A 71583-nucleotide genomic window follows, 5' to 3' on the forward strand; every position below is an offset into this window, starting at 1 on the left:
AGTGTACGAATTGAAAGTTTTAAAAGTTATTAGAAGAGTTGTCTCATTCTTACACTTTCTTTTGAATGAATATTTAATATTCTTTCAATAGAATGTGAATTATTTTAAAAGAGCGTGATTGAATGACAATTAACATATTGCATGCTTGAATGTGTTTTTCAAAGGATATGTGTTGTTTTTTATAAAATGTGTATTGCAATATGTTTCTATTCTATACTCAAATTAGTTTTTTTTGCATTTTGTTTTTGGCAACTTCAAAAGCATGGTGCCCGACAAGATTTGGTCATACGTGACGGAGATACAAAAAGTACATGCCTCGGTCTCTTTCTTGCAGTGTAAATATTATGGACACAAATTCATAGGTGGTTCTACTCGCATCAAGTAACATTTTCTCGAAATAGGTAGTGACGTTGGAGCTTGCACATGCAGTCCGTCTTATGTTCTTCCGTTATGCAAATCGTATTTAGAGAAAGTGAAGAAAGTGGTTAATCCGACCCTAATAAGAAATTGTGCAAATCAACAAGATGCGAGCACTGAGGTTGATGAGATGGTTGAAGGAGAAGCACCAATAAATGCGAGGAGTGTATTCATACATGAAGGTGATGTAGATATGCTAGCAAGTGGGTTGCAGGTGAGTTTTGATGCGACTAATGTCTATCAGGTAAAGAAGAGAAAAAAGGGAGAACAATCTTCTATGGAGGATGGATTTCTTCGACAACAAGTGCATGAAGAGCACTTAAGATGGACATAAGCATTTGTTAAAAATGGTATACCACTCAATGTCATGAGAGATGACACGTTTCATAATGCCTTGAAATCATGTGCTAGACCAGGATTTATTTTGCCAAATTATAATAAAATGCATATCGATCATCTTGATAGAGTCAAACAAACTGTGGTGGATTGCTTGAAAAAAAAGATATTGGACTTTATTCCTATATATGGGTGCACTCTTGCATTTGATGGATGGACTAGCAAGTAGGCAAGACCCTTGATAAATGTAATGTGCATTACTCCCAAGGGAACTATGTTTTTGGAGAGTATTGATACGTCTCTAAAAGAAAAAACTTCGGCATATATTGTAAAAATATACGAAAGAGCAATCCACAAGGTTGGTGGCAGTGAGAATGTTACTGCATTAGTAACAGATAATGCATCGAATTACAAGACTGCAGGTGAGATGGTCATGGCAAAGTATCCCACTCTGACATGGGTGCCATGTGGTACTCATACTCTCAACTTATTGTTGAAGGATATTGGACAATTGCCATTTGTGCAACCAGTACTGCAAGATGCTAACGTCGTAGTGACTTTTATAAATAGTCATCAATACTTGCATGCAGTATTTAGAGAGCACTCTATGAAGCAACTCAGGCAATTTTGTCAAACTAGATTTGCCACTTCTTTTCTAGTTCTTGCTAGATTGTTGGAAGTGCATCAAGCTTTAGTCGAGACTATTGCTGATAGACGATGGGCAAATTGGTTAGAAAAAATGACACAATACGCAATACCAGGCTCTAAATGTGTATATCTTGTACAATAATCTCTATTCTGGAAAAATGTTGAAAGGATAAAAGAAGGTGTACAACCATTTGTAACAGTATTACAGATGGTTGATGCTGATGCCTTTGTTATGGGTAAAGTGTATTGGAAGAATTTGTGCGCTTTGCTCTTAAGGAGAAGCAACAAGTGGTATATTTGGCCGATAAGAGATGGAAGCAAATGCACACCCCTTTGCATGGAGCTGCATTTGCAGTACATCCACAATATCAAATGCATGCTCAATCGCAGAATTCTAGAGTCATAACTTTCGAGAGATTTGTAAAAAGTTACTTCCTGGAGATCAAGGAAAACTGGCCTACCAGCAACGAGTGAGATATACGAACGTGAAGGCTCTTTTGGAGATCCTTGGAATCTTGATGCTATCAAGACGACTATTGCACCTACTTGGTGGAAGGAATATGGTGGAGAGACATTGGAGTTATAGCATGTTGCAACTCCTGTGCTCTTTGTTGCTACATCATCGGGTGCATGTGAGCGAAATTGGAGTGCATACGATTTTATTCATTCTAAGAGACGCAATCGCTTAAAGCCATCAAGAGCTGCAGATTTGGTATTTTGCTTTGGAAATCTACGATTGTTGAAAGGATTTAATGTTGCGGCTAGGGCAGCAAGGGAAGCCGTTGTAATGAGAATTGCTGGACAACGATTGACTATAGAATTAGTTGCTGAGGGTGCATTCAATGAAGAGGAAGACGAGCTTGAGCTACTCAATGACAACAGCGAAGTCGAATCTTGAGATAGACGATATTGTACCTGTGTTGAATACAATATAGAGTGATAGAAGATTATGATAGGTGATAGAAGCGGTGGATGAAGCTCTAATTATATCGGATATAATGTTGTATGCGAGAGGATGGATGGGAGAATATGTCAAGCGATGGGAGAGCACATATGCTCATATCCATTTCATCTCCTTTTGTATTGAAATCTAGAACCTTGTGGGCTACAAGCAATGTTGTATTGTAATTATTAAGATTGTGGATGATTTTGGTATACATAATAGTTAGAGACAACCTTGTGACTTGCAAATACTTTCAAGGCAACATCGAAGGGAACATCAAAAAGTTGGAAAGAATAATCGAATATGCGCAATCGAAGTTTATATTTTCAAGTCTCAAGGGTTGATCTAGCTATTATGTGCACTACTTCACATCCATACATTTTAATATTTCTGCTTTAACGTCACGTCCACCTAATCCATTGAAAACCACGTAAATCACTTGTACCACTTAGTTCACTTAAATCACTTAGTCTACTTAAATCACTTATACTACTTAATTCACTTAGATCACTTAAATCCATAGAAATCAATTATACCACTAAATTCACTTAGATCACTTTAATCAACCCATTAGTCATTTTTGAAGTATATGAAGAACTAAAAACCTACCATCCTACACATAATGAATTAAAAGTTCATAACTTGTTTGACATTCCACGGCCCATACAAATTAATGTGCATTATACAAGTTTATTAAGGGTCTTATCAATCTAAGAAAGTTAGGTATAAATATTTTATAGTAACTAGTCCATGTATTCAATAAAACCAAAACATTACATGGGATAAGGGGACAATAAATAAATCAATAGTCATTAGCGCAACACTATATGCTCATGCCTAAAATATTCCTTTGTTTTTCCTTTAAGTTGAAAACTTCTTCAATATATCCCCACACTTATGTGCATTATTCAAATACATTGAGGGTTTTATCAATCTATGGAAGTTGGGTATAAAGATTTATATTAACTAGTCTTTGCAACAAACAAAACCAAATTGTTACATGGGATTGGGGGACAAGAAATGATTCACTAACCATTAGCAACACCAATTCTCATGCCTAAAGTATTCCTTTGTATTTCCTTTCAAACGACAACCTCTTCAATTTATCGCTTGCATACTTAAGTTCCTCTTAGTTCCACACATATGCATCAACACCGTGTCAAATTTTGCACCTCAATGATCACTTAAAGCTCCTTCCAACACTTCAAGAGACTTACATCAACAAACTAAACATAAATCAATGAGTACCTCTCCCTTCTAGACCAATGTAGTCCAAGCAATGGATCTAAAGTTAAAGTCTTAATTGGCTGGACCAATGAATGGATGAAACCCATGGAACCTCAACATTCATGGGTTACACAGATGTTTAGATCATTATTCATATGAGTCTCAAGCTGGCGACCATGCTTACTTCATGCAGCTTCACCTGAGCCGTGGTCCTATAGAGCTTAGCATCATGGATCGCAGGATTTGTCTTTAATTCCCATTCCATCTCAAGATTCCTTGCCTTCTTCACAATCTGGTTTGGCTTGGGAGGTGGTATCCAACATTACATTATGGCAGATGTGCACAAGTTTTAGGCGGCCAGCCATCTACTTCAATTGACATACGAGCCTTTATTTAGGTGGACCTTGCGTTTATCATCAAAAGTCAGTGGGAGAGATGTACTGGGTCCTCTACAGTGGCACAAGAGAGATTGATCTCATTCATGAGGACTTGGTATTGTTCCCTTCTTTTTCACTTGACAACACTTGGGATGCCGTGGCACTATAGACCATCCCTTTGGCTTTTTAGTCATATTGTAGAGGTCAGGGATAGAGTTTTTACTCTCCCACATCTTGTATAAATTATTTTCTCCTCCCATGCTACTTCCATTGTCTCTCCCCTTGCCCCGGAGTGGGGGTAGTGTTGAGCTTAGCCTCAATGCCACAACTTCCCCTCCTCACTCCCTGCCCAGCCTTGTTTATCATTGGTCCCTTATGTTGCCATTTGTTGTGGTGGCTGGTCGACCTGTTTCTTTTTCCCATTCAAATGAGCCCTTGGTCCTTTTGGTCTCCACTCTTACACACTAGTCGGTCTGCTACATCTTCATACTCGAAAGTTGCTCTTGGTCCTCGTGGTCGTCATCACTCTTTGAGCAGGCCAACTTGCTTTCTCTCTAGCCTAGACTTGGTTGAGATGGTCAGTTGGGGTTTTTGTTTTAGCTTCAAGGGCAGCAAATCCCTCTACTTTGGAATGTTCTTTTTTCCCCCCCTTGCTTCTCTTACCTGTCAACACTCTATGGTAAGGGCATGAAGCAGCTTCTTCCCCCTTTTTCCAATCAGCCTCAACTGTGACATTAGAGGGCTTCCACTACTCTCATCAATGCATTGGAATGGGATAGGTAGATTCTTTATTTACAAAAGTTTGAAGCATGCTCTAGGTTCTTATGTAGTAGCTGGTACGTTTTTTGGTTGTTCATGATAGGTTGGGGATTGATTGTTTCTCCCCACCTATGCCCATTTTTAGGTCTCTTTGTGGACTATGTGGGATGGAGATTACTCTCCCACCTCTATTATAATCGCATTTTGGCCATTTTGGAATGGAATATGTTACTGTTTTATGTAACCTAATAACACAATACTGTTTTATGTAACCTAATAACACAAAGACAAAGGAAACATCCTTAATCAAGCATATAACTCATCCCTACTGAAATCAATCTAGAGATAGGATGATCTACTGGTATCATTGCCCCATTCACATACTCTAGCTTCAACAAAGACAATAAGAAGTATAATGATGACAATACAACCTAACCTTCCACTAGTAATGACCCGTATCCCTACACATGACATACTAGGTAGCCATATACCCATGCTCATCATATTCTCTATGATCCCATTTAGAATCCAACTGAGAAAAAAGTCTACCCATTGCAAAAGATAGCTCTCAAATTACCTTATAAGACACTGAGATGGCCAATACCACACCAGTCTCTAGTATTACTTCATCTGCAAATGTTAGGACATAGACCAATGGTACCAAAAACATCCAACCATAACCAACCCAAAATAAGGTAGACAATAACTTATGCAATAACATAACCTTAAACACCAACACAGCAACATCCGATGTAAACATAAGATGCAAAACACAAAAAACAAGGGGTAGCTAAGCAAACCCTAGCCTCTACAATGTTGTTGCTGCGTGAGAGCCCAAGCTCAAGGCTTTGAGCTTGAGAATCGGTTGAGAACTAAGCTAGTGGCCATGCCTTAAATTTACACCCCTAATACCCTACTTTGTAGGGGGAGCTTGGGTACCTACCACAATGGAGACATTGAGGACCATGTGGGCCGTGTGGGGTTGTTAAGAAAAGGATAGAGGGCTCAAGGCAAATATTTGACTTTGAGATGGATTGTGATAGTGACTAGAACACATTGTTTGCTACAAGATCGTGCAAATAGTGGAGCGAGATGGAGGATTGTGGCTACCTTTAGTAGCCCAAGATCCTTATAAGATAAGGGGGCTATACTAAGGAGGGATAACTTTTTAGCACTAATCCATGGCAAAAATGCCCTTCATGAATTTGGAATTCAAATTCAAAGCTATGGTTATCATCAAGTAGTAATAGGGAGCTAATTTTTAATTTTTGAACTTTCCAGAAAATTCGTGGAAAGTCAAGCATAGGTTAGGTGAAGGTTCATACTAAGGCATTGTTCATCGAAAAGAAGCGGTTGACATGTCATCTTTTTCTATAAGGAATACTGGGTAGCAGCCACCTCCCTATTATGAGGAATATTGGGTAGCACCCACCTTCCTATTATGGTGGCTACTAGCAGTTTAAAGGCATGCACCTCTTTACTAGATTCTTCACGTAAGGGTTCTTCTAATATGATATTGTGGTGGTTTTGTGGGAAATGGGAATTTTAATGTTTAGGTGGCATGTGGTCTCCCACCCTTTTTTTCCTCTAGAAAAGTGTTATTGGATTAGTGAGAAAAATAGTTTGGGAAGCATTTGGGTGGTGACAATGATGTAAATCCATAAATATAATGATATTTAACTTGGAGAATTACTTTTTCACATAAAACCCCTTTTCCCACCATATTAGGATTGCATTAGGGTTTTGCCATTGGCTGAAAGAACGGGGCTAAGGGTGCGTGAGTGCGTGGAGAGAGAGAGAGAGAGAGAGAGAGAGAGAGAGAGAGAGAGAGAGAGAGAGAGAGAGAGAGGAGATTCCATATCATAAGAGAACTACTTTACATTATGTACACATTACAAAATGAAGACGATGTCAATATATAGTCCATAGTCATTAAGGAAAAGGTGGTAGTTTATCGAGTGAACCCTTTAGCGTACTTCGAAGACGCTTAAAATTTCATTATATCAACATATTTTTCCACTCTGTTCATATATGTTTTGAAATTCATAGAATGTTTAGAGTCAATTTTTGATATTACAATTGTTTACCAAATTTGAATGAATTTTTTCGTGTAAAGGATCTTTTACTATTCATATTACTAGGAGGTCTTTGGACAGGTTTATTTGGACAAGATAATGTAGGGGCTTTGCTCCAAATTGTACCCATGAAGTTCAAGTGCCTAACTAACAGAATAAAAGAGCAGAAAATGCAAAAAGACAAATTGACAAATTCATTTCTGTTCTATTCACACTCATTGCACATTAACTCCTTTGAAAGATTCGATGAGTTTGATGCACCACTAAATGGCGAATAAAAAATCTTCCCAAGTATACAATCGACTGTATTTCCTGGACGATGGGTTCATCCTGCAAGTGCCGAGAATGCAAAGCTGGTTGAGCTGTATGTGTACATCCTCATAGCTAGATGGTTGGCCTCACCAACGGTTACTAAATGGGCCTTATGTGTAAAAACGACTGTGTGAAAGACCAAGCAAAACGCTGAAAACCGTGTAACTCTATGGGAAATAACCTGGAGCCCCCCTCGCTGTCGATTTGTTCCAGGTGGTCGCAAATATCTATTCGTTCCGGAGAGCGCTGCCTTTCCTTTGCTTTCTCTGCTTGGATACTGTGTGTAACACTCTCTTCCTATTGTGACTTGAGGAGCCTCTCTTCTTCTCCAACCCTGTAACAAAAACAGCTAACATGACCAAACGCAGGTAGCACATATAAAAATTGAGGGCCCCCATGCCACATTCAAATTCAATTTGATCCGGAAATCGAATACTGATCAAGAAGCTTGCCTGGCTTATTGTTAGATTTAATGAATTGCTGTCTCTCCCGCCACATACCAACCTCGGGATGCTCCACTCGGGACACGGACTCTGGACTGCGTGGAGATGACACGCCCCTACTGTCTTGTGGCTCTACTTTCTCCTCCTCCCCGATGTTGGAAGGTGAGCACACAATGTTCGATTTACTGTGACCAGCCAAAGCCTGAGGCCGGAAATGTTTTACCCAAGGGTTTGCCAATATTGCCTGCTGAGGTGGCAGGGGAACAACCGGTTCCGAAAATACTATCGATCGCCAATCCCCTTGTTGGAAACATTTGAACTGCAGAGAACATGAAATTAGTAGTGCACAGTAGAACATGAAATTATTAGTGCACAGTCGAAAACGTTTTGAAGGTTAAATTCTCCATAAACAAACCTCTGTAGATCCAAAGACCAGCCTTGCAGGTTGTGATTCCGCAGAGTTCTGCTCTTCAAAATCCACATGATAAGAAGCCTGGCCACACAAACCAACAGCGCAGTACTCTCCGTCATACATATTCCTTACGAATGTTTCTTCCATGGAACTCAAGTAGGAACTATGCTCATGATCCGTCCAACGTCGTGTGCCTGAAGAATCGGTCGTTTCTATGGTCTGAAACAATATTCCCATTGAATTAAACGTAAGCGTGCAGCAAATTACTTATAGGTGCTTTGATTCACGACCACGAAGAGAAACACCAAAGAGCCATGATCATACCGTGGCGTGGGTGACATCTTCTTCATTCAAGGTAGGCGTGTTCGATTCTGAACAAGGCACGAATGTGACTAAAGAGCTCGCGGAACTGCATCTTGATAAAGAAGGTTCACGATCATAAGTCAACGAGCAGAGAGGAGGAGGATCTATATCATCTGAGTCTCCGATGAATCCTTGGTTGACACAATCCGCATCTGCGATAAGAAGAGACGATGGTTGTGGCATGATGTTAGGAGGAGCAGCAAGGTAAGGCGTGTTGTTGGACTGAAATGTGAGAACTGATGAGTCCCACTGAGAATAACTCATCCACGTACATACATTTATTTATTTATTTTAAGAAATCTGTGGATAGAGGCGGTTCTGGTACACAACTACTAAATATCTGCAAGCCTCGCAGATATTTGTCCGTGTTGCACGTGGCAGAATACCCGGGCGCCACGTCACAAAAGTGCTTCCGCTTTTCCCCCTTCCTCCAAGATAAGCGTTAGCGGTTTTGGAGCTCCCCGTTTGGTAGAAAGTCACATTGAAAGATCGACTCGGGGCACTCTTTTCCTTTTCTATGTTCTATATGAACCTCTCCACCATCAAACTTCCTTTCGTGGTGGTTCTCCACTAGAGGACTTCCTCGTGGGTTTTTAAAATTCAAATATGATTACATTGTAATAAAATTGAATTTTATAACATTACCTTTCCTTTGTGTTACTAGCAATACTATATAACATTTTGTTCATTCTTCTTTTAACTATTTGGCCATGCCACTATTACATCAATTGTCCTTAAGACCACCCTATTCACTTTCATGAAAAGTAAGGTTGGTAGTAGAGCCCCTTATGGTGCATTGAATAAACCCATGCATGTCCTCCAGTACCCTAATATCCCCTAACAAGGATAACAAGGTGCTATAGCCATTGGAGACCTACTAGGGTGGATACAAACTCTATCGCAAAAGGCAATGGTAGCTAATTGCACACATGAAGGAGGAACACAACCCCGAAAACATGATATTATGGGCCCCAAAACCTTAACTTAACCCTGAGGAACCTTAAACTAACCACCATGACTTAATTAACCATGTCCAAAACATGATTTCTCCCTTAATATCCTCATCCTCTTCTAAGATCCCTAACAGGGTCAAAAATTAACTAGTTCATTGATTTATGCTCGAGAACGACCATTAGAAATCGACCCAAGCTACCTAGTCAAACCCCACCATGAAAGAAAAGAAAAAGGGAAAATAAAGGTGTTGTACCCAGAGAGCATGCTCGACAGATAATTCAAGGCTTTTGCATTTACACCATACCAATAGTTGAGTGTAAAGTCCAATTCACCCAAAGCTATTTTAAATAGATTAGCCCTTAATCTTTTTTTGGGGTAAATGGAGCACCAAAACTGTGTTTGATATGGCAGTCTTTACTCTTCTTTTCTGTAGAGTGAAACGATTTAGGCTCTTGTGGATTGCATGCAATCGCATGGAGACATTGAGGGCCATGTGGGGTTGTGAAGAAAAGGATAGAGGGCCAAGGCAAATCTTCGACTTTGAGATGGATTTTGATAGTGATTAGAACACATTGTTAGCAGGGAAAAAGTAGGGGAGAATTTTAGCCCAAGGGCTAATTTAGAGGCTTTCCCAAGTTGGTTTGGCTAATATTTAGAGGTTTAAATTTGATAAATTAGCCCAAAAATAATGGTGGGCTAATTTTTAGAGCCTTAAATTTGATAAATTCACCCTAAAAGTGGCAATAGGGCTAATATTCATTACTTTATATGGGAAAAGATTCGCCCATTGACCTACACTATTATAATCTTGTTCCCTCCTTATTTTTTACCTTGATTGTTTGCTACAAGATCGTGCAAATATTGGAGTGGGTTGGAGGATTGTAGCTACCTTTGGTGGCCCAGGATACTTATAGGGCAAGGGGGCTGTACTATGGAGGGATAAATTTTTAGCACTAATCCATGGCGAAAATGGCCTTCATGAATTAAAGGCACGCACCTCTTTACTAGCTTCTTTACCTAAGGGTTCTTCCAAAAGTCTTATGATATTGTGTTGGTTTTGTGGGAAATGGGAATTTTAACGTTTAGGTGGCATGTGGTCCCCCACCCATTTTTCCATTTTCCCCATAGAAAAGTAGAGCTCTTGAGGTTTGTGGATTTGTGAGAAAAATAGTTTGGGAAGCATTAGGGTAGTCAAAATGATATAAATCCACAAATATTATGATATTTAACATGAAGAATTGAATTTTCCCATAAAACCCCTTTTCCCACCATATTCAGATCGCAGTAGGGGTTTTGCCATTGAATAAAAGAACTCGACCAAGGGTGCATGCGTGTGAGAGAGAGAGAGAGAGAGAGAGAATTTTCATTTTTACAATTGTTAACATTTGAATGAATTTTTTCGTGTAAAGGATCTTTTAGGCCCTCTACACACCAAAGGGCGCCTAATGTTGGGCAACAATTTGGACCAATAGAAAGCCACCATTTAAGGTTTGCATGGGCACCTCTTTACACACACAATGCCCAAGCTTAAACCTTTTAATCCAACGTAGAGTCCGCGTCATGCCCTGAGAAAGGCCTTCCTTGGGCAACCGAGCTTGGTTGCCCACCGATGGGCAGGGGTGGATTCAACCAATCACCATGCCGATTTAAGTCCCCCAGCTCCACACCCATCCGTGCCCTCATTTTTACAAAAAGGGTTTGTACTTGGGCAGTGTGTAAAAGGGGTGCCCATCCGTGGGCACCCATTTTTTAATGATCTCACAATGGGCAATCATTGTGTACCAGGGGGTGCCCATTCCAACCCACGCATGAATTTTTTTGGGTGCCCAGACTTTGGACACCCTTTGGCAGTGCGTAAACAGCCTTAGTATTCATATTACTAGGACGTCTTTGGAGAGGTTTATTTGGACAATATTATGTGGCATTTATAGTATGTTTTAGAGCATGGCTTTTGGGTAGATAAAAGGAGGAATCAAAGGTACACTTCCAAGACAGGTACACTTCAAAGACAGTAAGGGCTTTGCTCCAAATTGTACCCATGAAGTTCAAGTGCCTAACTAACACAATAAAAGAGCAGAAATTGCAAAAAGACAAAGTGACAATTTCATTTCTGTTCTATTCGCATGCATTGCACATTAACTCCTTTGAAAGATGCGTTTGATGCACCACTCAATGGCGAATAGAGAATCGACTGTATTTGCTGGACGATGGGTTCATCCTTCAAGTGCCGAGAATGCAAAGCTGGTTGAGCTGTATGCGTACATCCTCATAGCTAGCTGGTTGCCCTCACCAACGGTTACTAAATGGGCCTGATGTGTAAAAACAAATTCCAACGACTGTGTGAAAGATCAAGCAAAACGCTGAAAACCGTGTAATTCTGTGGGAAATAACGTGGAGCCCCGATTTGTTCCAGGCGGTCACAAATATCTATTCGTTCCGAAGAGCGCTGCCTTTCCTTTGTTTTCCCTGCTTGGATACTGTGTGTAACACTCTCTTCCTATTGTGACTCGAGGAGCCTCTCTTCTTCTCCAACCCTGTAACAAAAACAGCTAACATGCTAAATACATGACCAAACGCAGGTAGCGCATATAGAATTTGAGAGCCCCAATTAATAGCCATTTTCCTGATCCGGAAATCGAATACTGATCAAGAAGCTTGCCTGGCTAATTGTTAGATTTAATGAATTGCAGTCTCTCCCGCCACATACCAACCTCGGGATGCTCCAATCCGGACACGGACTCTGGACTGCGTGGAGATGACACGCCCCTACTGTATTGTGGCTCTACTTTCTCCTCCTCCCCGATGTTGGAAGGTGAGCACACAATGTTCGATTTACTGTGACCAGCCAAAGCCTGAGGCCGGAAATGTTTTACCCAAGGGTTTGCCAATATTGCCTGCTGAGGTGGCAGGGGAACAACCGGTTCCGAAAATACTATCGATCGCCAATCCCCTTGTTGGAAACATTTGAACTGCAGAGAACATGAAATTATTAGCGCACAGTAGAACATGAAATTATTAGTGCACAGTCGAAAACGTTTTGAAGGTAGTCTTTCTCATTGTCAAGATCATCATACCTCTGTAGATCCAAAGACCAGCCTTGCAGGTTGTGATTCCGCGGAGTTCTGCTCTTCAAAATCCACATGATAAGAAGCCTGGCCACACAAACCAACAGCGCAGTACTCTCCGTCATACATATTCCTTACGAATGTTTCTTCCATGGAACTCAAGTAGGAACTATGCTCATGATCCGTCCAACGTCGTGTGCCTGAAGAATCTGTCGTTTCTATGGTCTGCAACAATATTCCCATTGAATTAAACGTAAGCGTGCAGCAAATTACTTATAGGTGCTTTGATTCACGATCACGAAGAGAAACACCAAAGAGCCATGATCATACCGTGGCGTGGGTGACATCTTCTTCATTCAAGGTAGGCGTAATCGATTCTGAACAAGGCACGAATGTGACTAAAGAACTCGCGGAACTGCATCTTGATAATGAAGGTTCACGATCGTAAGTCAACGAGCAGGGAGGAGGAGGATCTATATCATCTGAGTCTCCGATGAATCCTTGGTTGACACAATCCGCATCTGCGATAAGAAGAGACAAGGGTTGTGGCATGATGTTAGGAGGAGCGGCAAGGGAAGAAGAAATGAGGCGGAGGCGTCTGAAATGTGAGAACTGAGTTCCGTACATACATTTATTTATTTTATGAAATCTGTGAAGTTTTGGTACACAGGTACTAAATATCTGCAAGCGTCGCAGATATTTGTCGGCGTTGCAGGTGGCAGAATACCCGGGCGCCACCTCACAAAAGTGTTTCCGCTTTTGCCCCTGTCTCCAAGATAAGCGTTACCGTTTTTGGAGCACCCCGTTTCGTACAAAGTCATATTGAAAGATCGACTCGAGCGATTAAACTCGAGTTCAGTCAAGTAACCTCTGGCGTGGGACCATCAAACTTCCTTTCGTAGAGGACTTCGTCGTGGGTTTTTAAAATTCAAATATGATTACATTGTATTAAAATTGAATTTTATAACATTACCTTTCCTTTGTGTTACTAGCAATACTATACAACATTTTGTTCATTCTCTTTTTAACTATTCGGCCATGCCGCTATTACATCAATTGTCCTTAAGACCACACTATTCACTTTAATGAAAAGTAAGGTTGGTAGTAGAGCCCCTTATGGTGCATTGAATAAACCCATGCATGTCCTCAAATACCCTAATATCCCCTAACAAGGATAACAAGGTGCCACAGCCATTGGAGACCTACTAGGGTGGATACAAACTCTATCGCAAAAGGCAATGGTAGCTAATTGCACACATGAAGGAGCACCACACCCGAAAACATGATATTATGGGCCCCAAAACCTTAACTTAACCCTAAGGAACCTTAAACTAACCACCATGACTTAATTGACCATGTCCAAAACATGATTACTCCCTTAATATCCTCATCCTCTTCTAAGACCCCTAACATGGTCAAACATTGACTAGTTCATTGATTTATGCTCGAGAAGGGCTATTAGAAATCGACCGAAGCTACCTAGTCAAACCCCACCATAAAAGAAAAGAAAAAGGGAAAATAAAGGTGTTGTACCAAGAGAGGATGCTCTACACATAATTCAAGGCTTTTGTATTTACACCATACCAATACCTGAGTGTAAAGTCCAATGCACCCAAAGCTATCTTAAATAGATCAGCCCTTAATCTTTTTTGGGGCAAATGGAGCACCCAAACTGTGTTTGATATGGCAATCTTTACTCTTCTTTTCTGTCGAGTGAAATGGTTTAGGCTCTTGTGTATTGCATGCAATGAGCTTGATTTTGTGCAATGCATGGGAATTGCACCAATCAAAGGGCAAGTGGACCCTTATGCTCGTAGCTATCAATCTTTCCTCCCACATAAGAGAAGGGCCACCTGTCCCCTTGTTATTATCATGTGTTTTCAAACATGAAGAAAATCTTAGCATCACTCTCTTTGTGCATCCTTACTTTCAAAAAAGTAGAAAAATATTCTTCACTTTTCAACTACCTAATTTTCTTTAAAGGGAATACTTAAGAACCTTTTCTTATAAGAATATATATCTCTGAAATAGTTATAATTCCTACATTGATTTGCCACCAACCTAAATTCACAATAGTGAACTTCATAAATGGTGTGTGAGAATGAGAGAGAGAGAGAGAGAGAGAGAGAGAGAGAGAGAGGATCTTCATGTTCAGATCATATAAAAACATATGCTGCATGTAGGTTTTGTGAACTCTCTAATTGATATACCCATTTTTTTAGCCAACATTATATGGGTACATATTCCCATATGGATATTTAAGCTAGTGCAAATAGTTCTCCAATATAGGGCTATGGCATTTGCATGTCATAGAAAAGGCTAGTCACACCTTCCCTGCTAGAAAATACAAAATAATATGTATACATGTTTCTATGCATGTATAATCATACCTTCTGTATAAAACTCTGTATAAAACATAGCACTCAACTCTCTATATGTCATCTAGGTCCCTTACTTTATATCTACCCCACCTTTAAAGCCCCCTTCCCATCACTCGTACTTTACACATGGCCTTCAAGGGGCTTTGTCATTGGAATGTACGTGTACATTGTCTCCAAGCACTCAAAAAGAGCCCTTCTTTGCGATTCCCAAGCAATTCTTCTTCCAAGGGCTTCCATTCATCCATGTTGAATGACATGACATGCAAGGTTCTCCATGCCTAGTAGCTTCATATATAACTTTATAATACTCTTCTTCTGCAATGATGGTTCAAGTGATATAAGTGAGTTAAGTGGACTAAGTGATTTAAGTGGTATAAGTGATCTAAGTAGACTAGATGATTTAAGTGACTTAAGTGATTTAAGTGGACTAAGTGATTTAAGTGATCTAAGTGAATTAAGTGGTATAAGTGATTTGAATGGGTGATTTTAGTGGACTAAGTGATTTGAGTGATCTAAGTGAATTAAGTGGTATAAGTGATTTAAATGGACTAAGTGATTTAAGTGGTATAAGTGATCTAGGTGGACTAGGTGATTTAAGTGACTTAAGGCAAGGCATCTCATAGGACATACTTTCCTAAATTCAAGTCCTTGGCTTTTGTGTCATGTATTTGTCACCTAGAATTTGTGCACCACATAAATTTTCTAGCACCATATCCCGGGAACTGCAAGGTGCCTTCAGTTCAGATATTAAAGGAGGTCTTTTTGGGCATTATTAGTTGTGACGTCTTGACCTTAGGAGATTGTAAAGCATGATTTATCCCATACATGGGCGATGACTGATTGTTCATAAGCTGCCAGGAGAGTGGATGATCATGTAAAGCAAGACTACATAGATCCAGAACCTTCATGTACCGAACATGGTGAGGACCAAGTTAAGTTCAGAGAGGAATTGGAGTAGCAAGATGCCATAGATCCCTTACTTGTAGAATTCATAAACACGAATCTCAACTACATGTATAAATTTGAAATTCCAAGCTAATAGTACCTCAACTAATAGTGCCACTTGTGCAATCAATCATGGCTAACAATAATTCTTTTGTTCATCATAGTATCTTCAAAGGATAGTAGAGGATCTTGATGTGCATGCTAATAGGTTTACTTCAGTGGCATTGGCCAATAATTAGTTCATAGATGCGAAAAAACGAAAAATCTTTCCAACCACTTTAGAGGGGTTTTCTAGTGATTGGTATGCCAAGCTTGGGGCACATCATCTTGCAGCTTGGGATACAGTTATTCATTTGGGGACTATGGTGTTTGCAGTTATTATACCTGAAGAAGAACATGAAACCACTATGCCAAAAGAATCTATTGTTGCTAAGGAGCTTTTAGGATGGCTCTTCAATTTGCCTATTATGATGAAACCACCCATGGTATGAAGGAGGGTTAGTTTCCAAGAGGTGGGGGAGCCTCCAAGGGTTCTCAATGCAAATTAAGGAAAAGGAGTTAATGAAAGATAAAGAGTAATTTAAGTTGTCTAAGACTTGTTACCCTCATCAAAAGTTTCAAAGGGTGTTAGGTTTAAGGAAAAGGACCAAATCTTATGATCTATTAGATGACCTAGAGAAAGTGAGACCAAACATTAATTGGCTGTAGTTATTAACCCTTTCTCCCCAAGTGTTGAAAAGTATTGGCTTTGTCTCTAGATCAAAAAAGGGAGGTAGAACCTAAATTTTTGTCGGTGTTACATCATGTAGTAAAGTATGGGCTCTTACTATAGAGGTGGAAATAGGAGGTTATTCTATTAGAGGAGTACTCTTGATGGGGGCTCTGGCCTATGAGATATGCAAAGGATTTCTCCAACAAATTTAAAGTTACTTCCCTTTGTTATCCGTTTTGATGATCAACATCGAATTAAGCCAGCAAGAGTGGTCCCAAAAGTAAGAAGTATTATTGGAGGTTTGTCTTTCTTGGTTGATTATGTGGTTCTATGATCAGCAACTGACCCTTATCTACTCTTGTTATGTAGGCCTTTACACCATACATAATTAGTGTGCAAGTATGCTATAGTTTACAGACCATGACTTTAAGATCAAATTGAAGATACATAGAAAAAGTTGTATCCCTAAAAAATTCCTCAATATACTTATTCTGGTACCACTAACTAGTACTTACTCCTTTGCTACCCCATTTACAGATGAAGAAGAAGTCACATCGGTGTTGGTGTGACATCAACAAATCATAAGGGGAAATGCAATAGGCTGGAGAATTTGAAACAAACCATAGGGGCTAAGGCCGTTGAGCAGAATATAGGGGAAAAGGGTTGTAGGACAATGCAAAGAAAGGGAAAGGAAATAAATAGAGATGATCCCAAAGAAGTAACTATACAAGCCAATAAGGGAGAGGAATTATTATTGGGCTGAAGCAGTTGCTACAGCATTTTACATAATGAACAGGACTCCCACTGCAGCAATACATGGCATGACGCCATGTATTGCTGCAATCTTTAGTGGTTCGGCGATCACCTTGACATGGATATCAACCTTATTGAGGTAGCTAACCAACACCCCCCAAGGTCAAGAATCTCATACCTCTTTGGGTACCTTGTTCTACAAATGAATTAGTTTTTGTCTTACTGAGGATGATAGTCGTGAAGTTGAGAATAGTCTCACTTGTAGTTCTAGGCATTCTAGGCCCGATGGTGAGGTCCAAAGATTGGGCCTATGGGGCCAAGGTTCTATTGAAAGTATGGTGAAGTTGGGATCACCTATGGAGGTGTCAAAGGATATGGTATTGTATGGGAATCATGGCAGAAAGAAACGAGTGTCAAATTTAACTAGAGCTTGTCACAATTGTGAAGATTCTCACCATATTGTAAGAATTTGTCCTACCTATTCAAAAGTACCCTCAATAGAGTCCTTTTGAAGAATTTTTTGTTCCACCAAAAGAATATAAGGACGAGGTGGGGAAGGTAGAACAAAATCAATAATTTTCTATTAGAATAGCTTGTTGCACGCATCTTGAGGAGGATGTTGTGTTACATTTGATGCAATTTGTAGTAATAGCTCTCCCACTACCTCAGATAAGACAACTTTGTATTGGCACACATGTCATAAGGCTGGCCATTTTGTAGTTTGGGAATAATTAAAATGGGAGTTCCTTAGAGCTATCCCCTAGTAAAGCTATTGCCAATTTGATTGAGTGTGGATCCTTAGGATGTTCTACTAGGATAGGAGACGTTAAGGAGAGATAGGCTAATATGAAAATAGTTTTTGGTATAGTACAACAAGGAAGACTCTATAGATATACAAGGGTTGAAAGGGAAGGTATATTAGCATGTGTTCCTAGTCAGCACCGTGGTTTGGTTCTATCAACTTGAGGTGTTGGTGCTTCCAATGAATGGTGAGACTAAGGTTTACGTGGATACAATTAAATCTATTTTGTATAGGGGATTAAAGGGTCTCATGGTAGATCAATTACCCATTAAAGGGGACATAGGAGTTAACAAGGTAGGATTACATCCCATTGGATTGGTAGATGAGGTTCATAACTTTATTGTGGATTTGCCAAGTGTGACATGAGGGATCCCTTAGGGGGTATATCTAGAGCTTTAAATCATTTTTCAATATAAGATTTAGTTTGATTTTTTAAAGTCAACAAGTAAAGTGGTTTATATTTCCGATTCAACTAAGGCATTTAGTCCACTTGCATAAGGTTTCCACTTTAGATAGTGCTATAGTGGAAGCCAAAGATTAGGAATGTGTAGCTCAAGTAAAGCAATCAAGTTTCTACAACTTCAACCAAGTTGAAGTTAGGCATGTGAATAAGAAAAGTACTATTAATGTTGTTATGGCTGTGTCATTAAAACTCGCTAGCATATTTAAGGATAAGGTAGAATGTATTGAGAAGAACGACTAGGCAAAAAAGTGTACCAAGGATTACCTTCCTTTATTCTTAGAGCACATTGTTGAGGAGATTAGACCAATAGAGCAAGCTATTTATGCTCAAGGATCCCTAATGCATGATCCCTTGAACAAATATTACTCTAAACCCATGGTGGTGCAAGAAGTCAACTTAGGGAATAAAGAGGCAAATAGTTAATCTAGGTGGAGGATTAGGGAATGGCATGAGTATGTAGTGGTTCTTACTAAGTTGAAAGATGTGTAAGATTGGTCATAAAAAGATTTAAAGGGTATTCTTGCTAAGTTGTGTTAGCATAGGATTCAATTCTAGTTCCATATAGTGAATGAGTATCAACAATAGTTATTGTGCCAAAAAAGAGTGGAGATCTTTGCGTCTGTGCTAACTATCATAGGCTAGTCATAGGCTCAATGCTGCTACTATGAAATATCATTTCCCACTAGCATTTATGGGTACAGTTTTGGATAATGTAGCATAGATGGTTTTAGCAAATATAATCAGGTGACTATACATTCAAATGATCAGCCAAAAACCACGTTTGTCATAAAATACAAACCTATGCATGTAAGGTTATGCATTAAGAATGATTAATTCTCCACCCACATGTAGCGTGTTGTTACTATTGCATTCCAAGAATAAATGAGGGACTTCATGGAGGTGTTCCTTGATGACTTTGTGTGCACATTTCCAAGAAAACTAATTTGGAATATCTATAAAAATGTTTGGAATGTTGTTGTGAATTCTGTATGCCTTGAACCTGAAGAAAATTTTCAACCTTATGTCTTATTTTAAGGTTATATGGTGTCAAGGAAGGGTTTAACAATAGATTTCAAGAAGGTGCTTAATATTTTAGCACTATAGGTTTTGCAAATTGTGGATGAGTTGTAGTCTTTCCTTGGCTTGTGGGTCTTTAATAGCCAATATATACGATTCTATGCGATTAAGTCTATTAAAGAAGGGTTCTAACTTCATGCGGAATTATGAATGTGAACAAGCATTTTGCTCGCTTTTTTTCAAGCAATAGTTATAGCTCCTATATAAATTCCTTCATACTAGGAGAAGGAATTCCATGTTTAAGTGCATGATTTGAACTTTGTTATGGCAGCATCTTATGCCAAGTTGATTTATACGGGTCTGATCATCCTATTTATTATGCTAGAAGATGATTGGTAGCCACACAAAGGAATTATTCTACCATGGAAACAGAAACCCTTGGCAAGGTGATCTCAGTTCAAAAATATAAACATGATTACTTATTATTAGCCAATCTCTTTGTATTTTATGTCATCACCAAGCCTTGAAATATTGATTTTCAAGTATGCTTTGATGGCAAGGATTACACGTTTGCTATTGCTTTTGCAAAATTCTTAATTTAGGGTAGTTGAAACCCAAAAAGGACCAGCTTCTAACAAATACCCTCTCCTAGATTATTGAGATGAGGAAGAGGGAGTGTCAAATGACTTTTCCAATGCTTCCTTGTTTTAATGGATGTGGTACTTGAATGGAATTTTTATGTGTCAACAAATGGGTAAGCCTATGCCTATGCCTAGTGATAGCATGAATTGTGTCAATGAATGGGTAAGCCTAATACCTATGCCTACTGATCGCATGACTTGTGTCGACCAATGGGTAAGACTATGCCTAGTGGTAGCATGGATTTAACTCCCATCATTCCATTTAAACCATTTGAGAAATGGGATATTGTTTTGATAGGCCCAATTAACCCACCAACTAGAGAAGCTCCTAATCAATATATCTTAGTGGATGTCGATTATGTCACTAAGGGGGAAAAGCACATGCCTTCATGGAGGGTAATTCAAGGAATGAGATTGTTACCCTACATGAGAACATCATAGTGAGGTTTGGCTTCCCTCTTGGGTTAGTCTCATATCATGGTACTCATTTCTTGAATAGATGATTTAAAATTCTTTTGCCACCTAGTGCATTAAGCACTGGAATACTTCAATGTATCATCCTAAGTACAATGGGCAAGAGGAAAGTATTAATTGGGTCATTGGCAATGTGTTTACTAAGACTTGTAATTTGCATCAAGTAGATTGGGATAGGCAATGTTATGGGTTACTACACATCTCAAAAGGCTACCACAAATGCAACTCCTTTCTTATTAGTCTATGGTCAAGAGGTAGTGTTTCCTTTGGAGTTAAAATTAGACTTTTTACTGATGGAAAGATGCACAAGTTGCGAATGGAGGACTCTGTTAAGGAAAGGTTAATTTGATTAGATAGTCTAGATGAGAGTGAACGTCTGTCTTGCAAACAAGGGTTGTTGCATGACTCACAAGGGTGCTAGAAATGCAACTTCATTCTTGTTAATATATGGTCTGAAGGTAGTGTTTCCTTTGGAGTTGGCATAAGAGTTTGTATTTTTGGCAATTCAGCACAAGTTGTTAATGGAGTACTCTATTAAGGAAAGGTTATTCTATTAAATAGTCTAGATGACAGTAGACATTTGTCTTTGTACACAAGGGAGGGACTTATGAAAAGAAAAAGGAAGCAGTGGCTCGATTGACACTGAAAAGATAAGGAGAAGTCCTTTGAAAAGTGCCACTTGGCATTGATGTATGACAACCATTATGTCAAGCACCCAAGTAAGCTAAACATGAGATGGATGGGTCCTTACCTGGTAGTGGAAGTATATCATAATGGGTCAGTATAGTTAGCAAAACACAATGAAGTGTTGTTTAAGACGATTAAATGGAACTAGGTTAAAAGGATACCGTGGTGAATAGTTTTCCATTTACCTGAGGTAGAGTAGAGTAATGGGGGACTTTTCAGATAGATTTTTGTATATATGAATTTTTTAAAGCATAACATTTTTTGTACTATGTATTAAAAGACATGAGGTAAACCCTTGAAGTTTGATTACACTAGTTCAACCAGTACATAAGATACCTGCAATTTTTACTACAATTGAATTTCCACTTGGCATTGATGTATGGCAATCATGATATCAGGCACCCAAGTAAGTTAAACATGAGATGGATGGGTCCTTAACTAGTAGTGGAAGTATATCCTAATGGGTCAGTAGAGTTAGCAAAATTCAATGAAGTGTTGTTTAAGACTCAATTAAATGGAACTGGGTTAAAAGGATACATGTTGAATAGGTTTCCATTTACCCAAGGTAAAGTAGAGTAATGGGGGATTGTTAAGACTCTCTTCAAATAGATATGTATATATGAGTTTTCTTTAAAGCAAAACTTTTTCTGTACTATGTCTTAAAAGACATGAGGTAAATCCTTGAAGTTTTGATTACACTAGTTCAACTTGTACATAAGATACCTACAATTTTTACTACAATTGGTTCAAAATGTACATGTAAAAAGACAAGAGAAAGCAAATGGAAATCATAAAAAAATTATAGAGTGAGCATCTATTAATTTAGCTTTGAGGACCTTGATCTACCTTTCCATCTCTGTAGAAAGCCAACATGTCTTCTTTTCTAGCTACCTTCACCTTTGCAAGCTCTTAGGATTTGCTCTTTAGCGACCTTTTGTGAGCTCCCACCCTAGCAATCCTTTCAACTTATTGGACTATCTAAGAATCCACGTTCTTTTCTCTCTTATGCTAAATGAATTTTGTGAGCTCATTCCTAATAACCAAGGTCAAAATTTGCATCTCCCTAATCGACACCTTCTCTGTAACTATTTTGATATGTTCTCATGATAATTAATAAATATGGACCATATCCCTACAAGAAATATCCTTCCCCACTTGAAGAATCTCTCGTTGAAGTTCTTGGCACTTGTTGATATGCTACCCCATCGATGAAGACTTGGCAGGATCCAACACCCAGATCTGAACTTTGAGAGAAACCCTCTATTGGAATATGAAGCCAAAGTGAGTCAAAAATGAGTGTACTAGGTGTCTAGGGGGTGTTTTATAGTCTAGTGACTCCTAGACATGCCAGGTGTCATATTGGGAGTTATCCCATATACACTATGCCTTTCTAGATTCTAGTGTCACACTATATAGCATTGTACTTGTCTTGAGTCATACACATCAATCAACATCAAGCTTTATATCATGTGAGTATTTTGGTTATCATTGCCTAGTGCTTGTTCTTTCCCTTATGCTTTCCATATTTCCATTCTGTTCCTAGTTAGCTTGGCATTCTCCTAGTGCCATGTCTTTTCGTATGGTATCAAAGCCTTCCCTTCCTCCTTGCTTCTCCATGAGGTAGAGGGTAGCCGGAAAGAGAAGCTGCCCTCTCTTCTCTTGGAGGAGCTCCCCTTCCCTTCTCTTCCTTCCCTTGAGCTCTCCTCTCCTCACCCTTAGCCTCTCCATGAGCTGATCTACATTGACATTGGAGCTGCCATTAAAGACTTTGGAGCTGATCTACTTTGCAAAGGAAGAGGTGACTACTGGGCGACTGGTCTTCCTCAATTTTCTAACAATTTTTCTCCCGTTTTTTGTCATGACGACTGTGTTTTGGGCTAGACAATTGCTCTTCTTCAAGTGTTTGGACTCCTAGCTCTCCTATTAGGGTAGGCACCACCTGATTTCGACACTTCTCCAAGGTTGTTTTGACTTCAAAGAGCTGTTAGGACCAACCGCCACATTGTTTTTTGCCCTAAAAGTTGATTTATCAAATTTTGGCACATTCACTTGGCATTTTTCTCCCTTGAGCATTGTTGCTTATCTTTGAGCCTCTCCTTCGACTTCAATGACTCTCCGATTGGCACATTGAGAGTCATGCCGTGACTGCTCCATGTAGCTACCCCATGGACTTCACCAATACATATTTTGGGGCATCCATGCCTAGTGCTTCATTGACATCGTCATCAACTCACAAGGATGTGCACACATGTGCATTAGCTACTTGGAGGACATCTCTTACTCCTAAGAGATCTATTTTTAATTATTCCTATAGCTTGATGTATTTTGGGGTCCTCTGCCCTAGGTAGTCCCCCTAAAATGATATGTATTAAGTGTTTGGTTTTCATTGAGTCTAAAGGTCCTCTACCTTGGATAGTCCTCCTAAAAAGATGTATTGGTTTTCCTTTTTTTTGTGTGTGTGGCTTCCTAACATGTCCTATTATGAAGCCAAGGGGGGATGTACTGTGGGAGCCATATGTATTGGCTTTGATAGGTCTATTTGTTTATTAGGTCTGGGTTGAGAGTTCCAGGATGTTGGTGCATTGGTCTCCTAGACCTCTGAGTTGGTCATGCATCCATGCATGATGAGCCTCTGAGCCATGCTAGATGAGATTCCTATGTTATGCTCACTAGCCTCTGAGCCATGCTCACTTGCCTCTGAGATTGTGTGGGAACCATGTCTAGTTCTAGATTGACATGCACAATTTTGATGACCGTCATTGTCATGTTTTGTTCTTGGTTCCATTCGAGTAGTCTCTCACCTTGCTTTCATGGGGGGGTGTTCGAATATGAAGCCAAAGTGAGTCAAAAATGAGTGTACTAGGTGTCTAGGGGGTATTTTATAGTCTAATTTAGGTGGGTAAGAAGTTTTGGTCATGAGTTTTGATGGAGGTTCTCACCTCCATAAGGATTCAAGGCTCTAAGAAATGTTTGTAAGGTTTAGAAGATGGATAGGGTTGCCAGATCTAACTACGGCTTCAAGGTTGAGAGAGTGTTGTAGGTTTTGGAAGAGTTTAGGGTTGAGGACTTGAGAGCTACTCTCAAAAAGGGCAGAGGAGATGGAGGAGGGAAGGAGCAAAGAGGAAGGGCAAAGGGGGGAGGAGGAAGGGCAGAGGAGAGGGAGGAAGGAGCAAGGAGGAAGGAGGTGGAGGGAGTAGGGGGCATGGAGGGAGGAGGTGGAGGGAGGAAGAGGAGGAAGGAAGAAGCATGGAGGAAGGAGGTGGAGGGAGGAGGGATGAGGAAGGAGGAGGAAGGAGGGGGAGGGGAAGGGAGGAGGAAGGAGGAGGGAGGAGGAGGAGGAGAAGGGAGGGCAAGGAGAAAGTGGAGTGCAAGGGTGACAACATGCTCGACCACGTTGATAGTGTAAGGGAGCATGGACACTAGGAGAGCAAGTGCATGAATACCAAAGTGACTGATTACTAAACCCCAAAGAGTGGGAGCTTCTTTGCATTAAGAGATTTTTATAAATGTTCTTGCGTTTCTATCCCTACACAAAGTGTATTCTCTTTCAATCTCCAGCATAAAATGTATCCTCTTTCTCAAAGGATTTTAGCCTTTTTCTGTCTAAAACATGATTTTGCAACATTGCCTATATCTTTTCTAGAGAGTGTTTATGTTGTCCCTATCCTATTAAATCCATAAAATATACTTTCAAGCTCAAGTTATTACAAGCAGACTTGTGCCGCTACTCCACACACCAAGAATCTCATATCAGTTGCCCTTGACTATGCTTTTGATCCTTATTGCCGCATGGTTAACAAATCCCTTTGACATATTTGATTGTCTTGATGTTATGTTTGAGTATGTGGTCAAACTTGTGGTGCTATTTTCTTTACCTAGTTGTAGTGGTAAAGTTGTCAATAGTGTCTTAGTTGGTGCGCTTTTTGTGGATTATCTAGAGTTTTTGATCAAAATCTAAAAATTCAACATTTTTGCAAATAGATAGATGTATCATCATCGTAGTCCAAATCTCCATAGAGTTTTACTTAGAATAAAAAAAGCTAGTATAAACCATTTCTTCAAATAGATAGATGTATCTCCCATAAAGTGATTTGGCATGCTGAAGATGTGACTTGCAGTTTCAATATCTACAAATAGAACTTTGGCTACACTTAGAACCACAAAATCGGTATATGAAGGGGACTAGTGCAGCATGACTAGTTCATTCATCATTGTTTCTTGAGAAATTACATTAGAAACAAAACTTTGACTACACATAGAACCACAAAAGTAGTAAATGAGAAGGATTAGTGTAGCATGACTAGGGCATGGGCATTCATCCCCATTTCTTGAGAAATTACAATAGATGTCCAATACATATATGTTTGAGCATAGCTTCATCTCAATTTCTAACAATAGCTAGGTATTTAAGGTGAAGTGCAACTACCTGTCAAAACCCAAAAACCATCACTCATTAGCTAGAGCATTGGAGAACTAGATATCCCATTAAGGTAATTAAAGATGTCAAAGAATATTGACTATATGACTTGAAAATAATCTATTGTATCCTAGCATCAATAAACGAAGACTAGAAAGCTTTACCTCTAGAATAACTTTGGATCTTGAGTTGTGAGGAGCTGAATCTTTCCTTGGGGTTCTATTTGTAGCTATTTGACATTTAATCTAGAATCTCCACTTGACTCCAAACATGAAATCATAATAATTATACTTCAAGGCTTTGCTTGCCTACTTGTAGACAAGGGAATGTTGAATGAGTGTTAATACAGTTGTAAACTAAAAGCTTTTGAAGTGAAAAAATAGAGAAGCATTCTAGAACATTCTAAATTATGAGCTATGTAGTGGTTTCTTTATCTTCCCATTACCCAGGGTCCCACTGCAAAAGCTTAATTGGGACACCTCCATAGAGCCATAGCCTCCATGAGCCCAGGGCGATGAGAAGCGGGTCAGGATCCAAGTACAACTGTGAAAGAGAGCCATGCTCCATGAAGCCCACTATCCTAACTGGCTGAAACGGTACCTCCAACAAGATATCATCTGTGGATCTGGACAGCCTACCCCGCGAAGAAACATCAAAGACTAAGGCATCCTCATGTGTGTCATGAAAAGCAATCACCTGTAAAGGAACTCCCAATCTGGAAAATGCCTTGGTGATTGACAATACCATAGTTCTTAGTGGTACTTTGCAAAAGGGTCTTTAGAGGTTGTGGGGTTTAAAGGTCACTGTGCCTTGTCGAGTTGACACTTCAACATATGGAACAAGCTCACTAATGCCTATTTTATTGCTTGTACGCACCATGGATGCGCAAAATTAGGAGTGTTGCATGCTAATTTATGGAAATAGTATTTGATCAAGATGAGTGCATCCCACAAGGCAATAACCTATAAAGGAATACCCGTCCCCGTGAAAGCTCCCAAGCTCCTAAATCTGCGAAGCTTCTCGGTACCCAATGCCTTCGTAAAAATATCAGCCACAGCCTCAATGGGGGTTAATTTTGCTTAAGGTAGCAAAATCCCCAAATACAAAATACAAATAAATGATGATTTTACATGGATTTTGCGAATCCCCAAATATTTACATAGCAGAGGCTTCAAGTATGCCAATGAAAGATAAGAAACAAAAAAGCCCCAAAATTTTAGGGAGCTAACTCATCAAATTTATGTGTTGAAGTAATCGATCACAAAAACTTTTGGAGGAGGCTATAGAAATCCCTCAGGAATAGAAAGATCACTCTTATTGTCAGACAATTAATCCACAGCTATTGCATGTCATGCGATTTAAAGAGAAGCTCAAGACGGCCATGAAAGAATAAGCGAGTGAAGCAGAGAAGTTGGCGAGCGATGAAGTTGGCGACGAAACAACTAGAACACCAAAGAAGTTGGTGGTAAAGTTGGTGATGAACGTGTTGCGAATATGAAGTTGGTTCCATATGTCATCCACGGTGGGCGGGGGCTAACTTTTTAAGATAGAGGTTGATGGCATTGGCAACGCCACAGGCTTACTAAATCGATGGTGACTCGTCGCATTGCGTGCATGGTTATCTCTTACTAGCCCTCATGTGTTGGGACATGACTCAGACTCAGCCTTCATTATATGACGACACTCTGTGTAAAGAATAAGGGAGAGAGATAGGAGACTCAAGTTCAGCTTTCTTCACAACACACAAAAGAGAGAGGACACAAGGTTGGAGGGTGAAGCCTTTCTTCACTTTTGCACACAACAACAATACAATAAAAGAGGGAAATACCCTATATGTCAAACCCTAGAATACGTGGTTCATATGTGAACCCAAAACAAAAACATATGTGGTAGTCTAACTACACCACGAGTACAACTAACATAGGCGGTGACATAAATGATAGTCATCCAGGAGATATATCGGGGGTAGAGCTTGATATCTCAACACTCCCCCTCAAGCTCAGTGTATGCACAAGATGATATTTTGGGTATACTAATAAACCCATATTCCAAAAAAACCTATGTAGGTTTTGGGATGACAACCCACTATATAGCACTATAAACACACTTCTGGTTGTTGCTGATAGCATGTATAAGTGCTTCTAAAACCCAAGGTAGTGTTGTGTCATCCCAAAAAAGATAGAAGTCTAGTCTCCCAGTCAGGTGCATTAATATTTAACTACAACACTTTTAAACTAGCTATGGAGTTGGCTATTGGCAGAGAACCATATTTTATAGGCATTACTTAATATTTCAAAAACCCTCCAATAATATTATGAAAGTAGCAGCGTGTGTCATGCTCACTTCTTGCTCTTGACATACTCTATTAGATGATTGATAAGAGAACCCTTTTCAATTTTTGCATGTATAATTGTTTTACAGTTTTTCTTGTAGCAAATTATCATACGTTGGTTGTTAAAGCAAAGCAACTGTTATAGATATTATACTTTCAAAATGTTATGCAACTAAAAAATTATTTCCTTCTTTAAAATTCTACTTTTCAAAATAATTTACTATAAGAAAATCTATCGTTTTCATACAAAAGTTGTCTCCCCCTCATAGTGTTGAAATCCCACTATGGGTATATATCCATTTGTACCCTTTAATCTCAGCTTGCTCCTTGGGAGGAATGGGAATTACCAAGGCTAGGGTGCCCCATACCTAGTATTGGTAGCATAGTTAAATCCACTTAACTGATTCCATTTGGCACATATATATCGTCAAGTTTATGTATTTGACAACATTGGTACCCCAACTTACATGTCCACCATCAAAAAATAAAACTCTTGTGTGTGGGTTGTAATGCATGTTCCATGTATCTTGAACTAAATACATCTAAAAAACATAAGTTATAGTTGGGCACTAATGCCGAGCTAATCCCCTGATTCTTGCAAGCTCGAGAAGGAGGATGGTGGTTGGAACCTCTTGGGGGAACCAAGTGTCTATAAGATACTTGCACCAAGCAAGTTTTCTCTTCTTTCTCTTCATCAAGGGTAGAGTCCAAGTAACCAACTTACCCTTTTTAAAACTCCTTATAATTGATTAATATTGGATGTACGAATATTTGACTACAAACTTTTAAATTGGCTATGGAAGTAGCTATTGGCAAAGAATCATATCTATATGCATTAGACAATATGTTGGAAACCTTCAAGAAGATTGCGTAAGTAGGAGTGTGTGCTATGCTCACTTTTAGCTCTTGACATGCTCTATTGGGAAATTGACAATAGGGTCCTTTTCATTATCTTTAGATATATTGTTTTACAATTTTGTCCTGTAATAATTTATCATACTTTGGCTTTTAAAGTAGAGCAAATGATTCCTCCTTCCTCTCGGGAAGAGATTGATAGGCAACCCATCATGTGGAATGATAGTATTTTAGATGATCATGGCAGACCACTGGGTGCCTCACTCTACATGCAGTGGTCCAGGTGGGAGAGGGGACCTGCATCATCTATGGGGTCTTGGAAAGCTTTCCATAGGCTTCCAGAGGATACCAAATCAAGGTTAACAAGACATCTCAGAGGGAGTGCAGGGAGGATCTTGCAGATTGAGGCAGCCCTTCCAGAGGTTTGGGTAGACCTAGATGATATGCCACTCACTTCCTCCACTTGGGCAGGTACTTTTACGAGAGGCAGTGTTCCTCTTCAGGTTTTGGCCTTTCGAGATGCACAGGAGGATGCTTTGGTTTTTAGTGTCTAGGATGGTGGTAGATTGCTCAGGTCCACAGAGGACATCTTGCTTGAGTCTGCTTTTCAGCCCATCAGGGTTGTAGGTCTTTTAGTGCAAGGATTAGATTCAGAGTGGTTCCTAGACCCAGACCCCCGGCTACTCTCCACCGGGTCTTGGAGTCTCTGGCTCTATGGGGGAGTTCCCATCAGGTATTTGCAGTGGGACCCCGGAGAGTGAGAATGGATTGACGCATGGCATTGAGAGAAGAGCATTCCCTTCTTTCGTTACACGATCAGTAATGCCAGGAGATATCAGCTCAGTAGTAGAGGTTGGAGACCTTCCAAAGTTCCTCATTGGGAGACATTTGATGTCATTGCGGATCTGCAGAGGTGCTTCTGGAGGAGACTCTGGAAATCCCACAGGAATAGAAAGATCACTATCTTCTTTTGGCTTTCTATCCATGGTGGGATTGCAGTGAACCTTTGGAGGTCCAGGTTCGGCGGAGCCGACCCTACTTGCCCTCAATGCCTCTCTGCTTCGAAGACTATTCAGCATTGCTTATGGGATTGCAGACAGGCGAGGATGATTTGGATGGGGGTAGCCTTGATTTTCAATCACTTTGCCCACTCCCCATTTTTTATGACATGGGGCTCAGTGGCTTGGCTTTCTCTTACAGGACCTCAAGTTTTCTATGAGAGATTTGACTCCTCTTGGGCCATTTCGGTTCGACGTCATCGGACTGAGTCCTGTTCGTTGGATGTGGTACCACACCTTCCTTTTACAGCTGTACATGCCTCTGTGGATACTTTTTGGGAGATTCTAGCGAGCATAGCATCCTAGCATATCTGGAGAGCCAGATGCACAGAGGCTTTGGAGGGTACTCAGGTTCATCCCTCACACACATTGGCTAGTATCTGGACAGACATCTGGACAGACACCGTACATACTTTGATGGCCGTATGGACGGGTATGCAGGGAGACTCCCGTGCAGCCTCAGCTAGGAGGGCTTCTTTCTTCAGGGAATGGAAGGATTCTCCTTTCTTCTCTAAGACTACTATAGGGTTGAGATGGCAATTTCAGCCTCAGCCTTGGTTGTTTTCCACCTCACTCTGAGGGGTTTTTTATTTATCCTCATGATTTCATGATGTATTCTGCCTTGAGCTTGCTCTCGCGGGTTTTTTCTCTTACTTAATAGATGTCTCTTTCTTGGGGAAAAAAAAAAAAAGGTAGAGCAAATGTTAGACATTGTAGTGACCTTGTACCATTTATCTTACTTTGGTTGTTAAAGCAGAACAATTGTCATACTTATGCATATTGTTATACAAATTTCAAAATTTAGGTGTGTTTTGAAGATTTTAGCTTTATATTAGTGCAAAATCTTAACTCAAATAATATAGAATGTATTTTGAATGGGTAATCTCTCAAGATAAGTGTTGATAGACATGACATGATCAAAGGAAGTTAGTATTTACAAGAATATAACAATCTTCAAATTTTTATTCAATCAAGAAGAATTCAACTATTATAAACCACAACACAAAAATTCTTCAAAATATAATGGAATGTGTTCAAAATTTATTGTCACACTAACTTTGAGACTTGGCATACTATCCAAATTATTCCTTGCTGCATAAATGACTTGATGAATGTTTCATCATACAACCCATTTGGTGGGTCCATGTATCCTAGAGTGGGCACTAGAGTGGGCTCTAGAGAACATTGCCCATGAAGGAAATGAGGCAATGTCTACATTGGCAAAACTTTCTTACAGTCAAGATACTTCAATAAACGCACATCAAGCATGGATAGTCAAGTTAGAAAGACAGCTTGAAACAGTTTCTCCTTGACCCATCTATAAAATACTTGCAGGATGTGGACAAGGATGTACCAACATTAGTGTTGTCTAATCTACGCAATACATTGGATATGTTGAAGGTTCCAAAGTCTAGCAAGGAACTTTTCTTCAAAAGGGCTAGCATAATGATGGTGATGAATGTTGCAATGTACATCAGATGAATGTATCTTGAATATTTACCAGAGGAATTTGTATGCTACATAGTCTTGCTTGATGAACAAGTCCAAGTTGAGAGCACTCCCATTGTCCACATGCCAATGCCATTTATGGATGAGCACAATTCTAGATGAATTGAAAGAGTTGGTCTGATGAAGCATGTGTCTCACCCAACAAGAAGGATGTCTACTAAAAATAAAAAAGGGAGGCAATCATCTCAATCAACCATGCAATTGGATTTATTCTTTAGTTTTGAACAAGTGCATCTGTACATAAAGATTTAATGATTCCTCTTTGAGCTCTAATTTATTGGTATAAATATAGTTATTTATTAGTAGATGTCACAAAAAGTGCTCCTGTGGGAACTACAAATGTTCTTTCTATAATTGTGGCATCTTCTTTGATGGATAAGCAAGGGTAGAAGGAATTGCTAATACAAGGCATGGCTCTCTTAATGATAGTGCTTCCCCTTGGCCTTTCTTGGCCAGTGCTTTTTGCTTATTCAGACTTATTCAGACACCTTGCTGTATTGGGGAGACTCTCGTATGTGCTTGCATCCTTTGCCTTTCACGCAATGTTCACGCTACTTGGACACGGAACCAAATTTCTTGCACATTTCAAATTTCAAAGATGTAATTGACTTCTTGAAAGGCATTTCATTGTCTCCCTCCATGGTTCATGGATGCAAAATACCAAATGCCTATGGTACTACAATGATTGATATAGTAGCCTATACCAAAAAGAGCTATTTTCAGATCCTACATAGTAGTTATTTAGTATTAGTAGGGGTAAATCAAATTCTCAGGTAATAGCTAGATTGAAACAAGCCATTCTTAATAGATTGCCAAAGCTATTTCAACAATACAAGAAATCCATTTCAAGTTTTCAAGGAAAAAATAATGTGCAGAAATAGTTTGCATCACTTCCTAGTTATAGGGCTCCTCAAATTTGGGAGCAAGAAGGGTAAGCCACTTGACTATCGTGTACTCAAAATCAAAGACGAAGTATCTCTATCATTCAAGGATAGGAGAGGGATTCATTCACAAGGCATTCTCAATAGTGTCAAAAAGACAAATTGGAAAAGGGTCCCTTGCACATAATCTTGGTGGTTCATGAACCTACAAAGAAACAACTCATAGGTAGTCAACTTCCACCAAAGCAAAAATCGCTAGAATCACTAAATGGACATAGCCTAGAGTACTCAAAATATTTGGTGAGGGATGACATTTACAATATTTGTGACAACATAATCCTTAAGGAAATTGAAACAAGAGAAGTATATAAATGTGACACAAGAAGCAACACAGACATCTCCTAACCTACAAAGGAAAAACTGAGAGAGTTACAGAATGGCATGACTAGACACACATTGCTCACGAGTATTTACCCAAATGATCATGTTGCACCATAATAACAAGGGTTCAAATATGTCTAAGTCCAAATCTGTCCTCAAGACTCCAGGCCTCTGCCCAAGTGTACGATTTAAGGCAGCACTGCAGCTGGAAACTTAAATTAGTAAACAGTATAGACGTGTATTTGTTGTCACTCAATACTAGAGAAGAAGTTAACTGTCACCCAATAAGTGCATAAGGTAGATTTCACACCCCCAGTCTGTGTAACCTGTCAAGAGGGATGTACATCAACAGGGAAGCTGATGTCTGGGAAATATAACTGACAGCTTCAAGTAGCAAAGTGTGTTACCGCAAGATCAACAGGACTCGGAGAGTGTTGCTTGTTTTTTCACTCCATTCAGAAAGGGACTTTAATATGAGCGTGCATGCTTTTCTAGCTTTACTTTGAGAGACAATATACATACTCTAGTTTTACATTTCATGATTAATACATATACCCCAAGTTTAAAATTGATTACATAAAGTGTGTGTGAATTGTATCACCAAGCTATATACAACCAAGTTGAAGAATTCCAGATCCTCCCCAGCCAGATAGGTCTGGATATTCAGAGTGCATTGACCAAATGCACTATTGTGAAATCCCTGGTCTGCTTCCCAGCAGAATATTTTGAATGCAAACGAGTATGCAGCATCAGGCAAACAGTAATCATAATCGATCCCTGATCAGAAAATGACCATTTCCTCCTGAAGCTCAATGATTTTAAACAGAAAACAATCGCACTGCACAGTACCATCACATTTTTCTAAGATTATCAAGACGAGCCTGTAAATCGCTGTCAATTCCCATATCATCTCCATTAGGAGCACTCGCCTGTGGAACCTTAGCTGTTGATGCACTTGTGGGTGCGGCAGAAGTAACCGGAGCACTGACCAGCTGTTAACAAGCCACAAACCCATGGTCAAGATAAGCTAAAAAGTTTGAGAGTAAAATATACTAGATCCTGAGCAGCAGGTGCCTGCCACTCCTACGTAATTATTAGATCACAACCTGCTTCTGAGCAGAAAAAATAACCGAAAAAACGATAGTGATAGATTCATTGAATCCTTGGGTAATTTGTGTAACAGTGTTGGCCTAAATTTGCAATGTCACCATGCTGCCGTCATCCCACATTAGAGAAAATTTCCATTATTTGGAGGTTGAGGTATTTGCCCTCACAATCCCCCCCATAGGCCAAAACTCGACTATGGCATCTCATCCACTGAAACACATAGTTGGCTGCCCATCCTAGGATATAGAACCCACCAGCCTTCAAGATGCATCAGTGCCACACGCCATAGTTGGACGTTTAGTCACCATGTCCCAAAGGAGCCACTAGAGCAACCAAAGCTGCAAAGGAGGGCACAATCACACATAGAGAAGCCACCAGACGTCTCCATGTCTTGCAACACCATAAATTCCGATGCATGCACAGATTAGGTCACCTAAGCACATGCCCCACTTGACCCGTGTGCAGGCCTAATACCATGTTGGAACCGGCACAGCATGGCACCTGTCCACATGTAGTGCCGCACACGGAGGGTCCTTACCCCCCCCCCAATGCCTAGCCACCTGAAGAGGACACCCAACGGGGTTCCACAGCCACACTAAGATCGCAGACCTCTATTGGTTCCACCGTATATACGGGACTATAATGCCTAGAAGTCCACATGTCAGCACACTCGGCCTATCTCTAGGGTGAGGCATATGCCCCCACAATACTATTGATATTGAAAACAGAAGCAACAACACATAGGGAAGATGGCAATTCATGGACATTAAGGGAAGTAGCATACAAAACTGAAAAGCAATGGGAAGAAGAACAAGCAAGTCCATTGTATAAAATTCGGATGGTAGCTGGTCAAATCAAGGAAATCCAGTTCACGTCTCCTGCGAGCCCTCCTCCCTCCCTCCGTATCCTACCTCCCTACCCTCCTCCGCCTCCCTCCCTCGCCCTCGCCTTACCCCCCTCGCCCTCGCCGCATACCCCTCACCCCTCGCCTCGCCCGCCACCACGCCCTCGCCCCCCTCGCCCCTCCGCCCCTCGCCCCTCGCCTCACCCCTCACCTCGCCCCTCGCCGCCTCACCCCGTCCCTCCGCCCGCCCCTCGCCTCGCCCCTCCGCCTCGCCCCTCACCCCTCCCCCCCCCCGCCCTCCGCCCTCGCCCTTCACCCCCCTCCGCCCTCGCCCCTCGCCCTCGTCCCTCCGCCCTCGCCTCCGCCGCCGCCCCTCTTCCTCGCCTCCGACCTCCGCTCTCGCCTCCGACCTCCACCCTCCGCCCCCTTCCGCCTTCCGCCCTCCGCCCCCGCCATCGCCTCCTCCGCCCGCCTCGCTTCGCCTCGCCTTATCTTCCTCCATCACACCCAGGCTCCATCCTTCGTCTTTCTCCCCCCCCTTTTTTTGGTGGCAACCTCTTCTTCATCGGAGGTCTCGCAGTTTGTCTTGGCGGTATGGCGGCTCCCTGCTTGGAACCGGAGGCCCAGTCGGACCCCCCCTCTCCACATGCCTACCGTGTGATCTTGACAGAGCAACAGTCGTCTCGGGTACAACTGGTTGTTGCCAATGACTTTGCCCTCACTTCCGTCTATGGCAGAGTCATTGGACACTCCCCCTCCAGATCAACCATCAGGGACTGGCTCCAGTCCACTCTTATGCTAGAGGACAGCCACATCGAGGAGGTGGCCCTTATGGGAAGGGGCATCTTCTGGCTTAAACTCTCCACTGCGAAAGCTGCGAGCAACCTGGTTGCTGGTTCCCCCACATCTGTGGATGGAAAGATCATCATGATAGTCCCTTGGTACCGAGGATTCAGCGCAGCGGACTTTGATGCTCGTTTCTGCATCCCTCGCCACCCAGTGACGCTAGTTTTTCCAGGCCTTGCTGCTGAGTTGCGGCCGATAGCAGGGACCTGGGTTCCCACTTTGGCTGGGTGATGCATGACACTTTCGTCGACGCGGTTACTGCAGCAGGAGCTCCCAGAGTCCGTGTGGCTGTGGCAAACCCTGCGTCCCTCCCTGCAGTGATTGAGATCGTGACAGATGCTGGCAGCATTACTCAGAGCATGGTAGTCACAGGACAGTCAGGCCAATGCCTGAGGTGTCACGGCTTTGGGCACCTGGCTACTGCTTGTCCACGTTTCTCCAGCTCCTCTTGGCCCCCCCCGCCCCCCCCCCTCCGCCCCCCCCCCCCCTCCGGGCAGCCACGTCAGGAGGAGCAGAGGCAGCCGGAGTCCAGTCCAGAGGTGGCTGGCGGCTGGACCGAGGTTAGAAGGAAAAGAAGAAAGAATAAGAAGATTTCTGACAAAGGCAAGGAGGCAGAGGCTACCCAACCTGCAGCAGCAGCACCTCAGAGACCTGACAGGCAGCCACCCCAGGGTCCTGGGAGAGCTTCTTCTTCGTCTGTAGCCCGCCCTCCGCAGCCTCAGGTCCCCCCCTCTTCCGATCCCCAGCTCCCTTCCACTCAGCCCCAGCCCCTTCCCCAGCCACAGCCCCCTCTTCCTGACCCGCTGCATCAGCCCCCGTCTCTTCCTCTTCAGCCCCCTCCTCTTCCTCTTCAACCCCAGTCCCAGCTCCAGCCCCATCCCCATCCCCCCTCCCCCGCCCCTCTCAGCTCTTCTGCAGTGTCAGCTGCTCCGGTGGTTCCTCAGCCGCGGGCAGCCCCCACTCCCCCTCCTCCGCCCCCCCCGCTAGTCGCTTCCGTGGAGTCTGAGTTTCCTACCCCTCAGCCTCCTTCCCCCTCCCCACCCCAGGTAGGGCATCCCGAGTCTGCACCACCCCTGGAGCAGTCTTCCCTGTCTGCCAGCCCGACCCCCTCAGTTGCAGACTCTGGCGGGCCTCAGCTTCAGGAGAGAGAGCTTCCTCGCGACTTCTACAGATCTGGTCCCTGGGATTACTTGGATGTGGCCGACCTCGGGACCTTCCCTGCTTGCCTCGACATCAGTATCTTCCTGCTCCGTAAAGGGGCGGATGGGAAGATCGCAGCCTTGGCCCTGAGGGATGGCCCTAGCTTTGCTTTCACCTTTCTCAGCGATGGCACCAGGACTTGGACAGACGAATCGGTCTGGGAGGCTCTCAGAGAGCAGACGCACGCTCAGATTTGCTTCTGGATAGGCCCGTCGGGTGGACAGCTTCTCGAGACTCAGTGGTCCGAGGGTGACGTGCGCTTGCGGTGGCGTTGCGCCGCCAAGCGTTTCAGATTGATTGTGATCCTCAGGCCCCCTCTGTCGTGGCCCCTTCCCCAGGATGTCAGAGCCTGGACTCCTCAGAAACTCTGAGCCTTCTTCGGGATGACTACCTCAGAGATCTCGAGTTGGCTCGAGAAAGCGTTTGTCCATGGCACCAAAGGCCTCACGCCTTTGCTAAAAGTTTTGAAGAACGGGCAGGATGACCCCGCCTCCCCCTCCAAACCCTCACAAAAGCGTCAGCGCATTCATTCCGAAATTTCAGCTTCTTCATCAACCTCAGCCGCGAGCAGACAGTTGTTCGCAGCCTACCAGTCCTCATCATGAGCTTACACCTTGTCTCCTGGAACGTGAACGGGTTTCATTCTTCTGGCACCCGTGGTCCTAGGAAGCTCATCTTGAGACAGGAACTTCAGCCAGCAGTGATTGGTCACTTGGATATACTCCTGCTCCAGGAGCATAAGCTTTCAGTGGCTCATTCCCGTAGCTGCGGGAAGATCCTCCCTGGACGCTCTCACACTTATTGGGAGCCCTCGATCGGTGCACAGGGGAGGAGTGGCGGTGTCTGCACTTTCGTTTGCGAGTCGTTTGCCCAGGGAGTTTTTGGTCATGGTACGTTGATCCCAGGCCGTGCACTTTGGGTTGGCCTAGAGTTGGAGGGCTCCAAAATAGGAATCCTCAACATCTATGCACCCACAGACCTTCGATGCAGAGCCACTTTCTGGAGGACTCACAGAGATTCTCCCAGACATGGATTCGTGGATTGTTGGAGGTGACTTCAACAATCTGGAGACTTTGGAGGACCAGCAGGGCAGAGGACCAGAGTTTACAGGTATAGCTTAGGCAGAGCAGGCCGCTTGGGACTCCTTTATCTTCGCGACAGGAGGTAGGGACAACTGGAGAGACCCGTCCTTCCGCCGATGGCACGGGAGCTTGGACTTCTCGTGGGGCTTCCGCAAGGAAGGAGGCAGACTTCTGGAGAGATTGGACAAATTTTATGTCAGTGATTGGGCCATCAGCAGAGGTGGTCAGGTGGGTATAGTGCCAGGGACGACACTCCGACCACGCGCCTGTGCTCTTATCACTAGACTCGGCAGCTCAGTGCCTTCCTCCCCGTTCGTGCAGGATTCCTGATTCCATCTTCTCTAGGGAGGAGGTACGCAGTAGTATCGGTAGCCTTTGGGACAGAGATTGGGGCGAGTGCGTGGATCTGGTAGAGTCGGTGGCGCAGGCCTTGCAGGAGTCCAGCCAGATTTGCCAGCTCGCAGCCCTTTAGGTTCGCCAGGAGTGGTGGGGCAGAGAGAGAGCTCTTCGTAGGGACCTCGCCTCCATTCAGCGACTCCAGCAGGCAGCTCCGGGTTCGGAGGAGCTTCGGATCCAGGCCCTTCACTGCCTACAAAATCCTTGCCAAGATGATCAGCGCCAGAGTTCGGCCACTACTTCCTGACCTCATTCATGACACTCAGACAGGCTTTGTCCAGGATCGCAGTATCCTAAATAATGTCTTTACCTTCTCAGAGGCGACGGAGTGGGCTCAGCACAGTGGGTTGCACCTTGCCATCCTACTTCTGGACTTTGAGAAGGCCTACGATCGAGTGGACTGGTCCTTCCTGGAGGGTACTTTGGAGAGACTAGGATTCCCAGTAGGATGGATTCAGGGTATCTCAACGTTATACAGGACTGCTTCCAACAGGGTCATCATCGGCAGCAGGATGGGAGAGCGATTTCGATTGGAGAGATCAGTGCGTCAGGGTTGCCCCCTTGCTCCTTACCTGTTTCTCTTCTTCGCCGAGGCGATGACTTACTACCTTCGGGCGATGTCGACTGGGATCCAAAGTGTTCGCCTTCCCATCAGGGAGGACACGGAGCTCCTGGACTCGGAGTATGCAGATGACAGCGCTGTACGTTCAGGATGATGAGATGATGCTGGAGAGGGTGAGGCTGGCCTTACAGGTCTTCTGCTCGGTAGCCGGTGCGAAAATCAACTGGAACAAATCAGTTGGTTTTCTCACAAACCCTGGGGCATGCTCACAGTGGGACAGGTTTTTGGGTTTCAGATGGATCCCGCAGGGACAGACAGCTAGATATCTCGGCTTTCAGGTCGGCCTGGACATCACGCCAACTCAGCAGTTTCTCCCGGTGCTAGATTCCATTCGACGGAAGCTGGCTTTCTGAAGCACTGCTAAGCTCTCTCTTGCAGGTCGTGCTCTTGTAGTCAACTAGGTTCTCCTGGCCACGGCCTGGTATGTGGCCTCTTGTTGGTGCTTCTCGAGATCCAGCGTAGCACAGCTCAGGAGGATGGTCCGAAATTTCCTATGGTCTGGGGGGGATGGCCTCAGAGATACCAGAGCCAGGGTAGCCTGGCAGACTGCCATTCTTCCGCAGGCTGAGGGTGGCTTGGGGGTCATTGATCCTGAGCTTCAGAGTCAGGCCCTGATGGGCAAGTTAGTCATCCGCAGTCTGACCCCGGGGGGGCAGACGTGGAAGATGTTACTTTAGCAGGGGATCACTTCTTGCGTCCCGCGCCGAGGTGGAGAGTGGCTACCATCCCTCCGGTGGATCTTCACCTCTGCACCGCTTACTCACCCCCGCTCCCCGCTCCTTCGTAGCCTTCTCATGGTTTGGAGGCGACTCCGTCTCAGTCTCCTCCAGTCCCCTCCTAGCTGTCAGGAGGAGATCCCCAGCCGCTCATCTGGAACGATCAGGTTAGAGATACCTTGGGCCTTCAGCTGGGGGAGAGGTCACATATCCTGTGGGACGGTTGGATGCGGGGGCCAGCCCGGTCCCTTCGAGTTTGGAGGGACACTTACAGACACTTGGAGACCATTGCTCCAACAGCAGCAGCTGGAGGTGTCCGTGGAGCTCAGGCGAGACGCACAGAGATAGACAGAGCGATTCCTGCCGGTTGGTTGATTCCACCCGAGATTCAAATCCTCATGCCTGGTGATGACCGTTGGCTTGGACAGTTCACCCCCCGTGGCATCCCACTGGTGGTTGCAGGCCGGATGGACGACACCTCTGTTTCCTTCTTCGCGGTTTTGGGGGACGGCCGACTCAGGAGAGAGGGTGTGCTCATCGATCCCCTTCTCCCGTGACAGAGATTTCGGGTTGTAGGCCTCATGGGGAAGGTTTGGTGGATCGATCCTAGTATTGAGCAGGATCAGCTACAGTTATGGCGACTCTGGCTTTGGGAGGGGCGGGCCTTGTCAGAGCTTGATTGGGACCCAGGTGAGTGGAGATGGCCAGAGGTTGTGGCAGGCCAGGGGCCGACCCCTTTCTTCGCTTACAGCACGACATTGGGCAGGAGAGCTCTCGGGAGGATGCAGAGCCGCCCGCCCACCCAGCGGCCCAGTTGGTATGCTCAGGGTATCTCCAGGCTATTTTTGCAGGCCTTCTAGAAGGCCTTGTGGGAGAGCTGGCGGCCGCGGAAGATCTCCTACTTCCTTTGGCTACTCGCCCACAAGGGTCTTCCAGTGGGGAGCTGGTTGCGGCAGATTGGTCAGGATGGACTTTGTCAGATTTGTCATGAGGACGAGGAGTCACCAAAACACTCCCTGTGGAGCTGCACTCGCGCCCAGGAAGTGTGGAGGTGGACCTTCGGGATCCTTACTCGCGCAACACCGGAGCTAGGTTTGATCACCTGGGGCGCGTTCTGCTGGTGCAGCACCACACCTGGCTTTCATCAGTTGTTCGAGGCAGGCCCGCAGGATCCCATGTTCCTTATCACACAGGGGACTTGGGGGCCGCTCGAGGGCATCCCGCCGCACCTGGCAGAGGCGGACATAGGATCTCAGGAGAGGCAACCAGTCTGGGAGATTATTAGCAGCATTGCTGGATGGCACATTTGGACCTCGCGCTGCGCGCAGATCCTCAGTGGCACCTCTCTTTCGACTGCCCAAGTCATGACCGACATCTGGAGTGAGATTATACACACACTCAGAGGCCAGTGGGACTAGATACAGGGAGATTCCCGGGCTGGCCGGGAGAAGCGGAGACGTTTCCTCCGAGATTGGGATACGCAGGGCCTCTTCTTCGAGCATAGTTCTCAGGGCCTTCCCGAGATTGGGATACGCAGGGCCTCTTCTTCGAGGTTACTTCTCAGGGCCTTCAGTGGCGCTATTCACCACCTCTCTGGCTGTTTATTCACACCCGCCTGATCCCTCCGTGAGAGAGAGCTTTCTGTTTCCATTTAGGGCTGCGTCCGATTTGTGAATGCAGCCCCGTCAGCTGCAAAACTGACCTCATGTATCTTGTTTTTTCGAAGTAATATAATCAGCACTGTTTTTTCGGCAAATCAAGGAAATCCAAAAAAACTATTTGGTTGCAGAACAAATAGAAGAAAATTGAGGCAATCACCAAATTTACAGAGATGCAAAAATGAAATCTATTTGGTTGCTGAACAAATACTGGAAACAGAATGAAAGAAGAAAAAACCAAGAAAAATAGAAACCCACTAGCAGTGATGGCTGTGGTCCTCAGAGGCAGAAGCAGCAATGCTATATAACACTTACTATAACTGTTACCAGCATGCCAGAGCGGAAATAAAAGATATACATAAAACAATGGAAGGGAAACAAAAGAAAACTAGGGCTGTTCAACTGTAGCACACTGAACTAGTTACCTGAGAATCAAGGTCGATGCCAATTTCATCAAGTACTTGATTAACAAGATCCTCAGTTTCTTCTTCTTCTTCATCTCCTTCCAGTGCATCATCAATAGCATCTCCCATCATTTCTGTGGTCATTTCCATCCTTTCGTTCTGTCTCTCAAAGTCTTGCATAATCTTCTGCAAAGCAGGCAAATTCATCTGCTTGTTCATTTGCCTCATCGCTTTGGTAACTCCTTTCATTGCATCTGCCATTGATTGTGTTGATTTCAAAGTCTGTACCACACAAAAAAGTACCAGTTTATGAGTTTGTCAGGATTTAGCCCATGTTAAAGAGCTAATGTTCAACACTAGCATGATAAATTGTCAGATCAAACTAAAGTTTCAAACTCAAAAATAACTACTATCACTTATTGTAATTTCAACTAAAAGAACTCATGAGAATACCTGTATCCGAAGAGAAACACCCTGCAACTGAGATTTCAGGCCATAGAATTTAGTAATTTGATGCCGTGTTCTGATTAGATCTTTAGCCATAACTCGAACAGAACCCTGTCAACAATATATGAATGACACATAAAACCCAGAGGAATCGTTTCTACTCGTAAGTCTAATAACAAGGTCCTGCCAAGCATGTATGAATGATCTCAAACTTGGAATTTCAGAGACTTTTAGTTTCTTTGTTATAGTTTATGTTGTCCTTAGTTCTTGATGTCACCATTTGGTACTTCTCTCAAGAAATAAAGTATAATCTTTATTAGAAATTTACCTTGGTTAATCAAGAACATTTCGCTAACCTCTTATGGGTTAAAGTGTTGGAATTGGTTTGTGCAATGTGTAGGACCGAAGAGAGTGCAAAAAGGACCCAAGATTGGGGAGAAAAGCACAAAAAGTAGGTCCCACAAGGCTCTAAACCAAGGACAAGGGGGCACCTCATTAAAAAGAGGCCCACAAGACTAAAAAGACGCCTAAAGCATCCAATTTAGAAAGAATATAGATTGGTAGGCTATTTCTGTCTGGTTTCCTCTTGGCCTTATATCCTCTCCCACATTGGTAACCTAAAAGTCATCTGATTGGCTGTCCCGCGAGAGGAGAGATCCAAGCAATAACAAACTTCACGCCTAACTTTAATGGTAGTACACATTGCACCTCAACTAAGGATACCTTTTCATGAGACCACTCCTGCAATAGCCATTAACACGAACATGCTACCATTCAACTTACCCTATCCAGCTTCTCAATCAACTCCAACCATTAATCTCCTCAATCATATCATACATTAACGATAAAGTGTATATTGGTAGGTTGTTTGTCTGGTTTCCTCTTGGCCTTATATCCTCTCCCACGTTGGTAGCTTACAAGTCATCTGATTGCCTGTCTGGCGAGAGGAGAAATCCAAGCAATAACAAATCTCACGCCTACCTTCAATGGTAGTACACACTTCACACACTAAGGATACCTTAGACCACTACTGCAATAGCCATTAACATGAAATTGCTACCACTCAACTTCCCCTATCCAGGTTCTCAATCACAGAAAACTCTTTAATCTCCTCTCCTTGTTCAAAGAGGCATAATAAAACTGCAGTTCGAAAAGGTTACCATAGAACACTTCTATGATGCGCATCACACCAACCCAACCGTAGCGAGCAGGGCTGCTGGCTGGCCTTCCTGAGAGCCTTTGATCTCTCTTCACAAGTTGTATTGACGTATGTGACAAGAGAGCTTGAACTATGCACATAACATGCCAAAATTTATGCTCTCAAAATCCAAAATAGTGCACTTTCAACTTCATGACAGGTAAACTCTATCACGCATAGCAACGACTACCTACTATAACATCCCCATCAAGATCATCAGCGCCCAATGGTGAGTGTCTCCCATAGTATAAACATATGCTCTCACAAGTACCTTTTTTCAAACACAGACACACATGCACACACACTTGAGCGTCCTTTATACCAACGTCTTCGTACTTGGTTTCTGTCAGCACTCTAGAGGTGAATAGCAGACTCAGCCGTGGCAAAGGCTAGCAACAAATTTAATCAAAAGCCAATCCGCAATCTCTTCATCTAAGCTACAACTGCCTGTGAAGACGAGTGTCATTTTAGTCTCACCCAAATGAGCAATTCTAAACAAAAAAGCTTAGAAAAGATAGTTGATAGGGCGACATACTGCCACAGCCGGCTGCACCGTAGATAAGAATTTCAAATGTTGAAATTTACATCTCTGCTAATACGGCAGAAAGACATGTCTAGATGAACGGTATGTAGCTTGAGCTATGCAATTTTATCTTAAACTATGCAATATCGACATCAGATGAGTAGTCTGCACTCTCACAAGGTGTCCAATATTCCAAGCCCTGTAGCATATTCCTCCACCTATTGCCTCTCCCGGATTTATACTTTCAGAAGCCAATAAGCTGTAGGACTGGTACCTACCCAAAGTTATAAATTTCGTCAGCCAATTTGGCTTTGATTATCTCTAGTTGACCATATCGTGATTATCTGCTAGACCCAAGTTGTGCAATTAACCCATTCACATTTGGAAGTAAGTTTCAAATGCCCCTTGAGACAAAGCAAATCATGCCCGAGAGGCCATAACGATTTTTCAACATATAAAAATAGAACGTGACACTAGGACAAATCGCACCATCTGATTTTGCTTTGCTGACTTCTTTATTTCCACTATCAGTTTCTTCTCTTGAGCCTGCAAACCTTGTCTTTCACGTTCTATCTCTCGAATCGATCTATCAAGCATTCGCTTGTTCTCCCGCAATATCTCTGGTATAACCAATAAAAAAGATGTTCAGAATCACATGTTCAATTATGGCCGAGATGGCTTTGAAGCGGTCCAAACAAGACCGAAAAGAACATTCGGGTCAAGAGACATAGCATAAAGCTCAAAAGAGCAAGACTGAACGCGTCACCTACCCGCAGGAGTCTTCCTACTTCCGAAAAGGAAACTCATGACGGATGACGTACGACCCACTAAATTCAAGCTTCGGAAAAGTTTTTATACGACAGCAATTCCTGCAATAAATCTGGTCAGGATATTCACATATATCTTCCAGCTACTACCCCCCCTTATTAATTGAAAAACGCTCTGCTCGCTATAAGATACCCGAAACCACATTTACAGGCACGTTAACTTCGTCACTTTTTGTTGCCACACCTCGTCAATTATCTACTATTGGTCAAGAAGAACACGTGTTGATGAAGGGTTTGCCTGCCAAAAGTGAAGCTGGATTGATATTTTTAAAGCGTTCACAGGATCCGTTCAAGCACAAATCATGTCGCTGTAAACTAGCAGATCCAGGATTTTAGTCGTCTTCTTGCTATTCATCTCCTCTTCATCATTTCATTAAAAGGTAGTTTGTTTTCTGTTTACTAGGACGCCCTCCTTACTCGGATCAAACTCTTTCCTGAATTCCTAAGTGTAATTTTTTATTAAATAATTAAGTTGTGTGTTTCAAATTGACATTTATTGAAATAATCCTATTAAAATTGCCGTTTAATATCCTAACTCCTTTTTAAAAATCGTATGCTTTCTCTTTTGTATCAAACTTACTACACTCACTTGCACACTCTTGCTTTACAAAATAGAAAGGCAAGGATTTTGGAAAAGAAGATGTGTTCATTGTTACATTGTAGAAAGCACATTTGAAATCTAAAATCATGACTGCATTTAAAAACTAGATTTATGGCAGGAAGCCAGCCTTTCCATCTTGGAGCACATAACTACTAACTCAAAATTGAAGTGAATCCTACTATTTTATCAAAATTTTAAGGAAAAAAGCGAATGAGTAAAATAGTGGACATGAAATGCGACGCAGGGTCCGTAAGGACCCGATCCTCCCTGCAAATGTCAAGAGTGGTGATTTATTATTGATTTTGTGATGTCCATATTTTGGAAGCTAAAGTCCAACAAATATATAAATAAGGCGATACAATAGCTGATCCTTGTTGTAGTTTATACAATATTATCAGATTGACTACAACCATATGAATTAAGGTATAGTCATCCTTCAATCTTGCATCTATCTTGGATTTCCTTGCTCCCTCGCATCGATAACATGCGTTAAACAAGAGGAATGTTGTAAGAATTTAGAAAAAAAACAAGAAATTTTGAATGGACGAGTAATTGAAAATATTTATATCATACACATAGTGTGGGCGAGGAGGTGGCATGCTTCCTTCCCCAAAGAGTTATAATCCAAGGGAGCAGGCCATTCCCTGGGTGCTGAGATAACGCCGTGAATATAAACGTCGAGAGTATTCGTGTCGAGGATAAGTCTCGCTTATGGATAAGAAACTGGCATATTACCTGAATGTTAATAGTCGTAATCGTAGTCGAATGCTGAGAGACAATATCCCAAAATTTTGCCAATGTGAGCGTGAGAGGATTTGCCTGTGTCCGTGAGCGAGATGATTCCAACATTCTCAGATCATTCAGTAGACTCTAGACAATGCAAAAGAACAACTATCATTAGAGAAAGAGCACGTAACATTCTTACTCTCCACTTAGCCCCAGCATTATGTGCCTCTCCAACCTCGAGAAAATGGGAGTTTGAACACTGTAATAAGTCAAGCTTTTAGGCTTGTGAGAGTAAAGCATAAGGTCATCGTGAGACTCTCCAAAGCTTCACATGCTAAGGCTATGCCACACTGGGCTTCATCTTTTCAAGGCCCTTGCTGCGCTTATGGTGCTAGCACGTGCTTAAACACAAATCCATCTTGTCTGCTTCCAGCTACTTAACCTAGAGGTTGGCCGGCTTCAACAACCTCACCGCAGTATATCCACGGTAGCTAACATGGCATGTAGAGTGATAGATAGATAGATAGATCGATCAGCATAGAGCTCTAATCATTCAATTGTCTCGCAACCTTAAATCTATAAACAAAAAATACTGAACTCACCAATGCATAATTAACATAAAAGCAATGGGTCTGAAATATGGCATAGTAGGGAGATGGTACATAATTTTGGTGACAGGAAGAGGCAAAGGTGACATAGATAGCAGTAGAAGTTAGAGACCAAGAGAATAACAACAACAACTATGACAACACTAGCAAGGCATTCATGTTAACACCGAAAATCTATACGGAGCTTCCTTACTACTTCATTCCCAAGCTCAATCCAGGGGAGTAAATCCTGGTGCTGCGAAAGTGAAGCAAGGTCCTAAAATAAACTAACGCAAATGCACTAGAAGAAAGTCTTACCTCTCAAACTGTTTAGTGTTGGTCCAAGATACTCCAAGCACTCCAAATCTCTTCAGTGTTGGTTGGAGGCACTCCAAACAAACAATGCTAACAATCATGTGGATGTTTACAATTATATAGATTTACTAGAAAAGCACTTGTATGTTTTTTCGGTGAAAAGTTTAGCTATGCTTTTACACTTGAAAAACTAAAATAGAGGTAAATCCACAACATTAGATTTGCATGGAATCAAAGTCCAAATTTGTGACATGTGGCTCAAGGAGAGCTCAAATAACCCAAACCTCTCCGTAGGCTGCCTGTCGTAAAGACTTACTACAGATATAGTGATGTTTTTGAATTTTAAGTAAAAGAACGGATGCAAAATAATCCACTAAAAACATGATATCTTTTCGGATTTCAAGAGAGTCTTATGAATCATGACAATAGGCAAAAAGGATAAAGCAATCTCAATGTATATGGTGTTGAAATTTGAAAACTTGCCATGGTGTTAAATTTTCTTTTTATAATATTTTAATATAATACTTATTTTAAAGAAATAAAAAAGTAAACATATAAATAAATTAACCACCCAAACAAAAGAAAACACATTGTATAATAGTGTGTATATACTACATGATTATTTAGTAAGTATCCCAAATAAATTATAACTTCTTTTAAGCATCTTAAAAATTAAAAATATCCTACATAAAAACAGCCATTGTGTAAAATATCTTAGATTCACTCCTTCATACTTTTAGCTGTGGGCAGTTGTATTGTGACTTATATGTGCATTACTTTATAGATTCACATTAGAGCTCTATTGTGACTCATAGGTGCAGCATTATTTGTTGCATTACTTTAATTCTTAACGTAATGTGTTATATATTTTTTCTTGTTGTAGAGCACCTAATCAGAAACTCATGTGGTTGCATTATTTGATAAGCTTGAATCTTCTTGTACTCATTCAATGTCAATTGAATTTGATGTCCTACAGTTTCATTTTGTTATGAAGCACATAATTGCTAATTTGGAATCTAATCTCAATTTTATAAATTCAATATTTTGTAAAAAATGGTACAAAAAGAGGTAGAATAATTTTAGATATAAACACGATACAAGGTCCATTGGACCTTGGCACCCATCTAGTTTGCAAACTAGGGCCTTCGAGTGAAATAGGCTCTTAGCTATGAGCCTACAATGGAGAAGGTTGCTATAGAGATTGAAGCATGCCATGGGAGGAAGGGTTGATACCCTAGCCAAACCTAACTGAAGAGCTATTGGGAGATTTGCTCACAAAGGATATGGCAAAGCTCTTGTTCTATGCAAAGAAGCTCCACGCCAACATCTTTCCTTGCACTAGCAGAACTAAACACACTTGCTCAAGTTGAGCATCGAATTGTTGAAGGAGAACACGATGTTACATTATTGCTATTGCGCACTTGCTCTTCATTAACCCCACATATTAACACCTTTCGACATCATCCCTATATCCATAACAAAATTAGCCAATGCTACAAGTCTCCTTATATTAACTCCCAAAACGCATTGAGAACCTTAGTAGTCAAACCATCTGTCCTTAGGAATTTGTCGTTTTCCAAAGAACCCAAATCTTCCTTTAGTTTCTTCTTAGATAAGACCCTACCCAACCCCACCCTTTGACTAGCACCACTCTCAAATTTAGTCCTTCCAAAGTCTCCTTCAATAGAACCTCCCAATCCTCATCTTGAGAGCTCATAAATCCAACAATACTCGATAATTATCTTTTAAACACATTAGTAATATGCCAAAACTCTAAAACAAAGTCATGGAATCTGTCAATGGTTTCCATTGCATACTTTTTTTTCACATCTTGATGAGAAAAAACTTTTGATGGGGCATCCCCCTGTGATAAACAAAGGAGCCTGCTTTGAATCCTCACCTCTGCTTAGCTTTTTCCAACTCCTCATCCTTAATGGCATCTTCCACTTCAATCAGTAATGTAACCAAATCCATTGGGGACTCCTCCAAGACAAGCTTCAAATTGGACCTACAGTCAACCAAAACTTTATTATATTGGAGGACCTTGAACTTCTTGTCCCATTCCTTGGAAGTCTTCAGCTCATCTCTAATTGACTTATCCCACCTAGCACACCACTAGTTTTTTGTAGCCACAATCTCCTAATCTCCTCACAAAATGGTTCAAACCTCAGCAGTTTCTTATTAAACTTAAAAGGGATGTCAAAGAAATGACTAGCTTCATTGGGACAGAAAACGACCACTCCATAGGGCAATGATCCGACAAGCTTGAATTCAAAATAGCCCTTTTGCACTCACCCCCCACCCTTTCTTAGATAGGTAAAATTTATCAATTCTAATCCCCCTGAATTCCTCACCCTTCACCCTGTTATTCCATGTAAACTAGTTCAACCCCTCTGGATCAACAATCTCATGACAGTCATTTAGACCTTTATTTAGACACAACTCACCCCATAATTCAACCTCTACCCCTGACAATACCCTTCCTATAAGGTTTCTACCAATCCCCCCCCCCCAAACCCATTTTGATCCAACCAGAGCATCCCCTAGCTTTTGCAAACATACAACATTGAAGGGAAACTTGGCTACCTCACGGGAAACTTCCACAAACATGCCATCTAGATTTCTTACTAGCTTTGAATCCTTCATCAGACTTCAAAATAACAATGCCACCTCATTGTGACCTCTAACAAATGAATTCACAATAGCCTCATACCCCATCTATTTTTCAGCCAGCCATACTCCATCATTCTCCCCACATTTAATCTCTTGAAGCAATACTATCTCTTCATTCCACTTTCAAATCACAGCTAGACATCCTTTTTGTTTTCCTTTATCACATAGTCCTAGGAGACCAATGACACTCTGGGATTCTCCTTCCTCCTCACACTATTATGTCAAAACCTTGTATGCATCGTTGAGAAAGTTTGACCTATTCTCCTTACCCACACTAGCACTCCTAGCCATATTCTTGATCCTCTTTGATCCCTCCTTGGATCTCAACTTGCTCTGAATCCCTTCAGATGGTGACTTTGAGTTTTGATACTTCTCCTCCGGGATCCTCCTCTTGTGATTGGCATCAGGGAGTTATTCTTCCTCAATGCTATTCTAAAACAGATCAACCATACCTTCCTCTCATCTTGTATCAACATTCTCCACTTCACACTGGCCATCAACTCTAGCCACCACCTTAACATAGGATCTAGGATGTATTTTCCCTTTCCTCCCAACTGTCTCCCATGAATCTTCCCTTACCAATAGTTGATTTCTCCTCAGAGCTCAAACCATCTACTTCTTGGCCTCTAGATTGCTTTAGCCACTCCCCCTCATCATCTCGCAACCCCATGCATGATGCTAGAAACCAGTACTATAGCCACTAACTTCTCCCTAACCTCACCATGAGATTGGATGTCTACCTTCTCCGGACCGACGATCGGCTCAGTCTTCTCAGATACACTTGCTTGGTTCTACATGTCATTAGAAATAGGTTCTTTGTCCACCAAACTATCACAAGATCCTTCCAAAGGTTCCTTCATCTTATCACCACAAACAAGTCTCATTGGATAGGATCTAGCATAGTGACACATTGTATAACACAAGTAACATGCATCCAAAAAGGGTCCAAACACCACATTCTAAGTGACCACCACATCCTCAGATAATTGAACTACCACAAAATCTGACAACTTCTGACTTTGATTCCATAGAATCTAGGCCCATTTTAGACAAAACCTTTTGAGGCATATGTAAGTACCACCAACACGCTGCCCAAAGTGTTATCCACACAAGCTACTAGATGGATATGAGGAGGTGTCAACATGAGGCTCTCAAGCATCATGCAATTGCTACCTATCCCATGTGGATGCGATTTCATATAAAATCTTGTTAGTATGCTATGTGCATGCTTGTGTGTGTGTGTGCATGCATGCGTGTGTGTGTGTGTGTGTGTGTGTATGCGCGCACGCGCGTGTGTGCGCGCGTGTGTGTGCGCGCGCACGCGTGTGTGTGTGTGTGTGAGAGAGAGAGAGAGAGAGAGAGAGAGAGAGAGAGAGAGAGAGAGAGAGAGAGAGAGAGAGAGAGAGAGAGAGAGACAATGAGAGAGTTGCTTAGTTGTAGTAGTTAAATAATCTTAGTAAAGATCTTATGCTCTGTGTAGTGTCAAGTTCACTACCTGGTCATAAGAGCTGGCACTTTTAAACATTTCATTGACAAATCAAATCTATGATGTTATCCTTTGCAAATCAGTTCATTTCTAGTTTATTTCTATAAAATGTGTTTGTATTTCTAATTTTTGTTTCTAACTCATGTCTATGAGTTTGAAATATATAGTTTTAATTGCTTTGACTATCCAAAATTTTGTTGCATTGTTTTCTTCAATAACTTCTCTACATTTTGCACATTTTATATAACCTTCTCCATGAGAAAAAGTCATCCTAAAACATTATTCTTTTTCCACTGAATGCTCTCCACACTAGCATCCACAATTTTAGAGTGTAACGTGTAATAGAGTTGTGGCAATTTAGCAAAACACAGATGGTTTTGGTGTTTCCTTGTTGTAATGAAAGCCTAAGTTTAAACTGATTGCATTTTGTTAGATTTGTGCTAGATAGATACTTTGATTTTCTCATAGGTGACCATAGCTACTATTTGTTTAGGATTGAAATTTTCTCAAAATTTTGAACTCCCCTTTTCTCTTTGTTTTACACCTATCAAACCCTTAGTAAGCCTAGGCTGCTGACCTTAGCCTAGCAGGACCTTATTATTAGCCACATTATTAGTAAGCCGAAGCTTGACCCTAGCCTAGCAGTACCTTATTATTAAGCCAAAGCTTGACCCTAGCCTAGCAAGACCTTATTATTAGCCACCTTCACTTGGAAAATGTGGATATAGGAATTGATATAAAAGCATTAAAAAAGCCATCAATATGGTGATCGACATAAAATTTGACATGTTTATATTTTGATGTTCTTATACATAGTTATCTCTATGTTAATCACACTGAAGCCAAGGCATTTTCAAAACCATATCGATGGTAAATTGCCCAAAAAAAGGGAATGCTAGAGCTAGAAATCTCTAATCTACCCTATACTTCAAACTCTATGTGTGGGGAGAGAAGTGGTGTTCGTGTTTGTGTGTGTGGGTGTGGAAGACAAGAAAACAACCCCTTTTGCATAAGGAAAAGACAAAAGAGTCGGGGTAAAGGATAGAAAGAGAACATTATAAAATTAAGAAAGAGTTTAAGTATGTAGGTAAAGCACCTATGTAATTGCATAAAAAGTATATAAGACCTTTAACAAGAAATGAAAATACTGTTTTTGCAAAAAAATTTGGAGCTTGTCTTGATAAGCATCTCTTTCATTGAAGAGAGTCTGCATACTTGCCACCATCCAACAAGAAAACATGGTAAGAACTAGCTTAACTTTAATTAGGAAGGCAAGTGTCATAAACACCCCTCATGGGGAAGGAAGAGGAAAACGTAGGGAAGAAAATAGGAGAAAATTGGTTAAAGATGCGGGGGGAGGGGAGGGGGGGGAGAGAGCCTGAGAGAAAAATTTAGAGCTTTAAGAAAGGAATCGAAAGAAATCAGGAGGAATCAAGAAAAATTACGAATTGTTTGTGAGATAGAAGGAAAAGAAATTAGAAAAAATAGGAAAATGAAAAATTAAGAAATTAAGTCGATGAAGGAGAACAGTAAGTGCGTGCGTGTGTGTGTGTGTGTGTGTGTATAGATTTAATAATCCCATCATAATCGAACCATATAGTTAATTCAACTAGTTGGATAAAGTCTACAAAATAATATTAAATTATTTGAAAATTTGAGTATAAGTAGATTATACTAAGCCTTAGACTACCAAGCAAGGGTACATAAATTGGTACAAATCTTGAGCAAATCCACATGTGCAATAAGAAAATAATTGTCCATTATTAGCAAAGAGTGGACCAGAAGTCCAAATGTTGAATCCGTCCGGAAGTCCGAACTTCAAGGTCAGGGTTAACTTACCTACCACCATCCAAGAGAAACTAAGTGTTAGAACATCATACCTTCAATTGGGTAGATAGGTAGTGCCTGCTTACCCTGGCTTGTTAGAGCTTGTTCACGTGGGAGGGGTGGTTTGCAATCCAGCCTGTCCCTATCGACAACTGGCTCTGCTACTGCTTGAGCCCCTCCTCTTGAGTAGGGGCCAACAAAAAAACTAGGTTTTCCCTCCAAGTGAATCCAAATTCAAATTTTTGGTTTGCAATCCTTCCCTTCGCGTGAAATGCTCTTTATCACTTTTATCAAAGAACCAAACTACCTTCTAGATTCAAAAGTATGAAGTACTAGGTGTGTTTGAGAGGTATTCATTATCCTTGTGAAAGCCTATTATTGGGAGGGTAATCCATCCCCATATTAGGATCCCTCAAGTAACCATAGTTTAAAAAACATTAGTAACTCTTAAAACTTTTAAGGGTAAGGAGAATTTTATGATCAAGCCTGTAGCTATTAACACCCTAAAAATGAAAAAGAGTTTTTCTAGTGAGATAAAAAGGAGAAACATCCAATTAATACATTACAATAGAATTTAATCTAACTTACATGTTGAATATTATATAAATGAACCATTATCACAAATTAATTCAAAATGTTAACAAATATACATAACTGTGAATACTTCTAATAAAGTAAATGGATAAAAGAGCATTTTTTCTTTAAAAATACAGATACCAGCCTATATATAACTATGTATAACTATAACTATGTGTGTGTGTGTGTGTGTGTGTGTGTGTGTGTGTGTGTGTGCATATATATATACATATACATATACATACATACATACATACATACATATATATATACATACATATGCATATGCATATCCATATCCATACACACACACATACACACACACACACACACACACACAAAAACATACATACATATACTCTTACATACATACATACATATATATCGCAGTGAATTCAAAAAGGGTGTGTTTATGACCACCCAACTCTAGCCAAAGATGATAAAACTATATGCCGTCTAAAGGCGAGCCGAAAAGAGCTAAGGAGGCATAAGGGGAGTAGAAAATGGGCCACCCCAACAACTCTCTTAGCACTGATCCAAAAGCAGGCAGTCGGAAGAAATAAGAGGAGAGTCGTTGCAATAAAAGAGGAGCATGTGGTCATGTGAGGTGAATGAAAAGGTGAAGTTGCCAAGATGGCTTTTACCATTGACGAAAGACTAAGTGATCTAACTTCACATGATTGGCACTAGATGTTCCAAGTACTTATAATCTATTTAATGCATTTCATGTTTGCATACCATAAGTACTTCTAAATAATACCCATCGTATCTATATTAATACATTGTGTTCGCATAGTTGTGCTTCTAATAGCACTTGGGGGTTGCTTAATGGAGGATATCAGAAGTGCCATCAACAAGCTATGCTCTTTTGCGAGGTGTGCATCCCAAATTCATGATCCACCATTGAAGTGCATTCGTTTCCTTCTTACTATCTTGAGGATATTTTAAGGCGGGTATCATTAAAGGAGTTGCAAATTCATCAATCAAGCCAATCAAAATTCAAGCCATCGAAGCATATGTTTGATTGAGAAAGCAATCCCAACAAGCATTCTAGATATTAGACTACATCTAGTTGTCCATTTAGCATATCAACTGGCATATGCAAGAATTGTGCAGAGTTAATGGATGTTCTTCTAGAAGTGTTTCATGAAAGTGTTAAAAGGGATTGTGAGGTAAAAGGCATGTTCAGACTGCAACAAAGATTCTTGTGCAAAGGAATCCTACTACACCTCAACTTTGAGATGATTGGGATGATCCAAGAGTTTAAGGGAATGTGCCACAAGAAAAAGGCATGAAAATTAAATATGAGTGTTGCGATAGAGTTATAGGTAAATACATTTTATCTTGCTAATTGCAAAAGAATGGAGAAAGGCATTGAAAGATACGAAGAGGCAAAAAGAAAACTAGAGGAAGATAGTAATAGAGGGATTATGTATCCAAAAGATTTATGTCTATTTTTAAGCAAATGCGAATCGAATGGCTCGAAGATGCAATTACAAAGGGCTACTAGAGGGCAGGGAATGTGAGTAGTGGGGAACGAGAAATTGCCAAGGGTTGTGGTCTTCACATAAATAGTGGTCTCTTTCTTTTAAGGTTTGAAATTTAAAATACTAAGTTTTTTTTTTATGTTCACACATTTTGTGCAATGCAATGTAGTCACACAACATGTTTATATTTGATGTAAAATGGTCCAAATTTGTGTAGAGGGGTTCAAGCGACTGTGAGAAAAAATTCAAATGGTTTTTTTACCTTTGACTCTACTAATGATCTACGAACACACTTGCGCTACCTTGTCGTTGTGGACACATGTGTATTTTTGTAGTATTTCTTATTGGATAGCTTGAATCGTGGATTTTGCTATCATTGATGCACCTAATAACTTGAGTTATTCTAAAGTTATGTTTCAATCGAATCGCTTGGATGCAAATTGATCATATGTGATTCAAGTTGCACCAAGGAAGTGATGTAAAGTATCTCAAGAAAGAGATGCAAAATTCATAGTAGATGACATGGAGACAAGCACTTCCAATGATTCTCTACCTCATAAGCCGATGCCTGTACAACATCCACAAGTTACTAACACTTTAAGCTCTTCGAATTATTACTCAAACCTAGATGTAAGTAATCTAGTCTTTGATGCAAAAGACATGAAAGACTTAGCACATGATAATCATGATGGTATCAATATGTTATTAGAGAATAAAGCAGAAGATCCATCTAATGATTTAAATACTAACTACACAATATAAATTTGTTATTCTATACTCGCCTTTCAAGAGTCCATGCATTCATGGATTATATTCTTGTTTCATACACTACATTATAAAAACTCAAAATTTTGCTAGTTTACAACATTGTGCATTTTAAAACAAGCATTACCAACACTTAACGATAGTGTTGTTGACGCTTACTTTGACAATCATTCCAACCTCTGCTTCAACGCTTATATCGACACCCATCAAATGTTCAAAAAAGTGTTGATGGAAGCATCATAAGGGACTGTTATATACTATTGTCTATTCTATCCAACTAGTGCCCAAAAGTGCAAAGCAACAAAAAGAAGTTACATCAAACTTCGTGCAAGCAATTCACAGTAAAGAAACAATATCAACCAATTCATTGTGAGATGGAGGTGGGTTTTGGCAAGGATAACTAAGCAAAGTGCCCTGTGTAAGACTGTTGAATTCTCCTAGATCTCCAATATTTTGCTACATGTTAAAAAACAAATGGATCATGTGGTAGTTCAATAAGCGCCAACCAAGCAACAATGTTCAGCATATGGCATAAGTCATCCCTGCTTGCCTCTATGAACGTTGAAGTCTACCAAGCAATGGCTATTTTGATACCCACTAATGAATATCAAAGCTTAATCACAAAGCATCAAAAAGGAAGGCAAAAGTATTGGTATGGATCCAATAATAGATTGGCAATACACTCATGACCCCACATTCTCTATCTATGTTACCAAAGACATCCCCATAATGAAGTCCTTCTATAGCTCCTACATGCATGGTTATCACAACCAACTATTGTTACTACACTAGGCTTACTAGCATGCCAAATACCGTTCTTCCTAGAAGGTAGAGTATTGATAGGCTGGAATTGCAAATAAATAGTAAGCGAAGCAGGTAACGTTCACATTGTATGAAGAAACTTTAGCGAGAGTGTGTGTGTGTGTGTGTGTGTGTGTTCACTAAACAAAAAAAAGTGTGTGTGGGTTCACTATTGGACACTCTGGACTTTATGGACAGACGAGAATTGTAAAGCCTTTAGTGATCCTATATTTTCCTTGTTTGGCTTTTTTAAGCGTTCTCTGCAGCAATCCTTCTTTGATTGCTTGCAGACGCATTGTATAGATCATGATGTATATCTAGCATACATTGAGATTTTCAGCTGATGTAATTTCGGCTACCTCGTTTTGAGGTCGCTACTCTTGTAATATAATCAATCAAAAGTTCACTTTTAAAAAAAAGAGTGTGTGTGTGTGTGTGTGAGAGAGAGAGAGAGAGAGAGAGCGCTTTTCAGCTACTCATTTAGAAATGAAATGCGTGGACTTTTAAGAACTCCATGTTTACCCGTTAATGACCAAAGCCCCATAACGAGTAAAATTTATAGAACTTCATCTATTCTACTTGTGGTTGCTAACTCTTAGGAATATATCTACTAGTTAACACATCTCACTTCATGCAGAAAGCCTCCGATTCAGAAATAGCTCATTCACATATGGATAAAACTGGCCTTGAAAGAAGTTTAAAGAGGCGGATGCAAATAGCACTCCATATAAATCACAACTTATGGCATTCGTTAACGTACACAAGGGTTGTCAAATAAAAAATGCTTGTCTGCAAACTATAAAGGGTATGTGTATGTCCTAAGACAAAGAGAAATTGCATCACGTTCCTATGAAATAAAACTAGTTTGAAAACAATCCATTATTTTCAGTTCCTGAATAGCTGATCAGCTTCCAAAAATTTTCATTTAAATAGGCTGATGTCTATAAATTCATTTCCTTGCAAAGGTCCTGATATTTCTTACAATCTATGAAGCCTCAAAATTTCATTCTCAGCCTCCACCTTATTGAACCTGGCCTCATCGTTAGAGACGAAGCTGGAAAATGACAGCCTTTTGTCCCCCCTCCCCCTTCAACGAAGATGCAACCACACCACACCTAGATATAGCAGTAATATGCAAGTGCCAGTTTTTTAGTAGTTACTTACTAGACAACGCTTATGATGACAGAATTTGTTCAAATTCTCTGCAGATCCAATAGAAGAAGCGCAAAGAATGACTCCAAAATTATACTGACCAATACCAGGGACGACTCCTGTGATTAACAAGGTAGTTGGAAACATTTGAACAATTCACCCCAAAAAATGGGGCCATTTAACCTAAATCTCCTTGAGTTTTGTGATGCAGCACAGTTCCCTTAAGGCTGACAAATTAGTCTGCAATGTACTGGACCACACATAGTTGCCAGAATTTCAGAGATTCAATGGAACTTGTCTGACAAGGGCTTTTATCAATATTACACAAGAAGACGCCTGTCACAATAGACCCAAACACTGCAGCTAAAGGCTGGTCTAATCTGCTGATCTTGTTCAGCATGTATGCATTCATGTTTCATTGAGCTTCAAGACATTTTTTCCAACCATACCATCAAACCCCAGACAAAGAGCACAAAGTCAAACTGCATGGGATGCAACCATCCTCCTATTTAGCTGGCAAACCAGACATAAACCTTGCAGCCCACACTGCCCTCCTTTCAATTTCTAGCGAACTTCCATACTGTGGATCTTTACCAAATCTTTCTATACGTGCTTTTTTCTTTGATTCCTCATCAGCAATACCAAACCTGAACAGCATTAGGACATCCTTCTTCAAAACCAATTTGAGGAAAATTCTAAAAGATTGAAACATCTTCTTTGTGGATACCTTGCAGCACGGGCTCTCATCTTTTCTGCTTCTGATTTTTTATCTTCTTTCTCATCATGAGCTGCTGGACCAGACCCAAATCTGCCACAGTATGAGAAAATGACACAAATGTCAGAGACAACTTTAGTAGATAAGATCTACTGTTTGAACTTAATTGTTGAAGCTAATATTTAAGGCGGCACTTCCTCAATGATAACTAGCACCATCTCTGAAGTTGCTTCCAAAATGGGATGAATACTGACTGAAGATTTAATAGACTGGAACTGAGTTAGTGATCAGTGCAACCACGTCCCCATGTGCACAGCACTAATTGAGGAGCACTAGGAGCACCGATCACCGATTAGCAGTGAATAGATTCCACTAGTGAACCTGATCAGTTCCTAGATTGTAGCCACTAATCATGGGCAGATGAAGCTCTATAAAAGCATTGTACTCGTTCCATTACGTGTGCAATACACTGGCTCGCATCCTACTCTCACGGCATTAGCATGCCGACCGCTGCCACGTCGTCTTCAACTTTGCATCTGATGCCAGTCTTTGACAGGACAGGGTTTGAAGCATGGAAGCGGATGACGACTTTCCACCAGTCCCGTCTTCATTTCACGAAATTCTTCAATAGTCCACGATGAGTTGTGGACCCTCAACAATTCAGAATTTGGACGCATACAGTTTACTGTCTAACATGAATGACTGCCTTCTCTAGGTCATCAGGCCTTTCCTTTTTAGACGCACCGCATGCACTGCCTCGATCTATATTTCCCTCTCCTGAACATTCTACCATCAACGATGAGAATCGCCTCTGTCAAATGCTGCATGGCATTCCAGAAGGATGCACTGTGTTTTCTTCCTGTGAGTCAAATTCCGGACTAAAATTATAAATGACAAGCGTGAAGAATACCTTGCAATCCTAATCCTACGCTTTTCTTCCTCAGAGATCCTCAATTCCGTTCCGAAACGTTCGGCTCGACGTCGTTTTTTCTCGATGTTCGTCAGGGGTCCATCTCTGCGGGACTCTCTGGCCAGGGTGGAAGCCCTCGTATTCACATTCTTGTCCATTGCAGGGCTCACAGAAGTGTCTTCTGGTTGTCCGGACGTTCCATCTTTCTCGAAAACCGCAAGTGGCCCGGAAAGCTTGCCAACTTTCTCCTCAAGTGGCTTCGCAACAATGGAAGGCTCCGTCACTTTATCCTCCGGCGATGCTCCGTCATGCGGCGACGTTGCGGCAACCTTGATATTTTCCAGCAAAGATTCCATAAAACCACGTATGAAGACGCAATTGCAAGGAGATGGAATTGGTAAGAGGATCAAAGGCAAGGCAATGGCGGGAAGAAGCGATTTGTACTCGTGAACTAGTCCAATTGAATCAAATAGTAACACTCATGGCCCCTACTTCTCAGAACAACTCCATCATGGGGACCTACTTCTCACAACTCCATCATACCAAACGAGTAACTTGACTCGTCTACTACGCGCTAAACTCCTGCTCCCCTCGGTCTCAATATGGGATCTCAATAGCGAGGTTGCTCCCCTCGGTCTCAATATGGGATCTCAGTAGCAACCTTGCTAATTTGAGAATAGTATCCAAAGTTGTGTTACCACATGCTTTTAAGATGGCAACAAAGGTAAAGCTACTTGGCCATAGACCTTGCTCCTGCATTCGTACATAAAAGCTGTCATTGTACTCCATGTAAGCACATTAAAGACACGCAATGCTCCCACTTTTTGTGTACATGTCCATCAAAGTGGTTCCCATGAGAAATCAAACATGTCCATCAAAGTGGTTCCCATGAGAAATCAAACTCAAAGCCAATCTTTAAAACTTTAGAGTTGTTTCCTAAACTTCCTTTAAACTTGCTTCCCCTCTTCCATCATGCAAGGCTTTCCATACAGTTGGATGCCTTACCATGACATCCAAGATACAAATCCAATGCCTTTTTTTTTAAAGGAATATGAGATAGGGATAGATGTCTATGAATACATGCCTTTTCAACCATTTTCTAACATTAAGCACAATGGTACTGAGGGGAAAGCACTGATGATTGTATTGATAGGGATAGATGTCTATGAATACATGCCTTTTCAACCATTTTCTAACATTAAGCACAATGGTACTGAGGGGAAAGCACTGATGATTGTATTGAGCTTATTTGAGCAATAGCTATCAAATGTGTGTGTGTGTGTGTGTGTGTGAACCTCCCTCCCGCCTTGCTGCCCACCTCTCTCTCTCTCTCTCTCTCTCTCTCTCTCTCTCTCTCTCTCTCTCTCTCTATCTATATATATACATACATATATATACATACATATACATACATACATATATATATATGCATACATACATACATACATACACACACATATATATATGTATATATATATATATATATATATATATACATACATACATATATATATATATATATACATACATATATATATACATACATACATATATATATACATACATACATATATATATACATACATACATACATATATATATATACATACATATATATATATACATACATACATATATATATACATATATATACATATATATATATATATAAGTAGCATGACCCGTCTACGACGGGTTAGAGACCTGCTCTGCTAGGTCGCAAGATGGAAACTTAGAATGTCTTTAACTTCAAGAAATGAAATTTCAATTTTTGTTTATAAATCTCAATATTCCGATGAAAATTTCTTTCAAGTTGGATATTGGTTAGGCCTCTCTCTCTCTCTCTCTCTCTCTCTCTCTCTCTCTCTCTCTCTCTCTCTCTCTCATCAGTACATAGATATGTACCCTCAAGCTTGCAATTAGAGACCCTCAGTTCAATTTGTGTTGCACTCACATGTGAGCTACCATATTGATCATGTGTGCTCCATTAGCTTTGGGTTACGATGTTAAAACCCCTTCCTCTCTCTCTCCACCTAGTCTTGTCATCACACATGTTTTCACACTACTACATAAATAATAATTGCATCTTACTATTCATAATTTGTGAGGATTTACAAATCTAGGCAATGCATATATGTGGACATATTTGATTAGATGCACATACATTCATGCTAGTATGCATACAATAATAATTCACGTATGAATATAGATAATGCATATATGCACACATATTTCATGCATATATACCCATGTAGACACACATATAAGTATTGTATGTGCATGCATATTATATTTCTGCATATGTGTATACAAAGATACGTATGCATCAATGCAATCTATTGGAATGGCATATCAATAGATGAGATGAGGTGGACATTTGATATGAGTTGCAAATATACAATTAATTGAGAACTCACAAATCAAGTTATGTAAACAATGTTCCCTAAGATGATGGGATTACGAAAGATGTGCTTTCATTTGAAGCTGTTAGATGAAAGGCATTCAAGATCAACCATAGGATCAAGAATTGGTAATTCAACTATGGAAAGATGGACTGGGAATTTTGTTGTATTGAGAGGGAAAGGGAGAGGACTCAAAGGTGTTGCATATTGTAAAATAGAAAGCTTTGGAAGTGCATGCCTAGTGGTGAAACAACACAAAGCACTCAGGATAGACATGTTGTTTGTTCACTCTCATACACAATTGAGCCTCCCCTTTCACTAAGTTAGAATGTCATGGGTGTGGCAATTGTCCCCAAATTGAGCTCTCATGAAGTAAAAACTCTTGCTGAAGATGTTCTCTCTTATTGAATACATGATCGTCTCTGTCGGTGGAGCATCTACGATGACTTTGTTGACATCTCTTGAAAGGCTCTTTAGCCATATTACCTAATCAACACCATTTCTTTGCTCGAATACGATTGCCAAAAAGAAACCTTACATAGGCTCTTGATCGGAGCTCCATAGATTAACAGAATGTTACAATAGGCTGCCTAATGGTCCTTTTATGGAGGGTTGGAATTTTTTGGTATACCAAATGTGCACCTCTGAGTGTGGTGGTGCTCAAAGCCTTTTGGTATGGAAAACTTCTTCATAATACAATGCAACAATGGACCAAGAGGACATGGAGGAATTCTAAACAATCACCCATTCTGAGCAGTTACCCATTCTAATTTGTATCTCTCCATTCACTGGATGGACTCCATGTGGAACTTGATAATATCCATTCCAACTCCTCAATCGCACATAATCAACTTCGTCGTCTCTCGTCATCACTTCCAAAATGTGAAAGCTTTGAACAATCCAAGCTTCCACCCTCACTTGCCTTTCTCTCATACATTCAATCCCACTCCCCAATTTTTAGCTTCCCTAACCCCACACTTCCACTTCAAAAACAAACCAAATGCTTCGACAAATTTGGGTATGACAGAATTTTTAAATATTATCCTCACCCTTGAGGATTTTTGCATTCATAACAACGCATTGGTCTTGTAGGATTGCATAGTTTAGCTACAATTTGCAATTCGATCCCAAAACACCTCCTCAATCCCCCACCCATTTGAGCAACTTCTTCATCCACCCCTAGAGATTCCCTTCAATCCTGCAAAAATTTCCTTGATCCTAGAGATGCCCTACCTCCTCCATTAGATTGTGGAGATTGCATATCTTTTCCAACTTCCCTTTGTTGCCTAGATAGTTGTTCGTTACGTGTACTCAAGGTGGTGGAAGAGTTGCACATGATTCAACTTGTCGGGGCTGTCTTAGAGGACACATTTGTCTAGAAACTAATTCTATAAGTGGGGGGAAGGCATTACAAGTTTGGAGGGCTCATGGCATGAGTGGGAGTGAATAGAATTGGAGAAGCAAAAGCAGGACAAAGTTTATGTAAATCAACACAGAGATCATTCTATAGCATAGAAGAACCATCCTCACAACTCAATGAAATCATGTCTATTGTCTTTGAGCTTAGATGATTCTCACAACTCAATGATCACTCTCTCACACACACACATGTCTCTCTCTCTCTCTCTCTCTCTATATATATATATATATATATATATGTATATATTATTGTATATTTTATATAATATATAATATAATATACAATATATTAAATAATATTTAATATATATAGCTGCTAGCTGCACTACTAGTAGCTAGCTAGCTTGCAACACTAGTAGCGTTGCCAATAGCCACTGCCAGTAGCATCGCCAATAGCCACCGCCAGTAGCGTCGCCAGCCAGAAGCACCACCACCAGCCTCTACACCTTGTAGCTTCGCTGCATCACCTGCCAGCAAGAAAACCTAGAGTCAAACCAGACCCCAAGCTAGGGTGCCTTGGCCTAGTCCTGGGGGGTTAGTGCTAATCGAAGGGCAAAATAATTGCACAGGTCATTATGGAGTTCCCCAAGTCAAAGTTGTTCCCCTTGACTCCAGCCAACAAGAAGCCTTCCTATGTTGATATGGCCTCTACACCATCCCCCTATGCCTTAGCATACCACAGATTTCAGAGCAAAGGAGACCCACTTGAGAAGATTTACTTCCTACAACATTGTTTCTCTGGAGAAGGCAAACTCATAAATGAAGAATAATGGCAAACAAGAGGTTATCCAATAAGTCATACAATTGCAGCCCCTACACCACAGCTTGTGACCAAGGTACAAGAAATTGTCACTACTTAGCTCAAATCTATGGAACAGGAAAATACAACAACAATGCATAACAAGATTGACAAATGTGATGTTTATGGAGAGGTACAAGAACAGGGAGCCATAGCAAGAAACAAGAGGATCTTACACATTGGGAAATTGCAAGACAATTGCACTAATTGTTTTGATGATGAAGGTGGTTACACTGAAGAAGAGAAAAATAGCCAACTCAAGAAGGCAATACCACAAATCGAATAGGATGAGAAGGACATTGGCATTATCACTCGAAAAAGGAATCAAATACAGGTTTATTTCAAAGAAAAGATTTCAAAAATCAAGATTCTCAAATAAACCAATAAGCTAAAGGGTACTATAGTCTGGATATCTAAAGAGCTCACTCCAACTCAGCTTAAGCAAAGGACAAATGAACTCAACAGAATGAAGGAAGCATGCAAAGAGGGCAAATGGGCAGTCTATCAAGATGGGGAAGCACTCATCTAAGATTTCAAACCTAGACCCAAAGACTCTCAATCTTAAACTAATGTTATTCAGACCGATTTCAAAGTAGTACTTTTTAAAATGTAGTTATGGTACAATAATTTTGAGCTGAGCTACCATGAGCTCTCCTCGACTCTCTGGTCTATCCAGATGTTGTAAGTTATTTGGACATTTTGCATGTTGTCCCATAGGCCTGTGAGGCCTCCCGAGGACGTCAATATGACTTTCTTTCTTTTCTCTCTCATGTTGTCCCGTCGAACGATGCATCACCATGTGGCATTGTGTTGCCCATGCTGCTTGTCCCTCACATGCCGACTACCACCTGTGCATTGCACAGCCACGTGGCCACTCATTTGCCACCTTCATGCCTCTGAGCCTTGTGCATCCACATGGCGCTATGTCCCTCTGCGTCTCTATGTGGTCATGTGGCGCCTCTGGTCTACATCTACCATGGCACTCTATCCATCTCTAGTGCCCAGTACCTGCCTATTGCTCTGCCTAGCCATGCCATATGGTGCTCACGTGTGCTTTCGTGCCCTCCCCATGCCACAACATTGTGCTGCCACATCGCCCCTTTGGCCTCTCCGCAGTTTACCCCGTGACATGGCACCTTGCTTCTCTAGTCTGCCTCTTCTAGCATGATGTATCTACACCATGTGGTGATAGGTAGGAATCTCTCTCCCTGAACCTCTGCATCTCTCTCCCCGAACCTCCCTCCTCTTCCCCCGAACCTCCAAATTTATGCCATGTCATCACATATGGGATTAGTCTCCTTTAAGATTAGAATAGAAGTTTGCTCCACCTCGGGTTGCAAGCAACATCGGTGGCTATCTTGTTGGTGTTGAGGTGCATTTACCGAGCTCTAAAAGGTGTAGAGACTATCTTATCTTGCTACACAAGCATTTAATACAATGAGAAGCAAGCGTATTCTCAAAGAGAGCCCATCCTCTTAGGGAGAAGCTATACTTCTCTGTTTGAGTTGATGTAGTTCCTAAGCAATTTGCCTGATTTGTGAATTTAGAGACGGGTGACCAGGCTCTTACTGTAGGCAAGTCTTCGTGTGAGCCCTCATTACATGACGTGTCAAAATTGTAGACTTGCTTTTTCATAAAGATCTACCACTTTACCTTCATAATGGCTACTTTCCTTTAAAATTTTATAGACATGCTTTCACCATGATTTGAACAATTTTTTGCATTGAAAATTCACATACCAAAAAACTAATTGAATCTAAAACATGAAATTCAACATTAATCAGACATTGATCAAGGTAACATTAATGAAACAAACATTAATTAACCAACATTGATTAAGGTAATGCCAATCCCCTCTACCTCACCACCCTTCTCCTCCTCCCAACCTCTTTGGCCATCAATCTCCCCACCATGCCAGTACACTCGAGCTAAAAGCTTACAGTTGTGCCGTTGCTCATTGTAGCATAGGTCCTTGGGTCATATTCTGGTGAGAGGTGTAGGCTAAAGCATGGAAAGCAGATCTCATGTGTGCATGGGTGAGAAAGAGGGTTTGATCATAACGATTGATGGAGGCTCTCAACTCCATGGGAGTTCAAGGGTTTAGAAGGGGATTTTAGGGTTTGAAAGGTGGACATGGTTGAGAGAGCTAGAGAGCTAACTAGGAGTTCCAAGGTTCAAAGGGGGTTGCATGGTTTAGGAGGAGTCCAAGGTTGAGGAGTCGAGAGCTAGTCTCCTTTATGGATCCAAGGGGTAAGGGTTGAGGAGGAGGGACAATGAAGGAGGAGGAAGAGGTAGAAGAGTAGAGGAGGAGGGAGGGAGGAGGAGGGAGGGAAGAGTAGAGGAGGAGGGAGGGAGGAGGAGGGAGGGAGGAGGGAGGAAGAAGGAAGAGGGAGGAGGAGGAGGAGGAGGAGGGAGGAAGAAGAGGGAGGAGGAGGAGGAGGAGGAGGAGGAGGAGGAAGAGGGAGGAGGAGGAAGAGGAGGAGGAGGGAGGAGGAGGAGAAGGAGAAGGAGGAGAAGGAAGGGATGGAGGAGGAGGAGGAGGAGGAGGAGGAGGAGGAGGAGGAGAAGGGAGGGAGGAGGAAGGTGGAGGAGGGAGGAAGGAGGAGGAGGAGGGAGTACAAGGGTAGAGAGTGCAAGGGTAAGGGCATGCTAGAACACGATAGTGTAAGAGAGCATGACGCAATGGAGATCAATCACATGAACACAATAGTAAGCTTGAACAATGAACCCCAAAAAGTGGGAGCTTCATTTTATTGAGATATATTTATACATGTTGGTCTCTACACAATCTGTAGGTACCTCTGTGGTGGGACCTCTTTTGTATGAGACCTTTTGGGTCTCTACACAAAGTGGGGGGACCTTTTTTGGTCTCTACACAAAGTTGGATTATCCAACTCTTGAAGCTCATTGATGGAATAATTAATGGTATCGTCGATTGAAAACTCAAGGGAGATCTGAGGAGTTTGTGGTCTTGGGGGAGAGGAAGAAGTTGTAGGGGAAAAGCTTGAGGTCAAAGCAAGTAGTGAATTTGAGAAGGTAGAAGGAGGGATGTTGGTGGAAAGTGGAGGGAGAGCAGGGCAAATGGATTTTGCTGTTTGATAGTCTTCAAGGGATGGATTGTCAAGTGTTGGGAAAAAGTTAGGTGTAACTGGATGATAGGAGTTAGATTCTTGGATTAGGTAGTAGTGTTGGCAAAGAGGCATGGCAAGGAATATGGGTTAATGTGGATTTATGAGAAGGCATGGAGAATAGTACTGGAGTTAGGAGGGATGTGAGAAGATTGGAATAGAGAGTGGCAAGATAGGGGAGATTAGATTGGAGGTATACCACATATTCCTCTGCAGATCTTTGTCACTTCTAGTAGGCATTGTCAGCTTTAATGTAGGATTTTTTTTGGAGTTATATCTCATGGGAGTTGCTAGTGATTGTTGCAGTAAGGGTAGGAGGCCGGCTACTCCCCGAAGAGGGGGGCCTCCCATTAAGCATTCATATAGTAGTATTGCATCAGCCTTTAACCGTATGAGATTTGCATGCACTGAGAGACAGACACATTCTTCTCGTCTTCATCCATCTATTGGCACAAATCTCGGAGTGTCTTTGTGCTTACTGGTCTGGTCCAGACACTGCATCATGTAACATCTTGATTTGCAAGTGTTTCCACAGTATATATATTCTTCCTTCAAGGTGATCCTAATGCTAGAGGATTGCATCAAGCTCTTGGTATAATGTAGTGATGCCTTGTAGCAAAAGATCTTGTGTTGAACCCTCCACATCATCATCGACTTGACATAGTAGTTGAATTTCCAACTTGGAAATTATTGCCTTTTGATTTTGCCACTCTTATGCACTTTCTTTATACTTACCTAGTCTGGAGGTCTATGCAAGCTTTAGACTATTGAATTGTTAAGCTGCTTTTGGATGCCCTGGCAATTGATCATTAAGCATGCAGAGATGGAGTATCTCTTGCTCTTGAGCATCTAGTTTTGCTTTGGTGTTCACAAGTATCTCCCTTGATGCCATGCATTCCTTCTCTAGTGCTTGAATTGGATGTTTACGTTCTTTAAGGCTCTATTCTACAACTCATTGTTTGTGTCTATTGTGGCATGGACTTGATCCTCTTTAAGTAGTAATCCTTCATTTAAGTGCACCATTTCCTTCTTGATATCATCATAAGTGACTTGCATTTGGGAGAGGGATAACTTGACCTCTTCCTTTCTATTCAAGGCATTAGAAAGTTGTAGCTGTTTTTCTTGGAGAGAAACCATGGCTTGTTGGGCATCCTTTCTACTTTCTGCTAGAGCATTTTATGCAAAGAGCAATTGCTGCATTTGTTCTGCCATGATTTCCTTGAGCTTATGAATTTCAGTCTCAGTAGTTTGCAACTTGGTTTGGAGTGATGGGAGCATCTGCCTTTCCATTCCTCTTTCCTACTCATCTGACGCCATGGTAGTAAATAATTGAGACCATTGTTGTAACTATTGACTGTGATGCTATATGATCTGGAATGTGCTATGGCCTTGCTTGTATTGGCAATCTGAGTTGACTCCCATGTGCCCATGTGAAATTTTGATCTATTTCTTGAACAATAGTCTGTTGTATGGTGTCACTAGAGACATTTGGGAGTTGTGACTCTAGAGTTGTGTATTTGTCAACATTGGTGAGTTGTGATTCTTGAAGAGGCCTGCTATTTGGATCACTTGCAAAGTCATTATGTGGCATGGTCTCCTCTTGGATTTTCACGCTCAAGTCCTTCTATTGCCGTAGCAATACTAAACTGAGTTGCAAGATTCTTTGGCAGAGTTCCACATTGTCATTCTCTAGGATCTGTTCGGATTGCAACCCATCCATGTTATCCACATTGAGGGTAAGTGGAGACTCTAATTCCCATTCTGGAGATAATATCACTATTTCAAAGTCCTCTATATTTTGTGTTCAAAGAGGTGTAGAGTCTTCCTCTTGCTCTATTGCAAACCCAATTATAATGGCCAATAGATGGACAATGTAGCTTTTGCCATTATGTGTAATGGATACATAATTGGTTTTAGTAGCAAGGATATGTGGTGAGCTTAGTCTTGTAGTTTTGCTCTACAAAGGAGTGTAAGAGTTTTTACTGACATATAATTTTTTCTCACTCCTGTATGATTGAAAATGTCAGCCAAAAACTTAGCTGTCTCTTTGCAAATGGGATCCAAAATCATCTCATGGCGTATTCCCTCGCTCTGTGACTTTGTATTAGGTGGGAATAAATCCTGAATCTCAGAGAATCTTGCATCCAAATGTTTCTTTTTATATTCTTCTTGTGCCTCTGGAAATGAGAAAGCTTCCTGCATAGTGGATCTACTAAGGTAGATCTGTAAGGACTTTTCTTTATATGTTACTATGCCATACTTATCTTTCTCCAACTCTCTACTTTTATATGACATTATGAATTGACAAATGTATTCTATCATAGTAGCTGTTGGTAAGAAGGACTTTAGCTTCTCAAAGAGACTTCCTATACCCTTTGACTGCAAGAAGTTATATTCATCGGGTGACATGGCAAACGTTGAGACTCGTGGCCATACAAGCTAAATTGTTTCATCTATTGCTAGCTCTTTGTTGGTTTGGTCATCAAAGTGTTATGTACCTACATCCTGCATAGTCAATTGCTTTGCCTTGATTTCTCTTAACTCTAGGGTCCTTAGGTTCTGTGGCATATCTTCTTGGCATGTTGCATTTATTTGCTTATAAGTATCAATGTCCAGAACCAATAACCGTGGTCATTTTGGTCTGACCACTGGGTTGGTGATTCTAGATCTTGTCCTTCTTTAGGTTGGTGATTTGAGGAGGGCTATTGAGATTGAGGTTTGGGCCGTTTGGCATGGTGTCACTTTGTCAATGGTGTTGTAGGCCTTTTTTCCACCTTATTGGACTATCTTCACCCTGGCATTTCATACATGAATTAGGTCCCAGTTTGACAGTGCCAATATAGTGCCATGTGCTAAGAGTGCCTGTTTCTTTTGTGAGTGGCTAATGCATTTTACTATTTTTGTGATGAGGGTGCCATGTGTGTGGATCAAAGCAAGTATCTATTGGGGCTTTTATTGATGCAATTTATTCATGGTACTTGAAATGTGTGGGTGCACTATGCATGACTAGTGAGGCGAAAATTCCTACTATATGCTTAATTTGCTAAGGGAATCATAGGGCAGCTAGGAATTAGTCATCACCTTTAAGCCCTAGGTTGAAATCGATTGAAACTACCTATATGTGCAAATTTGTACATATGCTAGTAGTGAGTGCTCGTGATACAATGTAGTGCTAACTATGGAAGACTTGGGGCCCCCAGATCTTCATTATTGTCAAGAACGACTTGCATGTTGATGTAGTAGCACTTCAGTCGGCTCCCATTTATTATTGTTGTGAACTGGACTCCATCCAGTGTTTCTAGCAGCCAACTTCAATGGGGTTTATTTTTTTGACTCTATAAGTTCCTTGACCTAGAAATTTGAGCTTGCCCTTATCAACTTTGGTATTGTATAGCAAAACCAGGTCACCTTCCCTGATGTCTTTGTCTTTGAGATTTTTGTCAAACCATGCCTTCTTTCTTTGTTTTTCTATTGTTATGGCATGGTAGGCAACTAATCTAGTCTCTATATGCTTCTCTAATTTGGTAGAGTCTTTCTTTTAAAGAAAAAATGATCTCCCATACGTTCTTGTACTGGTATGCATAGGCTGGGTACTGCAAATTCCAGTGGAACCATAGCTTCAAGGCCGTACACCAATTGAAAAGGTGTATTTCCTATACTGACCTTGAGTGTATTTCCTATACTGACCTTGAGTCTTTCTTTCAATAATGCATGATCTCACATACCTTCTTGTACTACTATGCATAGGCTTGGCATTGAAAATTCCAGTGGAACCATAGCTTTAAGGCCCTATACTAATTGAAAAGGTGTATTTCTTGTACTGACCTTGAGTGTGGTTCGGTATGCCCATAATGCTGAATTTAGTTTCTCTGCCCAATCAGAATGCTTTGGTTCTACTAACTTGGTGAGGACAATGCATAATATTTTGTTGGTGGATTCGGCTTGTCCATTCCCTTGGGTGTAGTAAGGTGTGCTCTTTTTGTGGATAACCATAAAGCCAGACAAGAGTTCTTGGATGACCTCATTGACAAAATGTGTGCCTCTATTTGACACAATTTCAATGGGACATCCGAATCGAGTGATCACATTCTTGTACAAGAACCTTGCTATGCTTCTAGCATCAACCTCTCTAATAGCTTTAGCTTCAACCCATTTGGTAAAGTAATCAATGGCCACAATGATGTAGTGTGCATGTGTTCCCTTTAATGATGGATGGATGGGACCCATAAAATAAATCCCCCATTTTTCAAATGGTTTTTGTGCAACGAGTGTTGTTAGGGGATTGAAGTCCTTGTGTTGTGGTTTAGTAGTCCATTGGCATACATCACAGCTTTTAACATATTCATAGGCATCTACCCAAAGTGTTGGCCACTAGTATCCTGCGAGGACTTTTCGTGTTGTTGCTTCCCCTTGGAAATGTCCACTTGCAATGCTTTCATGGGCTTCACTGAGGATTGGCATGATCTCATGTGGCATTGCACATCTCCTTAAAACCTGGTCCTTGCGCATCTTGTATAGTTGCCCTACAATGAGTTGATAAGATGCAGCTTTTAGAATTAGTTTTCTGGCATCCACTGCTTTCGTTTTAGGAGGTGGTCTTCCTACCATTAAGTACCCAATGATGTCTACACACCAAACATACACAATGTCTATTTCAAATAATGCAAAATCTGGTAGGTCATCTTCTATTCCTTCTGGCTCTTCT

The 71583-nt window shown here is 41.4% G+C and overlaps 4 protein-coding genes across 4 annotated transcripts; all 4 read right to left on the minus strand.

Annotated features, from left to right (window-relative positions):
* Window positions 1-7029: 7029 nt before the first annotated feature.
* On the minus strand, window positions 7030-8683 carry LOC147896516 (uncharacterized). Its single transcript, XM_087381834.1, has 5 exons — window positions 8274-8683; window positions 7953-8168; window positions 7547-7856; window positions 7276-7428; window positions 7030-7112 (listed from the first exon to the last, which is right to left on the minus strand). Exons 1-4 carry the CDS (start codon window positions 8574-8576, stop codon window positions 7322-7324), a joined length of 936 nt encoding a protein of 311 aa, XP_087237960.1. The 5' UTR covers window positions 8577-8683; the 3' UTR covers window positions 7030-7112; window positions 7276-7321.
* Window positions 8684-11362: 2679 nt separating this feature from the next.
* LOC147896517 (uncharacterized) lies at window positions 11363-13152 on the minus strand. Its single transcript, XM_087381889.1, has 5 exons — window positions 13075-13152; window positions 12662-12943; window positions 12341-12556; window positions 11974-12235; window positions 11363-11800 (listed from the first exon to the last, which is right to left on the minus strand). The coding sequence occupies exons 1-5, from the start codon at window positions 13150-13152 to the stop codon at window positions 11694-11696; spliced, it is 945 nt and encodes a 314-aa protein (XP_087238015.1). The 3' UTR covers window positions 11363-11693.
* Window positions 13153-32729: 19577 nt separating this feature from the next.
* On the minus strand, window positions 32730-44892 carry LOC147896518 (vacuolar protein sorting-associated protein 2 homolog 1-like). The gene is made up of 6 exons (XM_087381813.1): window positions 44694-44892; window positions 44453-44551; window positions 44172-44302; window positions 41968-42072; window positions 41536-41796; window positions 32730-33631 (listed from the first exon to the last, which is right to left on the minus strand). The coding sequence occupies exons 2-6, from the start codon at window positions 44487-44489 to the stop codon at window positions 33491-33493; spliced, it is 675 nt and encodes a 224-aa protein (XP_087237939.1). The 5' UTR covers window positions 44490-44551; window positions 44694-44892; the 3' UTR covers window positions 32730-33490.
* Window positions 44893-57841: 12949 nt separating this feature from the next.
* Window positions 57842-59608, minus strand: LOC147896519 (uncharacterized). Its single transcript, XM_087381975.1, has 3 exons — window positions 59131-59608; window positions 58233-58313; window positions 57842-58152 (listed from the first exon to the last, which is right to left on the minus strand). Exons 1-3 carry the CDS (start codon window positions 59484-59486, stop codon window positions 58011-58013), a joined length of 579 nt encoding a protein of 192 aa, XP_087238101.1. The 5' UTR covers window positions 59487-59608; the 3' UTR covers window positions 57842-58010.
* Window positions 59609-71583: the final 11975 nt, after the last annotated feature.

Source organism: Dipteris shenzhenensis, chromosome 11 (genome assembly GCF_047967505.1).
Source record: "Dipteris shenzhenensis isolate YYH24624 ecotype China chromosome 11, Dip_SZ_1.0, whole genome shotgun sequence".
NCBI lineage: Eukaryota > Viridiplantae > Streptophyta > Polypodiopsida > Gleicheniales > Dipteridaceae > Dipteris > Dipteris shenzhenensis.

What these genes read in the sequence shown, in the direction of transcription:
- LOC147896518 (XM_087381813.1), bottom strand. Translation starts at nt 44,489, where the DNA reads ATGAGTTTCCTTTTCGGAAGTAGGAAGACTCCTGCGG. An exon ending in AAGTAGGAAGACTCCTGCGG is followed by an intron (nt 44,303 to 44,452) that starts GTAGGTGACGCG and finishes TGGTTATACCAG; the next exon opens with AGATATTGCGGGAGAACAAG. An exon ending in GTGTTTCTCTTCGGATACAG is followed by an intron (nt 41,797 to 41,967) that starts GTATTCTCATGA and finishes TGTGTGGTACAG; the next exon opens with ACTTTGAAATCAACACAATC.
- LOC147896517 (XM_087381889.1), bottom strand. Translation starts at nt 13,152, where the DNA reads ATGACTTTGTACGAAACGGGGTGCTCCAAAAACGGTAACGCTTATCTT. An exon ending in GCAAAAGCGGAAACACTTTT is followed by an intron (nt 12,944 to 13,074) that starts GTGAGGTGGCGC and finishes TACGGAACTCAG; the next exon opens with TTCTCACATTTCAGACGCCT. An exon ending in TGGTCTTTGGATCTACAGAG is followed by an intron (nt 12,236 to 12,340) that starts GTATGATGATCT and finishes TGTTCTCTGCAG; the next exon opens with TTCAAATGTTTCCAACAAGG.
- LOC147896516 (XM_087381834.1), bottom strand. Translation starts at nt 8,576, where the DNA reads ATGAGTTATTCTCAGTGGGACTCATCAGTTCTCACATTTCAGTCCAAC. An exon ending in AAGATGTCACCCACGCCACG is followed by an intron (nt 8,169 to 8,273) that starts GTATGATCATGG and finishes ATATTGTTTCAG; the next exon opens with ACCATAGAAACGACCGATTC. An exon ending in TAAATCTAACAATAAGCCAG is followed by an intron (nt 7,429 to 7,546) that starts GCAAGCTTCTTG and finishes TTTTTGTTACAG; the next exon opens with GGTTGGAGAAGAAGAGAGGC.
- LOC147896519 (XM_087381975.1), bottom strand. Translation starts at nt 59,486, where the DNA reads ATGGAATCTTTGCTGGAAAATATCAAGGTTGCCGCAACGTCGCCGCAT. An exon ending in CGTAGGATTAGGATTGCAAG is followed by an intron (nt 58,314 to 59,130) that starts GTATTCTTCACG and finishes ATACTGTGGCAG; the next exon opens with ATTTGGGTCTGGTCCAGCAG. An exon ending in ATGAGAGCCCGTGCTGCAAG is followed by an intron (nt 58,153 to 58,232) that starts GTATCCACAAAG and finishes AATGCTGTTCAG; the next exon opens with GTTTGGTATTGCTGATGAGG.